Source organism: Somniosus microcephalus, unplaced genomic scaffold, assembly GCF_052327205.1.
Source record: "Somniosus microcephalus isolate GS21.2 unplaced genomic scaffold, FLI_Smic_1.0 unresolved_chr2, whole genome shotgun sequence".
Lineage (NCBI taxonomy): Eukaryota > Metazoa > Chordata > Chondrichthyes > Squaliformes > Somniosidae > Somniosus > Somniosus microcephalus.
The window spans coordinates 74,543,487-74,615,575 of NW_028225180.1; the positions used below are offsets into that span (position 1 = coordinate 74,543,487).

Sequence of the window (72,089 nt, forward strand, 5' to 3'; positions counted from 1 at the left end):
GATTGTGCAGACAGGGACAGCAGTGGAGAGTCCTAGTTGGACAGTGCAGGACTCTCCCAGCTCGGCTCAGCTGCATGTCGACCCTCTGCCTCTGGGTCCATCCACAAGATCAGCGGTGCTGGAACTCCAGGAACAGATGCAGGAGTCTCTGGCAGGTTTTGTCTCCAGAGTCGATGTGATTGTGTAGCGAATGGAGGAGTCCATTGCGAACATGAGCAGAGCCTTTGTGGAGTCATTGGCGCATGAACGCATCACCATGGAAAGGATGGCAACCTCCATTGAGGTGATAAGTCGCCAGAGTGCAGAAAACATGGTGAGTGTTCTGAATAGAATGACATCTCTGGAGGAGCGATGGCCATCTATTGAACAGAGAAACCAGACCTTCATGGAAGTCCTTCTGAACAGGACTGCCAGTGCAGATACGGGTCCCCATGGCCCCCCTGATGTGCAGCAAGGTGCTCTCAAGCCATTTGCAAGTGCTGAGGGGGACCTGACCCATGAGAGGGAAGTTGGTGGCAGACATCAAGGAAGTGGGGGCTCCTCTCCAAGCGCTCACACTTCCATGCCACTGCAGAGCCCTCGGTCAGAGCCCTACCAGAGTCCACACCCAACTGAGATCGGCCTCTCAACCCCTGCCTAGCCGCAGGAGCAGCAGACTGTTGACGAGCCCTCACAGGTTCGCAACCCCAGAGGACGCCCGCCAAAGGTGTCGAGACAGGAGCAGCAAGAAAGTGAGCAAGGGGCCTCCACATCTGCTGAAGCCACAGGGGAAGCACCACGTAGGAGCACGTGTAAGAGAAAGATACTGCACAAATAGTCACAAGGGTAGTCACGTGGATGAAATTTGATGTTTAATTTTAAAAAGCCATCAGATGGTTACTGTAAATAAAAAATCTGATGGCTACTGCTGCAGTTGTGGCATGTGTCATATCGCTAATGGGACTTCCACATTGAGGGCTTAGGATTACTTGGTATATGCCTCAGTTGAGGAAGCGCTCAGTGAAGGTGGCGAGAGGGGTTTCCCAGGAGGTCACAGTGGAGATGGGTGTCAGGCTCCAAACTTCCACAGCTGTGGTTCCTCCAGACCTGAGACAACAAAGTCCTGCCACCTGCAAATGATGGCTGGTCAAATATCCTATTTAATGGTGGAGCTGCAGCTAATATGGTGGAGCTGGAGTCAGCAATCCAATTGTGCTCCCACCAGGTTTCACAGTCGTGTTTCAGAGCAGGCGTGCTTCATGTCAGAAAAGGGTTAAAATCACCAAGGCCTTTCAAAATGGGATAATAGAGGCAATTTAGTGCTTGTTAAGGGCCTTAAATGCCTATCCCGCCTCTTGGAGGCAGGACGGAGATGGGAGCAATAAACACGATTTATTGAAAATTGCTTGGAGACGGGATGGAGGTGGGGTCGGGCCCGCCCGCCACTTTTTGCAATTTTAACACCCCACACGCCTCCATTCCCGCCACCATGGCCCTGTGAAATTCGAGCCCATTGACTCCCCTGTTTCACGCTGAGAGGTGCAGGTTATAGAGTCATAACGGCACAGAAGGAGGCCATTCAGCCCATCGAGTCCGTGCCGGCTCTCTGTAGAGCGATCCAGTCAGTCCCATTCCCCCGCTCTATCCCCGTAGCCCTGCAAGTTTATTTCCCTCCAGTGCCTGTCCAGTCTCCCCTTGAAAACAGTGAGTGTCTCCGCTTCCACCACTTCCGTCGGCAGCGAGTTCCAGGTCCTCACCACTCGCTGCGTAAAAAAGTCTTTCCTCACACCCCCCACCCCCCCGTATTTCTTGCCCAAAACCTTAAATCTGTGTCCCCAAGTTCTTGTACCATCAACTAGTGGGAACAGCCTTTCCCCAGTCTAGCCTATCCAAACCCGTCATAATCTTGTACACCTCTATCAAATCACCCCTCAACCTCCTTTGCTCTAATGAAAACAAATCCAGCTTCTCCAACCTGTCCTTGTAGCTACGATCCTCCATCCCCGGAACCATTCTGGTAAATCTCCTCTGCACCCTCTCAAGGGTCTTCACATCCTTCCTAAAGTGTGGTGACCAGAACTGGAGGCAATACAGGTAGACTATCCTTTATCCAAACTTCCGAAAACCTCTAAAAACCGAACGTTTTTTCGTTCAGCATAAGTCGTGCGCACGACATGACCAGAGTGGCGCACGACTTACGCTAAGCAGGGCAGAGGGTCACAGAGTTCCCTCCTGGGTAGGAGATTGCAGGCCGAGCCGGGCAGTGTGAAGGAGGTACCGGGAGAGTGAACCCAACAGTGCAGCGGCCCGTCCGATAGCTGCAGCGGCCCGTCCGATATTCTTTTCTCCCCCCCGACCCGACCCGACCCCCGACCTGTCCGATATTCTTTTCTCCTGACCCAACCCAACCCGACCCCCGACCCGAACAGCGGCCCGTCCGATATTCTTTTCTCCCCCCCCCCCCACCCGACCCGAACCGCGGCCCGTCCGATATTCTTTTCTCCCCCCCGACCCCTGACCCCCCCGACCCCCCCGGACCCCCTCCCTGACCCCCCCCCTGGACCCCTCCCGACCTCCCCGGACCCCCCCCAGACCCCCCCCAACCTGAACCGCGGCCCGTCCGATATTCTTTTCTCCCCCCCGACCCCTGACCCCCCCCCGGACCCCCTCCCCGACCCCTCCCGACCCCCCCGGACCACCCCCCCCCGACCTGAACCGCGGCCCGTCCGATATTCTTTTCTCCCCCCCCACCCGTCCCCGACCTGATTTGCGGGCCAGCTTAGTAGGAGTCAGCCGATATCCGGCTTTCCAGAGAAGCAGGAAGGGGAATGAGACACGGAACAGTCGCAAGAGGTAGCCTGAACTTTTAAAATTTATATTAAATACAAATTTCCCAGTCTTATAATAATACCTTCTGAAATCCAAAAAATTCTGAAAACCGAAACTCAGCTGGTCCCAAGGCTTTCGGATAAGGGATAGTGTACCTGTACTCCAGCTGTGGCCTAACCAGCGCTTTATAAAGGTTCAGCATAACTTCTCTACTTTTGTACTCAATACCTCTATTTATGAAGCCCAAGATCCCATGGGGGAAAAATTCGGTTGCTTTGCACCTCCCGTTATCGCCCTAAGAGGGCGCAAAGCAACTCGCGCCCGGGCGCGGCGATGTTTGTGCCGCTTGCGAAATTGACCAGAAATTTTGCGGCAGCGCTGAACACTACCGCCACGATCTCCTGTGCCCGCAGATCGTGACGTCAGTCGAGTGCGCAACGCCCTGGTAGCGCCCCTGACCGGATATTGAGAGGCGCCCCCTGCCTTACCGCCTGCCACTCGCAAGGACAGGTTGAGGGGAGCGTTTTGCAGTCGGGAAGGGACTGGGGGAGCGCTATTTAAAGGCGACATTTTTGCACCACGCATTCAGAGAGAGAGAGAAACTTCTGGAGAGATTCAACGCTGTGTGAAGGAGTTTGGGGACTGAGCAGCACTTTGCAGGTTCATTTTGATTTGACCTTCCTTGCATCGATTTAGAAGAGACTGTGGGGACTGCACTCTGAGCCCTTTCCCTGGGCCTCTCCATTGTTCTTCCCAACAGAATTGATGTACAGGTCTCTCCAGGCCGAGATTCAAGGCTGCAATGAGCAGGGTGTGGACGGAGAGCAAGATCGACCCTCTCCTTTAAGAACTGGCCGGCGCCAGTGTTCCATTGCTGACTGACATCACATGAGCTTCGCCAGCGCTCTGAGGTAGCGCCTCGCTCCTCGGCGTTAGCGCCTTAAGAGAGCTGTGTAGCGCCTGATTTAGCGCTCCAATCACCTCCAGGGGCGATAGAAGCCAAGTTTGCAGTCGTAGGTGATAATTAGTGGCAGGCGCTAAACTTTGCGCCTGGCCGATAATTGCGCCCCAAACGGGCCGCTACCAAATTTCTCCCCCCATATGCTCTGTTAACCACTCTCTCAATATGTCCCGCCACCATCAGGGACCTATGCACATTAACTCCCAGGTCCCTCTGTCCCTGCACACTCTTTAAAACTGTGCCCTTAAGTGTATATTGCCTCTCCCTGTTCCTTCTGCCAAAATGCATCACCTCACACTTCTCTGTATTAAATTCCATCTGCCACTTGTCTGCCCATTCTGCTAGCCTTTCTATGTCCTGTTGCAGTCGACTGGTATCATCCTCACTGTTTGCCCCCACCCCCCCAAGTTTGGTGTCATCAGCAAATTTAGAAATTCTACTCTGTATTCCAATATCCAGGTCATTTATATATATCAAAAAAGGCAGTGGCCCCAGCACTGACCCCAGGTGCATTGTCCCTTTACATAGAAACATAGAAGATAGGAGCAGGAGTAGGCCATTCGGCCTCTCGAGCCTGCTCCGCCATTTAATGAGATCATGGCTGATCATTCAAATTCAGTACCCTGTCCCTGCCTTCTCCCCATATCCCTTGATCCCTTTAGCCTTAAGAAATATATCTAACTGCTTCTTGAATATATTTAATGAATTGGCCTCAACTGCCTTCTGTGGTCGAGAATTCCACAGGTTCACCACTCTCTGGGTGAAGAAATTCCTCCTCATCTCTGTCCTAAATGGCTCACCCCTTATCCTTAGACTGTGACCCCTGGTTCTGGACTCCCCGGCCATCGGGAGCATCCTTCCTGCATCTAGTCTGTCTAGTCCTGTTAGAATTTTATAAGTTTCAATGAGATCCCCTCTCATTCTTCTACACGAGCCGTCCTTCAAAGCTAGCCGAACCCGTTGAGGCAGGCTAGGCGAGCTGACTGAGTGGTTGACCTCCGACGGTGCCTCAGTGTTTTTTGCAGAGGTTTCCCTTTGGCATGCTGTCAGCCGTGGCTCAGTCAGCATCTCTCCTCTCTTGCCTCTGCGTCGCAAGGTCCCAGAATTGTGCCCCAGGAAAGGTAGTCATTCATTCCAGAGGGAATTCCCTTCTTTGGGACGGGCACCATTGCTGCATTGCAATAGAATCACATAAAATTTACAGCACAGAAACAGGCCATTCGGCCCAACTGCTCCGTGCCGGTGTTTATGCTCCACACGAGCCTCCTCCCACCCCATCAACATATCCTTCTATTCCTTTCTCCCTCAGGTGTTTATCCAGCCTCCCCTTAAATGCATCTCTGCTATTCGCCTCAACCACTCCCTGTGGTAGCGAGTTCCACATTCTCATCACGGTTTGGGCCTCCTGCCCTGGTTATTAAAATGACTCCACTCTGGAACACAGGGCGGGGTTAATGCCCTCTCCAGTGGGCGAGCCGGACTCCTGCTCTGCATCACTGGCGGAGTCGGGATCCCTGGAGCTTCGGATCCCGGGGGGAAGTAACGGCTTAATTTCAGTTTTTCTTTTCATTTTCCCCATTTCTAAAACTTGGCAAGTCACTAGATGGGGTCAATTTCTGATCGGGCTCCCTGGAGATGGTGCTCTCAAAATACATCCAGCCACGTGTCATGCTCACGTTGCTTTATTGTGCGATTGCAAAAGCTAAAAGCCCTATCTGGTTGATATACAGTCGAGTCAAATTGGATAACAGTAATACAATGGACCAATCCCTTCCCATTGGCCAGAATTCCAATGGACCAATCCCTTCCCATTGGCCAGAATTCCAATGGACCAATCCCTTCCCATTGGCCAGAATTCCAATGAACCAATCCCTTCCCATTGGCCAGAATTTCAATGGAGCAATCCCTTCCCAATGGGAAGCATTCCAGTTGACCAATCCTTTTCCAATTTACCCCTGGGATCGATGATTGGAATCTGCTGGTTAGCAGTAATGGTGAACATCCCGAGTCAAATTAGCGATGTGTTACGCCTCTCCTGTTGATCAACATTTCTGGCTGTTTCTACTGAGAGCGAATTGCTGATTGCATCAATAACCGGGCTTGCGGCAGGTACACTAATCTGGCATTTAGACTGCGCCTAATACCGGTGTAAACATCTCTCACCGAACTGACCAGGGAACAACACGGGAGCGTAACTGGGAAGTGGTTCGGTGGGATCCGAACCGTGGGCATTCCGCCTTTTTGCATACAGACAGGCCGTTAAGCTGCAAGCGCGAACGCCCTCCTTCTGAGCGGTACGTGCGGCCGAATTGCCCAGGACTGCCTGCGTTCCACCGCACCTTTCTCAGCTCTTCTAATCGATGATAGCGGTGGTGGGGAACCGGTTCAGTCCACACGACATCTCCCCTCGGTAAATACGGAAGTATCCCTGTCGAATAAAAGAGGGCGGAAAAAAATGACTTGCGAGAATATGCTTCCTGCCTACTATACAGTGGGGTTTTCCCCACTGAGAACGGGAAATGAGATATATATATATATATATATATAGAGAGAGAGAGAGAGGGCACTGCAATCATAGAATCATAGAAATTTACAGCACGGAATGAGGCCATTTGGCCCATCGTGTCCGCGCCGGCCGACAAAGAGCTTTCCAGCCTAATCCCACTTCCCAGCTCTTGGTCCGTAGCCCTGTAGGTTACGGCACTTTAAGTGCATATCCAAGTACTTTTTAAATGCGATGAGGGTTTCTGCCTCTACCACCCTTTCAGGCAGTGAGTTCCAGACCCCCACCACCCTCTGGGAGAAAGAAATTCTCCTCAAATCCCCTCTAATCCTTCCACCAATTACTTTAAATCTCTGCCCCCTGGTTATTGATCCTTCTGCCAAGGGAAACAGTTCCACCCTATCCACTCTATCAAGGCCCCTCATAATTTTATACATCTCACTCCCATTAGACAGAATTCCAATGGTTCAATCCCTTCCCACTAGACAGAATTCCAATAGTTCAATCCCTTCCCATTGGACAGAATTCCAATGGTTCAGTCCCTTCCCATTGGACAGAATTCCAATGGTTCAATCCCTTCCCATTAGACAGAATTCCAATGGTTTAATCCCTTCCCATTAGACAGAATTCCAATGGTTTAATCCCTTCCCATTAGACAGAATTCCAATGGTTCAATCCCTTCCCATTGGACAGAATTCCAATGGTTCAATCCCTTCCCATTAGACAGAATTCCAATGGTTTAATCCCTTCCCACTAGACAGAATTCCAATGGTTCAATCCCTTCCCATTAGACAGAATTCCAATGGTTCAATCCCTTCCCATTAGACAGAATTCCAATGGTTCAATCCCTTCCCATTGGACAGAATTCCAATGGTTCAATCCCTTCCCATTAGACAGAATTCCAATGGTTCAATCCCTTCCTAGTAGACAGAATTCCAATGGTTCAATCCCTTCCCATTAGACAGAATTCCAATGGTTCAATCCCTTCTCATTGGACAGAATTCCAATGGTCCAATCCCTTCCCACTAGACAGAATTCCAATGGTTCAATCCCTTCCCACTAGACAGAATTCCAATGGTTCAATCCCTTCCCACTAGACAGAATTCCAATGGTTCAATTCCTTCCCATTAGACAGAATTCCAATGGTTCAATCCCTTCCCATTGGACAGAAATCCAATGGTTCAATCCCTTCCCATTAGACAGAATTCCAATGGTTCAATCCCTTCCCATTAGACAGAATTCCAATGGTCCAATCCCTTCCCATTAGACAGAATTCCAATGGTTCAATCCCTTCCCATTGGACAGAATTCCAATGGTCCAATCCCTTCCCATTAGACAGAATTCCAATGGTTCAATCCCTTCCCACTAGACAGAATTCCAATGGTTCAATCCCTTCCCACTAGACAGAATTCCAATGGTTCAATCCCTTCCTAGTAGACAGAAATCCAATGGTTCAATCCCTTCCCACTAGACAGAATTCCAACAGAGCAATCACTTTCCCATTTACCCCGATGTTTTGGGATTCAGTTGGAGGGATTCTCAAAGATCTGCGGGATTATTGATTGTGTCCGTATGACCGAGCGTGCTCCTTTCATCAAAGGCCACACATGCCTCAACAGGAAATGATCCCACTATCTCAACCAGAAGCGCCATAATCCAAGTGAATGCTTGTGCCCCTGGGAGAAATCCCTGTTGTGTGTGCGACCATGCCACCATCTCACAGAGAGGACAGTCTCTGGGTGACTCCTCAGAAACCAGAACTATCCTCCATAATCAATGAGATCTGTGAAACTTCCCGGGAACACAGTCAAACAAGTTTACAGGACTAAGGGGCAAGAGGGGGAAATGGGACTAATTGGACAGCTCTCTCAAAGAGCTGACAGAGGCACGATGGGCTGAATGGCCTCCTTCTGTGCTGTATGCTTCTACGTGCTACCACGATGTCCCTTTACCCTCCAGAGGCAGCACTCAGCAGACCATGGATGCTTTTCAGGTGGTTCAGTGGGTAGCTCTCTCACCTCTGAGTCAGAAGGTCATGGGTTCGACTCCCACTCCAGGGACTTGAACCCACAACACAGGCCGACACTCCCAGGGCCAGTCGTGAGGGAGTACGGCATTGTCGGAGGGGCCGTCTTTTGGCTGAGATGTTAAACCGAGGCCCCCCCATCTGCCCTCTCAGGTGGACATAAAAGATCCCACGGCCGCTATTGGAAGAAGAGCAGGGGAGTTCTTCCAGTATTGATCCCTCAAACAATATCAGATGATCTCGTTGCCAGAACATAAGAGCATAAGAATTAGGAGCAAGAGTCGGCCAGACGGCCCCTCGAACCTGCTCTGCCATTCAATAAGAAGGGATAATTACAAGTCTTAGCCCTGTCTCGGGCTACCCCAGATCAGGCGTATTCCCCAGACGTTCACCTTCAACTTAAGTTAGAGATAGCCAAATTCCATAAGACGCTTAAATGGGTCTAAAGGTTCAGGCTATCTCTCCCTAAAGGAAAGAAACAACTGAAGGTGTTACCGTCCTCCAGATAGCACTTTTAATAAGTTTAACTAGACTGTAACCTTCCGGATATTATGAGGGTCCGGAATACCCCCCAGAATTCTGCAACTCCTTACAAAAGAGTGTACAGAAATTGGGTTCGCGAGTTTATACAGAAATACTCTGAGACAATTCTAAAAATATATAGTTTTATTTAAGAGCTGACATTCAGTTAACAGCTGTTGAATCAGTCACAACATTAACAATTCAAAATACAGATAGCTTACATTTCTTATTTCTCAGAGATCCTTATTCTCAAATCTTTACTTCGTTACATTTCTTATTTCTTACTTATTTCTAAATCCAGATTATCCACCAAAATCAATTACTTTGATTACCCGAGACTCAAAGTTAAAAACTTACAGATGGTGCCTGTAAAGTTGAGAAGCGCTTGGCCCATTCAGCGAGTTCTGACTTTCTGTTTGAAAAGCTCTTATTTTTATACCCTTTTTGCAGTGGTTTATTCTTTGAAGTTCTCTGCTGATGTCAGCTAATTGTCTTTATTCATTCTCTCTTTTAAATGCTTTCTATCTTACTGTCAATTCAACTATTGCATGCATAATTATGTCTCTACCTTTAGGTGTTCCAAAAACCATCATTAAAATAATATGACAGCTATGGTTTCTGTTTGATGCCATTCTTACAAAATTCTTTCATTCAATTCTTAATATTGGCTTAACTGGTTTTTAGCAGACGTTGAGTCTCCTTACTGTCCAAGTTCAATACAAACACAATGGGGCGATTTTCAGTGTGCCGTGAGGTGGGCTTTTAGGCATGCAGGGGGCTAAAATCCTGAATTCGGGGGTCCCGACACCATCCCGCCCAAAACCTGCTTCCATGTAAGTTTCAAAGGAGGCGGGTACCCGCCCCGCACTGGGACCCGCCGACCCGAGGCGGGAAGGGATTAGTGCCAATTAACTGCCTGTTAACAGGTAGTTAACAGGCAGTTTTTAGCCTAATCCCTATTTTGAAGGTTGTCGTGTGGGATTCCCGATGGTTCCAAACCACGCCAGGTTAGAGGAGTCGGGCCGTCGGGTTGAAGGACTTGGAGGGGTCGAGATGTTGGTGTTCAGGTGAGTGATGGGTGCATGAGTGCAAAGTTAAGTGTGTTTGGTGTGTCTAAAGTGTGTAAAGAAGTTTAAATTACCTGTACTTACCTTTACAGCCTTCCTTCCTCTAGGCTTTGGGAGTCCATCATTCAGCCGGCACAGAAAGCAGAATGGCTGCGATCTGTCAAAAGTGACAGCCTGCAGCTTTCAGTGCCGCCGAGATTTCTAACTGAGTCTGCGTAGAAAGACTCAGGTTAGAAGTAAGACTGTCAGTGTTTGACAGCTTCAAACAGCTGTGAAACACTGATATTTAATCTGTTAACACATCTTGACAGATGAAATTTCAGTCTGTGACGTCACCTGTTGCTGGGTGGCCCTTAATTGGCCTGCTGAGTCCGCTGGGTGGGCTCAACAAGGTCAATCAAGTGAAAATCGCGTGGATTGGCCGCATCTCGATGGAGGCGGGACTACAACCTGAAAGTTGTAGTCCCGTCTCCTTCCTGATTTCTGAATGAAAATCCAGCCCAATGTAATTGCTTGGTGCCTCTATTGAAGTCATATCTTCAAAGTGTTCTTGTTGGTATCATATTTACTATGTATATATTAAAGACACTTTGACTGAGTGTTTACTTGTTTTCTAGCTATCTCAATTGGTTGCATATTTAATCTTATGTTTCCTGTCTTCCAAGTTTAACATAAAAACTATTTGACCAGCAGGTGTTTCTTTTACTTGATGTCATCTTTTCAAAGGCACATGCCTCTTTTAATGTTTGTGTTCCTGTTTTATGTGTTAGTTTATAACACCTTAAACTGGGTCTTCTCATTGTGTTCCCTCCAAACTCTAGACCCTCTGGAAGTGCCAAACTGCCATTTCAATAGAGTCATTGGGCAGGATTTTTATTGGGCCGTGGAGGCGGGATTGGAGGTGTGTGGGGGGTTAAAATTACATAAACTGGCGGACGGGCCCAAGCCTGCCTCCATCCCACCTCCAAGCAATTTTAAATCATTCGTGTCTCGTGGTCCCGTCTCCGTCCCGCCTCCAAGAGGCGGGATAGGCTGTTAAGGCCCTTAACAACCACTAAATTGGCTCTATAATGCCATTTTAAAAGGCCTTTGTGAGTTTAACCCTTTTCCCATGTGAAACACGCCTGTTCTGAAACACGACGGTGAAACCTGTCGGGAGCACAAGTGGATTGCTGACTATCAGCTGCAGCTCAAACATTAAAGAGGAGATTTGATCAGCCATCATTTGCAGGTGGCAGGACTTAGTTGTTTCAGGTCTGGGGGAACTTTTAGCAGGCATAACCACAGCTGTGGAAGTTTGGAGCCTGACACCAATCTCCAGTGTGACCTCCTGGGAGACCCCTCTCGCCACCTTCACTCAGCGCTTCCTCAACTGAGGCATATACCAGAATCATGGGAGCCATTTACTTCCTTCCCTTCTGGGCATTAGATGAGGAAGAAGACCAGCTGCAGCACCAGCAAAACCAGGAACAACAGCAGCACCAACAACAGCAGCACCAACAGGAGTGCCAGGCTGCTGCTCACCCACCTGAAGCTGCACAGGCCAGAAGGGGCCAGTGCATGGAAGCCCGTCGGTGCAGGAGATACCCCCCAAACAGGGTCTACAGACACAGGGTCAGCTACATCAACATGTCTGAGCAGCAGTGCCAAAGGCGGCTCCGACTTTCGCGACAGGTAGTGGGTGACATCTGCGCAATGGTGCAGCAAGACCTGGGGCCCAGAGGACCAGGTGGACAACCCTTACCAGTGGCCGTCAAAGTCACCACCGCACTCAACTTTTTTGCCTCAGGCTCATTCCAGGGATCAGCAGCAGACATCAGCGGCAGCTCCCAAGCAGCCGCACACACTTGCATCATGCAGGTAACCGACGCCCTCTTTGCCATTGCGCACAATCACATCCATTTCACCAAGGATCAAGCAAGTGTCACAGCATGTGCAGTTGGATTAGCTAATCTGGCAGGCTTTCCAAGGGTGCAGGGCGTCGTTGACTGCACACATGTGGCCCTTAAGGCACCCCATCGCAATCCACGTATTTTTGTCAACCACAAGGGCTTCCACTCCCTTAACGTTCAGCTGGTGCGTGACCACAAGAAGGAAATTTTGCATGTTTGTGCCAAGTACCCTGGCAGTTGCCATGACTCCTTCATACTGCACCAGTCTAGTGTGCCTCCGCTCTTCAGTCCGCCAGACCAACTTAACGGATGACTACTTGGAGACAAGGGCTATCCCCTGAGAACGTGGCTAATGACGCCGTTGAGGAGGCCATCCAACGAAGCTGAGGAGCGCTACAACTCCAGCCACATGTCCACCAGAGCCATAATTGAGCAAACCATCGGTTTGCTGAAGATGCGCTTCAGATGCCTGGATAGATCAGGTGGAGCCCTACAGTACTCAGCAGCCAGGGTCTCCAGGATCGTCGTGGTTTGCTGTGCACTTCACAACATGGCACAGCGTCGTGGCTTGCAGATTCCTGAGGACCAAGTGGCTCCTCACATATCCTCCTCCGAACATCTTGCAGAGGCCCATCAATCAGCGGCAGCAGTACGCGAGAACATAGCTGCCCGGGATGCAAGGAATGCACTCATCTTTGCTAGATTTGCTTAGCCTAGCCACTGAAGGACTTTTGCCTCGCATCTTCTTACCTGAGCATTGACAATGGCCATGAACCAGCTGACTCCTAGCAATTTGACCACCATACTGACAATTCCAAGTAATCCTAAGCCCTCAATGTGAAAGTCCCATTCGCGAAATGACACACGCCACAACTACAGCAGTAGCCATCAGATTTTTTATTAACCTTATTGATCTGATGGCTTTTTCACATAAAACATCAAATTTCACCCAAGTGACTACCCTTGTGACTATTTGTGCAGTACCTTTCTCTTACGTGTGCTCCTACATGGTGCTTCCCCTGTGGCTTCAGCAGATGTGGAGGCCCCTTGCTCACTTACTTGCTGCTCCTGTCTCGACACCTTTGGCGGGCGTCCTCTGGGGTAGTGAACCTGTGAGGGCTCGGCAACAGTCTGCTGCTCCTGCGGCTGTGCAGGGGTTTAGACGCCGATCTCAGCTGGGTGTGGACTCTGGTGGGGCTCTGACCGAGGGCTCTGCAGTGGCATGGAAGTGTGAGCGCTTGGAGAGGAGCCCCCACTTCCTTGATGTATGCCACCAACTTCCCTCTCATGGGTCAGGTCCCCCCCAGCACTTGCAAGTGGCTTGAGAGCACCTTGCTGCACATCAGGGGGCCATGGGGACCCGTATCTGCACTGGCAGTCCTACTCAGAAGGACTTCCATGAAGGTCTGGTTTCTCTGTTCAAAAGATGACCATCGCTCCTCCAGAGATGTCATTCTATTCAGAACACTCACCATGTTTTCTGCACTCTGGCGACTTATCACCTCCATGGAGGTTGCCATCCTTTCCATGGTGATGCGTTCATGTGCCAATTACTCCACAAAGGCTCTGCTCATGTTCACTATGGACTCCTCCATTCGCTCCACACTCGCAGCGACCCTGGAGACAAAACCTGCCAGAGACTCCTGCATCTGTTCCTGGAGTTCCAGCACCGCTGATCTTATGGATGGACCCAGAGGCAGAGGGTCGACATGCAGCTGAGCCGAGCTGGCAGAGTACTGCGCCCTCTGACTAGGACTCTCCACTGCTGTCCCTGTCTCCACCATCTGCTGATCCTCACTTGTGAGCTGTGATACACCAGGTGACAACACTACTCTATGTCCCGAAGGTCCCACCGAGGTGTGAGTGTCTGCGCTGGTGCTAGGTGCACTGAATTCTGCTGACGCTGCGCCCTCAGAGATTGCAGCTTCCTCTGAGGAGTCTTGAGGCTCATGCTGTTCCTCCTGGCTAGTGGGGACGGGTGCTTGCGATGGTCCTGTGGGGGAGTAAAGGAAAGAGTCAGAGATGTGATGCCAAGGTTACATGCACATTGCATATTGCAGATGATTATTAGTCCACCTGTTAGAGCTTCAGAATCATTATCAGCGACTCATGCAATGTCAATGAGAGAGATGGAAAACTATTCTGTCACCAGCTTGCTGTGATGCACCCCTCTGTCCGTCACCCACTTGCGCATCTTCCTCCACTCCTACGATCTCCAGGACCGCCTCCTCCCAGGGGGTGAGGTGGGCTACTGAGGGTGGCCCTCCTCCTGTCCTCGCTCTTTCTCACTTATTGTGAGCTCTCTTTTCCTGCAATGAGGGAGACAAGTGGAGTTTGAGTGAGAATGAAGGAGTGAGTGTAGAGATTCCATAACATAGTTACTTAGAAGGAGACAAAGATGGAGTGAGGTTGCAAGACCAAGGGCCCTCCCTGTGTGTTGTCAGTTGTTTTCATAGCATCACAGTGATAGGGAGTGTGAGGGCTGCATAGTCGAATAGTTAGGTGAATGTGAGCATAGAGAGAGAGGGAATGGGTAAGGGGGCATGGATGTCAGTGTCAAGTGGGATGTGGAGGAAGAGATTGCTAAAGCTGAGTGCTGGTGAGGAAAGGCAATGAGGATCAGATTGAGGGTGATGGGAAATTCATACTCACTTTTCCAGTGCACAGAAGGTCAGGAAATCTCTTCCTGCACTGAATCCAGGTTCTGCGGGTTGCTGATGATGAGTTGACCTCCTCTGCCACCTGGATCCACACAGCCTTGGTCTGCGGGGGAGGCTTCTTCCTCCCTGAAGAAGGGAAGAGCACCTCTTTATGAGCTCTTGCTCCCTTAACTAAAACCTGCAGGGCAACGTCATCAAACCTCAGGTGCAGACCTAGGTCTCCCGCTGGTCATTCTGCCTCCAGGTCCCTGTAACATGAAAGGCCAAAAGGTTGGCAGTCTGCAGAAGCAGCACGGCTTGTTGCAGACCTTAAATGCAGCAGCAATGATGATGTCATCGGAGGCGACTTTCAGACTGGAAAAACTCATTTGCCATGGGTTCCCACACGCTGGAACTCGATTGGCCCATTAAGTTAAAATTGCATCAATCTCCCACATCGATTTAGATTCGAGTGGATAACACGAAATGCGGATTACACGACCCCAGCCCGCCCCTGAATTAAAATCCAGCCCAATGATGGCGACAGTTCCAAAAGCCCAGCATGCTCCACGCTTTTTCTGGAGATGGACGAGAAGATATTAGTCCTTTGGCTGCAAGGGGACTGGCTCGCCCATCCCATCTCTGTCAGCCCCTTCAGCCCTACAACCCGCCGCGATCTCGCCCAACCCTATCTCTGTGACCTACTCCATCCCTACAACCCTCCAAGATCTAGCCCCCCCCCCCGCAACATCCCTGTGACCCCCTCCACAACTACAACCCTCCAAGATCTAGCCCCCCCCCCCAACATCCCTGTGACCCCCTCCATCCCTACAACCCTCCAAGATCTCGGCCCTCCTCCAACTCTTTGACTCTTGTATATCCCCGATTTCCATCGCTCCACCATTGGCGGCCGTGCCTTCAGCTGCCTGGGCCGTAAGCTCAGGAATTCCCTCCCTAAACCTCTCCGATGCTCCTTAAAACCTACCTCCTTGACCAAGCTTTTGATCACCTGTCCTAATATCTCCTTCTGTGGCTTGGTGTTGAATAAAAAATGAGCTGGGGGCAGTATTAATCACGGGCCCCACGGGAGATAGTGTAGTGTATGTAACCGTTCCACCTTTAAGAGAACTATTTTAAGAGTTGCACTACTTTATCTTGGCTGCTGTATACTGTAATACCGGTGGTGACCACACCGGTATATAAGTGCTGTGTAATGATTTATTGGGCAGTTCCGCCCTGACCTTCGACTAGTAAAGACCTGTTAAAATTTACTCTTGTGGTCTGTGTAGTAATTCTCACTATAACACAGACTTAACAGTGGCGACGAGTACGATCTTACCCTGCGGCAGAGATACATCCAAGGCAGTTTAACGGGCGTCGAGAAGAGGCATCCGCCCTCATCATTCTGCTGAGAAAAGACTCGGGTCTGCAGAGCAAAGGAAGAATTCTGACACGAAGCCTTCCATCAGCAACAGGCAGTGATCACCCCTTCTATCACGGTGGTGGGTAAGCCGATCAGCGACGAGCAGCAAGTCGGCCACGTTGACTGTGAAGTAGGGGAGGGAAAAACGGAGGATATAAGGGCGGAGAACTCAGCCGGGGGGGAAAGGACCGGACTGCAAGAGGGGCTGGGAGGCACGATTCGAGAACCGCTGGGGAGGGCGAACGCAGCAATACGGCAATCGCCATTACAGCCAGCGGGGGAGAAAGGCAAACGCGGGAAGCTGCCATTTTCGTAGGCGGGGGAAGAAGACAAGCGCGGGAAACCACCATTTTGAAAAAAAAAATAAAAATAAAAGAAAAATTTCTTTTTGTTTCTCAAGAAGATTGCGAGGATGCCTAAGCGTGGTAAGATCAACGATTTCGATCCCGATGTTGAAGATTGGGCCACGTATGTAGAACGCATAGAGATATATTGTAAGGCAAATAAAATATCAGATGAAGATAAAGCACTAACCTTACTAAACTCAATGGGTGCAAAGACATACGGGCTATTGAAGCATCTTCTATCACCAGCTAAACCGGCGGATCAGACTTTCGCTAAAATTGTTGCTGTCCTGAAAAATCATTTGAACCCCACACCGCTGATGTTAGCGGAACGATTTAAATTTTATGCGAGAACGCAACTGAAAGAGGAAAGCAACGCGGAGTATTTAATTGAACTGCGTAAGCTAGCGAAATACTGTCAGTTTGGGGAAAGACTGACAGAGGCACTGAGAGACAAATTCGTGTGCGGATTGTCGAAAGAAGGAACACAAAAGCGGCTGCTTGAAGAGAATGATCTTACACTTGATAAGGCTGTCACTATTGCAGCATCGCACGAAGCCGCAGCGAGAGGCACTGCGGAAATGCAGCTGAAGGCAGCGGTACTCAGCGTAGATCAAATGGCTTTGGGTACAGCAAAATGTTATCATTGTGGAAAGACAACACACGATCAGAACCAATGCTGGTTTAAAAACCAGGAATGTAGAAAATGTGGCAAGCTTGGTCACATAGCTAAAGTATGCCGGTCAGGAAAGAAGACCAGCAACAAAAAGTCACCGCAGGAAAAGTGCAGAAAGGTACATAAGGTGGCTGAGAAGAGTTCGGATGAACAGAATTCGGATTCAGACTCCAACAGCAAGGAACTGGGTAGTCTGAGAATTCACAATGTGAGTAAGGAAGCTGACCGACAAACTATCTGGGTCACACTGCAGATAGCAGGAGTCCAAGTGAAGATGGAATTGGACACTGGATCGGCGTTGACGGTCATGAATAAGCAAGATTACAAAAGGTTATTCACACATATTCCCCTACGGGATACGGAGATAGTATTGCAGACATACACGGGGCAAAGAGTATACCCCATCGGAAAGATAAAAGTCAAGGTGGTACACAAGGGCAAAGAACACCAAGGAATGGACATATATGTACTACCTGAGGGAGGTCCACCACTTCTGGGACGGGAGTGGATCAGGAAAATAAATATGGACTGGCACTCCCTAAAAGCAATAACGGTAGATTCCGGAAAAAAAGATGTCAAACCTGAACGATTGTCCAGAATATTGGATGAGGGCATATGCAGCAGTGACAGTGACAAAGCAGAGAGTGAGAACTCGGTGAAGACAATCAGCTCAGACTCTGGAACTGATGATGGTAAGACCAGCCCATGTGCAAAAGACAAGTCTAAAATGGACTTGCAGACTAATGATGGAAAAACGAAGGAGTGCATAAATGCTTCAGAAGAGAACAAAGTATCAGAACAGAATTCCACTGAACAACAACATAGTTTGACAGAGAATTCTGAGTCTGTCCAGTCTACAGACATGCACATTTCTGAGGAACACCGGGCTCGAACTCAACTCAATTTCAAACTGCAACAGCAATTAGAACAAATGATTCGCCGTTTCGAGCAAGAGATGAATGCAAAGAAAAAGTTCTTTGACACAGAGTTGGAGAATCTGGGAAGACAGCAGAAGCAGCTGATTGAGAAAATGGATCAGGAACACACAAACCGTCTGCGCGATGAGGCCAAACGAATCAAAGCTGAGCAAGAAAGGGAATATGTCAAATTCATCGATCAGTTGAAAGCTAAGAAGAAAGAGCACCCTTTTGTGAGCAGTGTCAGCAGTAATAAGCCACTCAGGGAATTGGTGGCAGATGTAGTGTATGTACCCGTCTACCTTTAAGGAAACTATTGTATGTAACCGTTCACCTTTAAGAGAACTACTTTAGGGGTGGCACTACTTGTTGGCTTCTGTATACTGTAATACCAATAGTGACCACACCAGTATATAAGTGTTGTGGCAGGATTGCTGGGGCAGATTCGCCCTGACCTTCGAATAGTAAAGACCTGTTTGTTTGTTACTTCTGAAGTCTGTGTATTTATTAACTGCACAACCCACAGACTTTACAGTGGCGACGAGTCCGATCGTACCCTGCGGCAAGACTACCAAAGCAACGAAGAGCGTCGAAGAGAGGCAACCGCCCTCGTCGTGCTGCTGAAAGAAAACACGAGGCTGCAGCAGGAGGAAGGAGGAAGACTTTAGCAATAAAAGCTTCCATCTGCAACAGGCACTGACTACCCTTCTACCACGGTGCGGAGTGAGCCGATCAGCTGGAAACAAGGCGGCCGCGGAGACTGTGAGTAGGGGAAGGTGTAGAGAATATCCGGAGGATACGGGCTGTGCACTCGACCACGGTCGAGGGGGAACGGAGCCGGTCAGAAAGTCGGGTCCAACGGCGTCGTGAGACAGTCGGACCTCGATCGGCGGGAAAAGCCGGGCAGCGACCGCAGCCACGAAGCGCTGAGACTGGGAGTAGGCGCGGGAAGAGAAACCCAGCTGCAGCCGGGGAGGGAAACACCGGTCTGCAAGAGGGCTGGGAGGCGAACAGGAACCGTGCGGGTGGGAGAGAGAGACAGAGCCGAGCAAGGAGAGAGAGACTGCGCGAGAGCCAGTCCAGCGGCTGAACTGTCCTCCGTTAACGGGGTGTACCCAGCGCCGGTAGAGCGTGCGGGCGGGAGGAAAAGATAGAGCCGAGTAAGGGGAGCTGTGCGAAAGCCAGCCCAGCGGCTGAACCTGTCCGCTGTGGAGAAAGCGTACCCCTTCCACCAGGGAAGAAACGCGGGAAGCCGCCATTAGGCGGAGAAGACGACAGAAGCGGGAAACCGCCAGTGAAGTGAGCGGGGCGAGAAGGAAAGAGCGGGAAACCGCCATTTTCGCGGGGAAAACCGCCATCTTAGAAATAAACAAATAAATAAGAATACTTAAAGAAATACTTGTGTTGTACCCGAGGAAAGGAAGATGCCTAAGTGGGCGGACATCAACGAGTTCAATTCGGAGATAGAAGACTGGGCCACGTACGTAGAACGTATTGAGATACATTGTAAGGCTAACAAAATAGCTAAGGATGAAAAAGCTTTAACCTTACTTAACATGATGGGGGCGAAAACATTCGGGTTGTTGAAGCATCTTCTCTCGCCAGCTAAACCGGCAGATCAGACTTTCGATGATATAGTAGCAGTGCTGAAGGATCACTTGAACCCCACACTGTTGATGCTGGCTGAACGATTCAAATTCTACGCAAGAACGCAGAGGAAAGACGAAAGCAATGCGGAATACTTGGTCGAACTGCGTAGGCTAGCGAAATACTGCCAGTTCGGAGGGAATCTGACAGAGGCACTGCGTGACAAGTTCGTATGCGGATTGTCCAAAGAAGGAACGCAGAAGCGACTACTGGAAGAAAATGACCTCACACTGGACAGGGCTGTCCTCATAGCTGCATCGCACGAAGCCGCAGCGAAAGGAACGGCGGAAATGCAGCTAAAGGCGGCGGCACTAGGGGTGGACCAAATTACTTCGAGCCCAATAAAATGCTACCGTTGTGGGAAGACAACACACGACCAGAATCAATGCTGTTTTAAAAACCAAGAATGCAGGAAATGTGGCAAGATCGGGCACATAGCTAAGGTATGCCGGTCAGGAGCAACGCACAACAATAAGGAGTCACCACAAAAATTGTACGGGAAGGTGCAAGAGGTGACTAAGAAGAGTCTGAGGGAACAGAAGTCGGTCTCACACTCCAAATGCAAAAGACTGGACAGTCTGAGAATTCACAACGTGAGCAATGAAGCTGACCGACAAACTATCTGGATAACGCTACAGATTGCAAAGGTCCAAGTAAAAATGGAAGTGGACACTGGATCGGCGTTGACGGTCATGAATAAGCATGACTATAAAAAAAATTTCAAGCATATTCCACTACGGGATACGGAACTAGTACTACAGACATACACGGGGCACAAAGTATTCCCCATCGGAAAGATAGAAGTCAAGGTGAGATACAAGGATAAAGATCATCACCGGTTGGACCTGTATGTATTGCCTGAGGGAGGACCACCACTTCTGGGACGGGAGTGGATCCGAAAAATAAAGTTGGACTGGCAGTCACTAAACACCATGACGGTGGATTCCGGAAAAGAGGATGTCAAACCTGAACGGTTGTCCAGAATATTGGACGAAGCTAAGGAGGTATTCCAGCAAGGACTGGGAACACTGCGAGGAATTAAAGCAAAGGTTAAGATTGCAGAAAATGCAAGCCCAAAGTTTTTTAAGGCCAGATCGGTACCTTACGCAATACGACCAGCTGTGGAGGCAGAACTGGAAGAACTTGAACGATCAGGGGTTCTGTCAAAAGTGGACTGGAGTGAGTGGGCCACGCCCATTGTTCCCGTCATGAAGTCCTCACCAAGTAATAAGCCAGGGGGACCGGGGAAGGTCCGTATCTGCGGAGATTTCAAGATCACTGTGAATCCGGTGCTTCACACGGTACAATACCCGCTTCCGCGGATTGAAGATATTTTTGCTTCGTTGGCTGGAGGGAAGCATTTCACGAAAATAGATCTGGCTCAAGCATATCTACAGATGGAGGTCGAGGAAGAGTCACGCCAGTACCTCACCATCAACACTCACAGAGGCTTGTATCGCTACAATAGACTGATCTTTGGGGTAGCTTCGGCGCCAGCAATTTGGCAGAGGGCCATGGAACAGGTGTTACAAGGAATTCCAAGCACGCAGTGCTACTTAGATGACATTTTAATTACGGAAAAAGATGAGGAAGAACACCTCACGAATTTGAAACTGGTACTCACCAGGTTGAAGGAGTATGGCCTTCGGGTTAATCGCAAGAAGTGTGAGTTCTTCCAAAAACGGATCTCATACTGCGGTCATGTCATTGACCGAGAGGGACTGCATAAGTCACCTGAAAAGATAGAAGCGGTCGTGAAGGCCCCCGCTCCAGGAAACGTATCACAGTTAAAATCATTCTTGGGGTTGATTAATTACTATCACAAGTTTCTGCCAAATTTATCCATGGTGCTGCATCCGCTGAATGACCTGTTGCGGAAAGAAACACCATGGAAGTGGAGTGAAGAATGCAAAAAGGCTTTTCGCAGAAGCAAGGAGTTGATTACCTCTGAAGAAGTGTTGGCTCATTTCAACCCAGCATTACCCCTTCGTCTAGCTTGCGATGCTTCCCCGTACGGAATTGGGGCAGTACTCTCGCACAGGCTACCAAATGGCTCGGAAAGACCAGTGGCTTTCGCGTCCCGATCATTGACACCCGCGGAGCGAAATTACGCCCAAATAGATAGGGAGGCCCTCAGTCTTGTGTGGGGCGTGAAGAAATTCAACCATTACCTACAATGTAAAAAGTTCACATTGCTGACAGACCACCAGCCGTTGGTGTCCATATTCAACCCAAATAAGGCCGTTTCCACCATGACAGCACAAAGGTTACAAAGGTGGTCCGTGTTACTTGGGGCACACCAATACGAAATTGAGTACAAAAGGTCTAAACAGCATGGAAATGCTGATGGGTTGTCCCGCTTGCCATTGCCGATGGTAGAAGAAGCGAGTATAGGGGACCCAGTAGAGTTGTTCCACTCATCCATAGTGGAGTGTCTACCGATAACAAACTCAATGATTGAGAATGAGACAAGGAATGACCCGACTCTTTCACGAGTCTATGATGTAACGGTGGAGGGACGGCCAGCACAGAGCGAACCAACACTGCAAACATTTGCACAGAGGAAAGAACAACTGTCAGTGTGTCGAGGAACCCTGATGTGTGGATCTAGAGTGGTGGTTCCACCCAAACTCCAAAAGAAAGTGCTAAAGGAGCTGCACGAAGGACATCTGGGTGGAGTAAAGATGAAGAACCTAGCAAGAGCGTTTGTGTGGTGGCCAGGCATTGATGGAGACATAGAGGAGATCACAAAGAACTGCCTAGGATGTCAGAGGGTTCAGAACGCGCCACCCCAGGCTCCTCTGCATCCATGGGAGTGGCCCTCATCGCCTTGGCAAAGAGTACACATTGACTTTGCTGGTCCATTTATGGACTCGATGTTTCTAATAGCGGTGGATGCCCACTCCAAGTGGCCGGAAGTAATTAAGATGACCACCACCACGACGGAAAAAACCATCGCAGTGTTAAGGACTATGTTTGCTCGGAATGGCCTGCCGGAACAGATCTGTTCTGATAATGGACCACAATTTGTGTCCGAAGAATTCAAGAAGTTCTTAAAGAGCAATGGGGTTAAACATTACACGTCAGCCCCATACCATCCCGCCTCCAATGGATTGGCTGAAAGGTTTGTCCAGACCTTCAAGAAGGCCGTAAAGGCCATGAGTAATGAAAACATAAGTCTACAACATAAGGTGGATAGCTTTTTGTTGGCATACCGAAATGCAACACATGCGGTCACAAATCAAACTCCCGCAATGATGTTTTGTAATAGACGCCTAAGATGCCGGCTGGATTTACTAAAACCAAACGTCAGAAGAGACGTAGAGAACCGGCAATTCCAGGGCATGAACGACAGGGTCACTAGATCTTTCCAGATCGGTCAACGAGTTTTGGCCCGGGACTACCGTACTGAGAAATGGCAGCCTGGAACTATTGGGAAAAGGCTGGGGCCGTTGATGTACACCGTGGACATTGGAGACAATATAATAAGGCGTCATGTTGACCAAATCATAGGGTCCGCCACAAATGGGCAACCGACTTCACCACTTTCTCCGGGTAAGGTTGAGACTGAGATACCCAGAACACCTACTTCCGATTTAGTGATACTGGAGTCAGCTGAACCTGACACGGCTTTTCAAGCCGAATCGAACTTGCCAGAAGCACCTCATAGCCCGCCTGAAATGACGACACCACTGCGGCGTTATCCGGACAGAATCCGGAAACCCCCAGAAAGACTGAATCTATGAACTGTCTTACATAAACCTGTATATATGTTAGAATGTATGTTCACTATGGACTTAGTATGTTGAAAGCTAAAAAGGGAGGATTGTAGTGTATGTACCCGTCTACCTTTAAGGAAACTATTGTATGTAACCGTTCACCTTTAAGAGAACTACTTTAGGGGTGGCACTACTTGTTGGCTTCTGTATACTGTAATACCGATAGTGGCCACACCAGTATATAAGTGTTGTGGCAGGATTGCTGGGGCAGATTCGCCCTGACCTTCGAATAGTAAAGACCTGTTTGTTTGTTACTTCTGAAGTCTGTGTATTTATTAACTGCACAACCCACAGACTTTACAGCAGAGGCAAAAGCTGAAGTGATGGAGGAAATAGAAGACAATAGAGAAGAAGCAGAAGATGATGACTCATCTGAACCATTATCACCCCTACCAGGTCACGCAGGTGGTCCCTCCGAACTGAGCCAAATCAGTCTGGAAGTAGAAAAACTTCCCAAGGTACTCGAGCCTTTAGAAGTCAGCAATGCTGGTTCTGAAGTTACGAAAGTTCAAGCTGTTAAGTCCAGTGAAGGACTATTAGATGAGTTACCCCAGCAACGAGAACCTACTACACTACCGAAAACTACTACACCACCGAGGCGTTATCCGGACCGAGTCAGGAAGCCTCCTCAGAGACTGAATCTGTGAACTGTTTTTACATGAAGTTGTGTATATATGTTGTTATGTTATGTTTAATGGAGAATATATACTGTTAAGCTAAAAAGGGAGGATTGTGGTGTATGTAACCGTTCCACCTTTAAGAGAACTATTTTAAGAGTTGCACTACTTTATCTTGGCTGCTGTATACTGTAATACCGGTGGTGACCACACCGGTATATAAGTGCTGTGTAATGATTTATTGGGCAGTTCCGCCCTGACCTTCGACTAGTAAAGACCTGTTAAAATTTACTCTTGTGGTCTGTGTAGTAATTCTCACTATAACGCACAGACTTAACAGATAGCAGCCCCTAATTTGGCAGCAATTGTCAACAGAATCGTTACTCTCACTCATAGTGATTGCAAGAAAACTGGTGTGAGATATGGGACAATAAAGTAGAGGCGGTGTCTGAGGCTACATCTGTACCTGCCCTGGGAGTGTTTGATGGGACAGTGTAGAGGCAGCTTTACTCTGTATCTAACCCCGTGCTGTACCTGCCCTGGGAGTGTTTGATGGGACAGTGTAGAGGGAGCTTTACTCTGTATCTAACCCGTGCTGTACCTGCGCTGAGAGTGTTTGGTGGGACAGTGTAGAGGGAGCTTTACTCTGTATCTAATCCATGTTGGGCCAGCCCTGGGAGTGTTTGACAGGACAGTATAGAGGGAGCTTTACTCTGTATCTAACCCGTGCTGGACCAGCCCTGGGAGTGTTTGACAGGACAGTGCAGAGAGAGCTTTACTCTGTATCTAACCCGTGCTGTAACTGCCCTGGGAGTGTTTTATGGGACAGTGTAGAGGGAACTTTACTCTGTATCTAACCCGTGCTGGACCAGCCCTGGGAGTGTTTGACAGGACAGTGTAGAGGGAGCTTTACTCTGTATCTAACCCGTGCTGTACCTGCTCTGGGAGTGTTTGATGGGACAGTGTAGAGGGAGCTTTACTCTGTATCTAACCCGTGCTGTACCTGCCCTGGGAGTGTTTGATGGGACAGTGTAGAGGGAGCTTTACTCTGTATCTAACCCGTGCTGTACCTGCCCTGGGAGTGTTTGATGGGACAGTGTAGAGGGAGCTTTACTCTGTATCTAACCCATGTTGGACCTGCCCTGGGAGTGTTTGACAGGACAGTGTAGAGGGAGATTTACTCTGTATCTAACCCGTGTTGGACCTGCCCTAGGAGTGTTTGATGGGACAGTGTAGAGGGAGCTTTACTCTGTATCTAACCCGTGATGTACCTGCCCTGGGAGTGTTTGATGGGACAGTGTAGAGGTAGAGGGAGATTTACTCTGTATCTAACCCGTGTTGGACCTGCCCTGGGAGTGTTTGATGAGGACAGTGTAGAGGGAGCTTTACTCTGTATCTAACCCGTGTCGGACCTGCCCTGGGAGTGCATGAATTATCACCAATCCCCATCTGACACTTCACCCCTGCGGGACTCCACAACTTGTTGGTATCTGGACCTACCCTATTACGGAGCAAGATATTCAGACTTTGATTGTGGGGCTTTACCTGATCTTTAAATTTAGCCACTGCTCCATGTTTCCGCCAATCAAACCTATCCGGAGCAGATAAGTTTGCTATGCGTCCGCTTTCTGCTGACCAGTAAGCCTCCTTTGGCCAGACTGAGTTGTTACCCATCTCTGGGTTGAAGTAAAAACCATCAAAATCTTCATCTGAAAAATAAACATCAATTATGAAACAGTTCAACTAACCTTCAGTCGGTTTATCGTGTGAACTAGAAGAAGGAGCGAGGCCCATAAATCTATGGTTGGAGAGAAGCAAAGCGAGGGATGGGAGGACTTCAGATATGCGGAGAGACTGGAGAAGCTGGGATCGTTCTCCTTCGAGCAGAGATGGTTAAAGAGGAGATTTAATGGAGGCGTTAAATCATGAGGGGTTTTGATAGAGTAAATAAGGAGAAACTGGCAGGTGGGTCGGTAACCCGAGGACACAGATTCAGATGCAGATGCAGTATAACGTGGATAAATGTGAAGTTATCCACTTCGTTAGGAAAAACAGAAAGGCAGAGTGTTATTGAAATGGTGATAGATTGGGAAATGTTGATGTACAAAGGGATCTGGGTGTTCTTGTACACCAGTCACTGAAAGCAAACATGCAGGTGCAGCAAGCAGTTCGGAAGGCAAATGGTATGTTGGCCTTCATTGCAAGAGGATTTGAGCACAGGAGCAAGGATGTCTTACTACAGTTATACAGGATCTTGGTGAGACCACACCTGGAGTACTGAACATAAGAACATAAGAACATAAGAAGCAGGAGCAGGCCATACGGCCCCTCGGGCCTGCTCCGCCATTCAATAGGATCATGGCTGATCCGAATCTAGACTCACGTCCACTTCCCTGCCCTCTCCCCGTAACCCCTAATTCCCTTATCAGCTAGGAAACTGTCTATCTCCATTTTAAATTTATTTAATGTTGCAGCTTCCACAGCTCTCTGGGGTAGCAAATTCCATAGATTTACTGCCCTCTGAGTGAAGAAGTTTCTCCTCATCTCAGTTTTGAAAGGGCAGCCCCTTATTCTAAGATTATGCCCCCTAGTTCTAGTCTCACCCATCAGTGGAAACATCCTCACCGCATCCACCCGATCAAGCCCCCTCACAATCTTATATGTTTCGATAAGATCGCCTCTCATTCTTCTGAACTCCAATGAGTAGAGTCCCAACCTACTCAACCTTTCCTCATAAGTCAACCCCTTCATCTCCAGAATCAACCGAGTGAACCTTCTCTGAACCGCCTCGAGAGCAAGTATATCTTTTCTTAAATATGGAAACCAAAACTGCACGCAGTATTCCAGGTGTGGCCTCAACAATACTCTGTATAACTGCAGCAAGACTTCCCTGTTGTTATACTCCATCCCCCTTGCAATAAAAGCCAAGATTCCATTGGCCTTCCTGATCACCTGCTGCACCTGCATACTAACCTTCTGTGTTTCATGCACCAGGACCCCCAGATCCCTTTGTACTGTAGCACTTTGCAGTTTCTCTCCATTTAGATAACAACTTGCTCTTTGATTTTTTCTGCCAAAGTGCATAACCTCACACTTTCCAACATTATATTGCATCTGCCAAATCTCTGCCCACTCACTTAGCCTGTCTATGTCCTTATGCAGGTTTTTTATGTCCTCCTCACTCACTGCTTTCCCTCCCATCTTTGTATCGTCGGCAAACTTGGATATGTTGCACTCGGTCCCTTCCTCCAAATCGTTAATATAGATTGTAAAGAGTTGGGGTCCCAGCACTGACCCCTGCGGAACACCACTGGTTACTGATTGCCAGCCCGAGAACGAACCATTTATCCCAACTCTTTGTTTTCTGTTAGATAGCCAATCTTCCACCCATGCCAGTATATTACACCCAATCCCGTGATTTTTTATCTTGATCAGTAATCTTTTGTGTGGAACCTTGTCAAATGCCTTTTGGAAGTCCAAATACACTGCATCCACTGGTTCCCCTTTATCCACCCTGTATGTTACGTCCTCAAAGAATTCGAGCAAATTTGTCAAACATGACTTCCCCTTCATAAAACCATGCTGACTCTGTCCTATTAAATTATGTTTATCCAAATGCTCTGTTACTGTTTCCTTAATAATGGACTCCAACATTTTGCCAACCACAGATGTTAGGCTAACTGGTCTATAGTTTCCGGCTTTTTGTCTACTTCCCTTCTTAAATAAGGGTGTTACATTAGCAGTTTTCCAGTCTGCCGGGACCTTTGCTGAGTCCAGGGAGTTTTGGAAAATAATCACCAATGCATCCACAATCCCTACCGCCACTTCTCTCAAGACCCTAGGATGTAGGCCATCAGGTCCGGGGGATTTATCCGCCTTAAGTCCCATTATTTTACCGAGTACCATCTCCTTAGTGATTTTAATCGTGTTTAGCTCCTCCCCCCCCCCATTGCCCTGTTTGTCCAGTGTTGGGATATTTTTAGTGTCCTCTACTGTAAAGACTGATACAAAATATTTGTTCAGCGTCTTTGCCATCTCCATGTTCCCCACCACTAGTTTCCCGGTCCCATCCTCTAAGGGACCAATGTTCAGTTTAGCCACCCTTTTTCTTTTTATATAGCTGTAGAAACTCTTGCTATCTGTTTTTATATTTTTTGCTAGTTTACTTTCATAATCTATCTTCCTTTTCTTAATTAATCTTTTAGTTATTGTTTGCTGGCTTTTAAATGCTTCCCAATCTTCTATCCTCCCACTAGATTTGGCCACTTTATATGCCCTTGTTTTCAGTCGGATACTATCCTTTATTACTTTACTAAGCCACGGATGGCTGTCTTTTCTTTTACTCCCCTTTTTCCTCAGTGGAATATATTTATCTTGAAAGATGTGAAATATCTCCTTGAATGTAGACCACTGCTCTTGTACCGTCTTACACTTTAATCTGTTTTTCCAGTCCACTTTAGTCAATTCTACTCTCAAACCTTCATAGGCTCCTTTATTTAAGCTCAGTATGCTGGTTTGAGATCCAACTCTCTCACCCTCAAACTGAATTTGGAATTCAACCATATTATGATCACTCATTCCAAGGGGATCCTTTACTAGGACATTTTTTTATTAATCCTGTCTCATTACACAGGACCAGATCTAAGATTGCCTGCCCCCTGGTTGGTTCAGTTACATACTGCTTAAGGAACCCATCCCTAATACACTCTATGAGCTCTTCCTCAAGGCTGCCATGCCCAATTTGATTAGTCCAGTCAATATGACAGTTAAAATCCCCCATGATTATAGCTGTTCCCTTATTACAAGCCCCAACTATTTCCTGATTTATACACCGACCAACAGAGTTGCAACTGTTAGAAGGCCTATAGACTACGCCCACTAGTGACTTTTTCCCCTTATTATTCCTTATCTCCACCCAAACTGTTTCACTATCCTGATCCTTTGACCCAATATCATTTCTGACTATTGCAGTGATTCCAGTCTTGATTAACATAGCAACCCCACCTCCCTTTCCTTCCTGTCTGTCCTTCCTAATTGTCAAATACCCTTGTATGTTTAGTTCCCAGTCATGATCATCTTGCAGCCATGTTTCCGGAATGGCCACCAGATCATACCCATGTGTAGTTATTTGTACCGTCAACTCGTTTATTTTGTTAGGAATGCTGCGTGCATTCAGATAAAGAACTTTCAAATATGTTTTCTGACAATTTATTCCTGCTTTTACCCCCTTTACTACTTTACCATTATACATTCTGTCCCTTCCTGACATGCTCTGGTTTTTAATTCCCCCACTGCTACCTTGCTCTATTGCCTTCTCCGCTGTCATTTTTATTTTTCGCTCTCTTAAAACCTCCCCCCCACTAATTAGTTTAAAGCCCTCTCTACAGCCCTAGTTATTCGATTTGCCAGGACTCTAGTCCCAGCACTGGCCAAGTGAAGTCTGTCCCAACGGAACAGCTCTCTCTTGTCCCAGTACTGATGCCAGTGTCCCAAGAAGCAAAACCCATTTCTCCCACACCAGTCTTTGAGCCACGCATTTAACGCTCTAATTTTATTTACCCTAGCCAAATTTGCACGTGGCTCAGGTAGTAATCCAGAGATTATTACCCTTGTGGTTCTGCTTTTAAATTTGGCCCCTAGCTGCTCAAACTCCCTCAGCAGAACCTCTTTCCTTGTCCTAGCTATGTCGTTGGTACCAACATGGACCACGGCAACTGGATCCTCCCCCTCCCACTCCAAGTTTCTCTCCAGCCCAGAAGAGATGTCCTTAACCCTGGCACCGGGCAGGCAACACAGCCTTCGGGACTCTCGCTCTCGTCTGCAAAGAACCCTATCTATCCCCCTAACGATACTATCCCCTACCACTACAACATTTCTTTTAACTCCCCCCACTTGAATGGCCCCCCACTCCACGGTGCTGTGGCCAGGTTGCTCATCCTCCCTGCAGTCCCCGTTCCCATCCTCACAGGGAGTAAGAGCCTCAAACCTGTTGGACAAGAGCAAGGGCTGCGGCTCCTCCAACACTACCTCCTGGATCCCCGTACCTGCCTCACTTCTAGTCACACCATCCTGACCCTGGCCACGGACTACATCTGAATTAATTAATCTAATTGGTGTGACTACCTCCTGAAACACAGAGTCCAGGTAACTCTCCCCCTCCCTGATGTGTCGCAGTGTTTGAAGCTCGGACTCCAGCTCTTCAACATGGAGCTGGAATTCCTCGAGCAGCCAACACTTACTGCAAATGTGATCACCGTGAGCATCAATGGTGTCCACCAGCTCCCACATATTGCAGCAGTAACACATCACCTGCTCTCCCATTCTATGTAATTAATTAAATGCAGTTTTGGTCTCCTTACCTAAGAAAGGATATACTTGCCATAGAGGGAGTGCAGCGAAGGTTCACCAGACTGATTCCTGGGATGGCAGGACTGTCGTATGAGGAGAGATTGGGTCGACTGGGCCTGTATTCACTAGAGTTTAGAAGAATGAGAGGGGATCTCATTGAAACGTATAAAATTCTGACAGGGCTAGACAGACTGGATGCAGGGAGGATGTTTCCCCTGGCTGGGGGTTCTAGAATGAGGGGTCACAGTCTCAGGATACCGGGTAGGACATTTAGGACTGAGATGAGGAGAAATTTCATCACTCAGAGGGTGGTGAACCTGTGGAATTCTCTACCACAGAAGGCTGTGGAGGCCAAGTCACTGAATATATTTAAGAAGGAGATGGATAGATTTCTAGACGCAAAAGGCATCAAGGGGTATGGGGAGAGAGCGGGAATATGGTATTGAGATAGAGGATCAGCCATGATCATATTGAATGGCGGAGCAGGTTCGAAGGGCCGAATGGCCTCCTCCTGCTCCTAGTTTTCCTAAGATAATTGGCGAAAGAATCAGAGGGGAGATGAGAAGAAATTTTTATGCAGCGAGTTGTTGTGATCTGGAACGTGCTGCCTGAAAGGGCGGTGGAAGCAGATTCAATAGTAACTTTCAAAAGGGGAATTGGATAAATGCTTGAAGAAGTTTATTTTCAGGCTGTGGGGAAGAGCAGTGCAGGGGTGGGGTGGTGCAGGGGGAGGAGTGAGACTAATTGGATAGCTCTTTCAAAGAGCACGATGGACTCCTTCTGCACTGTGAGATTCAAGCTTGGGTCTCCAACACTTGTAGATTGTCGGAGGAAATGAAGACTGAGGCACGGTGGCATAGTGGTTAGCACTGTTGCCTCACAGCGCCAGAGACCCGGGTTCGAATCTGGCCTCGGGTGACTGTCTGTGTGGAGTTTGCACATTCTCCCCGTGTTTGCGTAGGTTTCCTCCGGGTGCTCCGGTTTCCTCCCACAGTCCAAAGATGTGTGGGTTAGGTTGATTGGCTATGATAAATTGACCCTTAGTGTTAGGGGGATTAAATACATGGGGTGGTTACGGGGATAGAGTGGGATATGTGTCAGTGCAGGCTCGATGGGCCGAAATGGCCTCTATCTGCACTGTGGGGTTTCTGTGATTCTGTGGATTATCACAGGATTGGAGAACAGGGGAATGGGTGTCGGAGAAGAAGAGATGGTGAGGACCAAGAGAGAAATGCTCAGAGGTACAATGGCAATGGTGGTACTGACATAAGGAAGAGAGAGGGGGGAAGAGAAGACAGTGAGAGAGAGAAGACAGAGGGAGTGACAGGGAGAATAGAGGAAAAATTGAGAGAGGGCAGAGAAAGAGAGAGAGAGAAAGAAACAAAGATTGAGAGAGAGAGAGAAGCAGACAGACAGAGAGATAACTAGATAAAGAGAGACATAAAGGGAAAAAGAGAGACATAAATGAGAGAGAGACTGAGGTAGAGGGAGAGATATACAGTAACAGAAATCAAGATGGGAAAGAGAGAGTGTGAAGGAGAGAGACAGAAAGAAACTGTGGGTGACTGATAAAGAGTGAGGGAGAGAGACAGAGAAAGAGAGACACCAATGGGTCTCCCAATGGAAACTACTTGAGCTGTCCTGTTCCGATGAGAAGGATGCCAGACAGGTCAGGCTGCCCAAGAGGGGCTCCATGCCCTCTCCCGGACACTTGCAGAGGGAAGAGAAATTATCTCGCTTTGGGCTGGTGGAGACTCAACTTCACAAAGGGAATCTGGACAAGTGAGACTCCGGCATCTACAAGGCACAAGTCAGGAGTGTGATGGAATGCTTTCCACTTACCTGGGTGAGTGCAGCTCCAACAACACTCAAGAAGCTCGACACCATCCAGGACAAAGCAGCCCGCTTGATCGGCACCCCATCCCCCACCTTAAACATTCACTCCCTCCACCACTGGCGCACCGTGGCTGCAGTGTGTACCATCTACAAGATGCCAAGGCTTCTTCGGCAGCACCTCCCAAACCCGCGACCTCTTCCACCTAGAAGGACAAGGGCAGCAGGTACACGGGAGCACCAGCACCTCCCAAGTTCCCCTCCAAGCCACACACTATCCTGACTTGGAAATATATCAGCCGATCCTTCATCGTCGCTGGATCACAATCCTGGAACTCCCTCCCTAACAGCACCTTCACCACACGGACTGCAGCGGTTCAAGAAGGCGGCTCACCACCACCTTCTCAAGGGCCAACTAAGAACATAAGAAATAGGAGCAGGAGTCGGCCCTTCGAGCCTGCTGCACCATTCAATGAGATCATGGCTGATCTTCTGCCTCAACTCCATTCACCGGCCCTATCGCCATATCCCTTGATGCCCTTACTAGTCAGAAATCTATCGACTTCTGTTTTGAATATACCCTGTGGCGACGCGCCACCATTGGACATAATCCGCTCACGGCGGCACGGACAGTTTACGCAGGCGCACTGCCGGCAGCAGCCACCCCCAGCCGGGGGCCCTTTCCCCCGGCAACTTGTTTCCCACAGGGACAGGCTGCCGGGAGCATTTCCTGTCTGGGGAGTATTTAAGTGGTTGCGAGGGCTTTTCAAGCTCTCTCTTTGCCATGATGTAGATTAAAGCAGTTGTGTTTCACCAACTCTGGTCTCGGCTCCCACGTTTGCCGCGGTATCTCAACACTGGTGACCCCGACGCTCAGGACGAATCCTAAGCTAGCATGGCGGATACAAACGCAGTCACGGTTAAACTACTGGACTTTTGGGAGAACCTGGCCGAGGCCTGGTTCGTTCAAGTCGAGTCCAGATTCCGGCTGAGAAGCATTACAGTCGACGCCACGAAGTACGACTACCTCGTCGCCTCACTCACCTACGCCACAGTTCCCAAGGTTTGGGCAGCGCTGCAGGATCCACCAGTGGAAGGCAAGTACGAACATCTGAAGGCCGCGCTTCTTAAAAAATTTCAGGCGCCCTCTTACCAGCGCAACTGCCAACTCCTCGACCGCCCAGGCCTTGGTGACGCTTCACCGTCGGATCTGCTTTCCCACATGCTGTCCCTCTCGGATGACAAAAACCCCGGCGCCCTCTTTCGCACGCTTTTCATTCGGCAGCTCCCCGCCAGCATCCACCCGCTCATTGTGGAGTCTGGCTCCACGGACCTGAATGAGATAGCCGAAAAGGCCGACCGGCTGCTCTCCGCGCAGACTGCCCGCGACGTCGCGCCCGAACTCACGGCAACGACCACGCGGTCTCCCCGGCCCACTAGGCCCGACCATCCTTCCACTCCAGGTCACTGCTACTACCACACCCGTTTTGGCACTAGGGCCCAACGCTGCACGCCACCGTGCACTTTCAAACCCCCCCCCACACCGGCCCCCACGATGGCCGCGGGGCAAAAGGGGCCCCTACTGTATGTCACCGACGACAGCACCAACCGCCGATTCCTGTGCGACACAGGAGCCCAGCACAGCATCACCCCCGCCTCCGCCCTCGAAATCCAACGCGGCGCACGGGGTATCACGCTGGCCGCAGCCAATGGCTCTGACATCTGCACATACGGCACCCGCATGGTCACGCTCGACCTCGCAGGCCGCCGCTACCGCTGGGAGTTCCTCACAGCCAAGGTCCCCTGCCCACTCCTCGGCGCCGACTTCCTACGCGCCCACGGCCTCCTTGTCGACATTCCGAGGCACCGCCTCGTCGACATCAACACTATGGCCCCCATCCCTGGCGCATTCACCCCGGCCCGTTCGGCCAGCCTGACGACCTACTGCCTTGCCAGAGCCACGGACGACTACTCGGCACTTCTAGCCGAGTTTCCCGCCCTCACCAACCCGACCTTTTCGGCCAAAGCCGCCAAACACGGTGTGGAGCACTATATCCCCACCACCGGCCCCCCGGTCTCTGCCCATGCCCGCAGACTCAACCCGGCCAAGCTGGAAATCGCGCGGGCCGAGTTCACCACCATGGAGCAACTCAGCATCATCCGCCGCTCCAGCAGCCCTTGGGCCTCGCCCCTCCACATCGCCCCCAAGCCCGGCGGAGGCTGGCGCCCCTGCGGGGACTACCGCCGCCTCAACGACGCCACCACCCCCGACCGATACCCGGTGCCGCACATCCAGGACTTCTCGGCCCGACTGGCCGGACGAACCGTCTTTTCCAAGGTCGATCTGGTGCGCGGTTACCACCAAGTCCCCATACACCCCGCGGACATCCCCAAAACGGCCGTCATCACCCCATTCGGCCTGTTCGAGTTCCTGAGAATGCCCTTCGGCCTCAAGAATGCAGCCCAGGCTTTCCAGCGCCTTATGGACTCAGTCCTCCGGGACCTGAACTTCCTATTCGTCTATCTAGACGACATTCTCGTGGCCAGCTCCTCCCAACAGGAACACCTCGAACACCTTCGCATCCTGTTCGGGCGCCTAGCCCAACACGGGCTCATCCTCAGCCCGGCGAAGTGCCAATTCGGCCTAGCCGAGATCGATTTTCTCGGCCACCAAATCACCCCTGCTGGGGCCATCCCCCTGCCCAACAAGGTGCAGGCCGTCCAGCAATTCCCCCGCCCCAAAACCATCAAGGGCCTCCAGGAGTTCCTCGGGATGGTGAACTTCTACAACAGGTTCATCCCCAGAGCAGCAGCCCTCATGAAGCCCCTATACGGCTCCCTCCGAGGTAAATCCGGCAAGATGGCCGTAGCCTGGACCACTGACACGTCAGCCGCCTTCGACGCCACCAAAAACGCGCTCGCCGACGCCACCCTGCTCGCGCACCTGAGGGCCGATGCCCGGGTCGCGCTCACCACCGACGCCTCCGACCACGCGGTCGGAGCTGTGTCCGAGCAGTGGGTTAATGGCGCGTGGCAGCCACTTGCCTTCTACAGCCGCCAACTGCGCCCCCCGGAGGTCAAATACTCTGCTTTCGACCGCGAGCTCCTCGCGCTCCACCTGTCGGTCCGCCATTTCAGGTTCCTCCTGGAGGGCCGTCCCTTTACTGCGTACGTGGACCACAAGCCGCTCACATACGCGATGGCCAAGCACACCGAACCCTGGTCCGCTAGGCAGCAACGCCAGCTCGCGGCTGTGTCCGAGTTTACCACGGACATCCAGCACGTCTCCGGTAGAGACAACGTTGTCGCCGACTGCCTTTCCCGTCCCGCCATCTGCACGAATCACCTCGCGGTCGACTACGCGCAACTAACAGCGGCCCAGCTCACGGACCCAGACCTCCTCTCGGCGGCTACCAGCCTGCCAGGGCTACGCCTAGCCAAGGTCGTGCACGGGCCCGAAGCCACGGCAGTCACTTGCGACGTCTCACTCGGCCAACCCAGGCCGGTCGTCCCTGCAACCTGGCGCCGCCGCATCTTCGACGTGCTCCACGGGCTCTCCCATCCGGGTTCCCGCGCATCCGTCAAACTCCTCTCCCAGCGCTTCGTCTGGCACGGCCTCAGCAAAGATGTTCGGACTTGGGCCACCTCCTGCCTCGCCTGCCAACGGGCTAAGGTACAGCTGCACACAAAAGCACCCCTGGGAGACTTCGAGGTACCCAGCCGCCGCTTCGACCATGTACACGTCGACATCGTCGGTCCTCTGCCGCCATTGCAAGGCCAAACTTATCTCCTCACGATGGTCGACCGCTACACACGCTGGCCTGAGGCAGTGCTGCTGACCTCCACCACCACAGCCGACATCGCCAGGGCGTTCGTTAACACCTGGGTCGCGAGGTTCGGCGTACCGGCCGACATAACCTCCGACAGAGGCGCCCAGTTCACCTCCGAACTCTGGACGGCCACAGCATGCAACCTCGGGGTGACGCTCCACCGAACCACGGTGTACCACCCGCAGGCCAACGGGCTTTGTGAACGCTTCCACAGGTCACTCAAGGCCTCACTCCGCGCCGGCCTGCAGGACAGTACCTGGACTGACCGCCTACTGTGGGTGCTACTAGGCCTACGCACCGCGGTCAAGGAAGACCTCCAGTCCTCAGCAGCGGAGTTAGTTTACGGACAACCGCTGCGCGTACCAGGCAAATTCCCCCCGGAGGCTACCACGCCTTGGTCGGCCGAACAGCAGCGGCTCAACTCTTTCTCTTCCGCTCAACAGTTCGCCCCACTTCCGGTCAACCGACACGGCGAACTCGCACCTCACGTCCCGCCAAACTTACAGCAGGCACGCTTCGTCTTCGTGCGACACGACGTGCACCGCGGACCCCTGCGACCCCCGTACGACGGGCCGTACGAGGTACTACAAACCGGGGACAAGGTCTTCAAGCTGCGACTCGGCAACAGGGTCGAAACAGTCTCCATCGACCGGCTCAAACCAGCACACACAGAACCAGGGGAACAGGTCCCCGTGGCCTGACCTCCAACTAGAGGCCGTCCCGCCAGCAAGCCAGCACAGCCGGCGGCGAACCGCCCGGCCCCACCAACTAGACCAGCGACCACTCAGAGCCGCTCTGGCAGAACCATTAGACCACCGTCACGACTCGTCCACTCCTCCTAAGCGGATTCTGGGGGGAGCTCTGTGGCGACACGCCACCATTGGACATAATCCGCTCACGGCGGCACAGACAGTTTACGCAGGCGCACTGCCGGCAGCAGCCGCCCCCAGCCGGGGGCCCTTTCCTCCGGCAACTTGTTTCCCACAGGGACAGGCTGCCGGGAGCACTTCCTGTCTGGGGAGTATTTAAGTGGTTGCGCGGGCTTTTCAAGCTCTCTTTTTGCCATGATGTAGATTAAAGCAGTTGTGTTTCACCAACTCTGGTCTCGACTCCCACGTTTGCCGCGGTATCTCAACAACCCAATGATTGAGCCTCCACAGCCCTCTGGGGTAGGGAATTCCAAAGATTCACCACCCTCTGTGTGAAGAAATTTCTTCTCATCTCAGTCCTGAATGGCCTACCCTTTATCCTGAGGCTGTGGCCCCTGGTTCTAGGCTCCCCAGCCAAGGGAAACATTCTCCCAGCATCCACACTATCAAGCCCTGTAATAATTTTGTATGCTTCAATGAGATCCCCTCTCATTCTTCTGAATTCAAGAGAATACAGGCCTAGTTTACTCAATCTCTTCTCATACGACAGTCCCGCCATCCCAGGAACCAGTCTGGTGAACCTTCGTTGCACTCCCTCTATGGCAAGTGATGTAAGAAAACTACGAGGCACTTGGTCTAAGCGTTAAACAAAGCTTTAATCAACTATTTTACAACATGGAGGTCTAGTTGTGTCCTTCACTAGTTCCTGTTAAGAATGTCCTGCGCAAGCTGGGCCCGTGCCCGAGTATTTATACTCTCCCTGGACAGCGTCACCCGTAGGCCGCTCAGTATCATTTCATAAGTCTTTCTTTCATGAATAACTGATTCATGTCAACAAGTATATCCTTCCTTAGGTAAGGAGACCAAAATTGTACACAGTACTCCAGGTGTGGTCTCACCAGGGCCCTGTATAGGGATGGGCAATAAATGCTGGGCCTTGCCAGCGATGCCCACATCCCACGAACGAATAAAAAAAAAAGATTGCGTCACTGCCGGCTGCGAGCGGCTGGATGGTTCTTCGTGCTTGACCCGGCATTGAAGGGAAGACGCCACCAACCGTTTCTGCTGGCCTCGTTCCTGCTACCTGGCAAGGACCACGGGCGACTGTCCCTTCAGGGCCTGTGCAGACGCTGAGCTGCGCCATCTACTGCAAGGGGCTCCTGCGGCTACCGTGCAGCTTAGGGCTGGGGTCAGCTGTGGGGACATTGATGGCCAGCTGGGCGTGAAGCATGGCTGCATCTCCTTGCAGCTATACTGCAATTGACCTGTGGGGATGGCAATGTGGAGCGCCAACAACAGCACCCTGCATTTATACAGCGCCTTTAACGTAGTAAAACGTCCCAAGGCATTTCACCGGAGCAATTATCAAAGAAAAATTTGACACTGAGCCACATGGGAGATATTAGGACAGGCGACCAAAAGCTTGGTCAAAGAGGTCGGTTTTAAGGAGCATCTTAAAGGAGGAGAGAGAGGCGGAGAGGTTTAGGGAGGGAATTCCAGAGCTTGGGGCCCAGGCAGCTGAATGGTGGAGCGATTAAAATGGGGGTGTGCGCAAGAGAATTGGAGGATGTAATGATCAGTAACATGTCATTCTAGAATGGTACACTAGGTGGAGCTGTATGCTTAGTAGGGGGCTACCCACAAGGCAGTAGTCAAGATGGATGCCTGTACACTAGTCCACATGGCTGAATAAATGACTAGCTCAAGCTAGCTGTTCATAATGAAAACATCTATTTATTTATGAACATAACAGAGGAGCACAGAGATCTCGGAGGGTTGTGGGGCGTCCTTGGGATAGGGAGGGGGGCGAGGGCCATGGAGGGATTTGAAAACAAGGATGAGAATTTTTAAATCGAGGCGTTGCCGGACTGGGAGCCAGTGTAGGTCGGCGAGCACAGGGGGCAACGGGTGAACAGGACTCGGTGCGAATTAGGACACGGGGCAGCAGAGTTTCGGATGACCTCAAGTTTACAGAGGGTGGAAAGTGGTATACTTCCTTGAGAGCCCCTCATGTCCGAGTCATCTTCAGCAGGTATCTAACAATGAGTTGGGAAGTGGAACGCTCTGTCACTCGCCGACAGAATCATGCCAGCTCCTAAGGTTCTTTTTCCCATCCCTTTTGTCTGCCACGTTGTACTGAAGGTTACACTGGAGAATTGAATGCTATTAGCACTTGCTTCAGCGGGGACTTGCACCTGCTCTTGATGGCTTCGATACAATTTACAACTGTCCCACACTCAGCCCCTTGCTGCTGTGGCACAGTGGGTATCTCTCTCGCCTTTGACTGAGAAGGTTGTGGATTCAAGCTCCACTCCAGAGACTTGAGCCCCATAATCCAGGCCGACACTCCCAGTGCAGTACTGAGGGAGCGCCGCACTGTCGGCGAGGCAGTACTGAGGGAGCGCCGCACTGTCGGAGGGGCAGTACTGAGGGAGCGCCGCACTGTCGGAGAGGCAGTACTGAGGGAGCGCCGCATTGTCGGAGGGGCAGTACTGAGGGAGCGCCGCACTGTCGGAGAGGCAGTACTGAGGGAGCGCCGCATTGTCGGAGGGGCAGTACTGAGGGAGTGCCGCACTGTCAGAGAGGCAGTACTGAGGGAGTGCCGCACTGTCAGAGGTGCAGTACTGAGTGAGCACCGCACTGTCAGTGGGGCAGTACTGAGGGAGCGCCGCACTGTTGGAGGGGCAGTACTGAAGGAGCGCTGCACTGTTGGAGGGGCATTACTGAGGGAGCGCCGCACTGTCGGAGGGGCAGTACTGAGGGAGCGCCGCATTGTCGGAGAGGCATTACTGAGGGAGCGCTGCACTGTCGGAGGGGCAGTACTGAGGGAGCGCCGCACTGTCGGAAAGGCAGTACTGAGGGAGCGCTGCACTGTCGGAGGGGCAGTACTGAGGGATCGCCGCACTGTCGGAGGGGCAGTACTGAGGGAGCGCCGCACTGTCGGAGAGGCAGTACTGAGGGAGCACATCACTGTCGGTGGGGCAGTGCTGAGGGAGCACCGCACTGTCGGTGGGGCAGTACTGAGGGAGCGCCGCACTGTCAGAGAGGCAGTACTAAGGGAGCACCGCACTGTCGGAGTTGCAGTACTGAGGAAGCGCCGCACTGTCGGAGAGGCAGTACTGAGGGAGCGCTGCACTGTCAGAGGGGCAGTACTGAGGGATCGCCGCACTGTCGGAGGGGCAGTATTGAGGGAGCGCCGCACTGTCGGAGAGGCAGTACTGAGGGAGCACCGCACTGTCAGAGGGGCAGTACTGAGGGAGCGCTGCACTGTCGGAGGGGCAGTACCGAGGGAGCGCCGCACTGTCGGAGGGGCAGTACTGAGGGAGCGCCGCACTGTCAGAGGGGCAGTACTGAGGGAGAGCCGCACTGTCGGAGGGGCAGTACTGAGGGAGCGTCGCACTATCGGAGGGGCAGTACTGAGGGAGAGCCGCACTCTCAGAGGGGCAGTACTGAGGGAGAGCCGCACTGTCGGAGGGGCAGTACTGAGGGAGCGCCGCAGTGTCGGAGATGCCGTCTTTCGGATGAGATGTTAAACCGAGGCCCCGTCTGCCCACTCAGGTGGGCGTAAAAGATCCCACGCCCACTATTTTGAAAGAAGAGCAGGGGAGTTCTCCCCGGTGTCCTGGGGCCAATATTTATCCCTCAATCAACATCTAAAAACTGATGATCTGGTCATTATCACATCGCTGTTTGTGGGAGTTTGCTGTGTACAAACTGCCTGCCGCGTTTCCCACTTTACAACAGTGACCACACTTCAAAAATACTTCATTGGCTGTAAAGCGCTTTGGGACGTCCTGAGGTCATGAAAGGCGCTGTAGAAATGCGAGGCTATCTTTCTTGTACAGGAAGCCGTGTCTGATTTTATCTTCTTCTCACACTGCGCTATCTGTACTCTCCTCTCCTGAAGGTGAAGAGTTCAGACTGTGGGGTGTCGCAAGTGACCCTCCTTCAAGTGGGTCCCCTACCTTTGCCGGAACTCTGTTTTATGCCTAAAGCAATCACGGTGCCAGAGATACAAGATTAAATGGAAGAGATTTAGAACTGAGGGCAGGAGAACTTCTTCATACTCGGAGAGTATGTGAGGCAGTGGAATTCACTCCCGGGGTTAGTGGGTGAGGCAGAAACTGTCAATATTCAAGATTTGATCGGAGAAGGGATGAAGGGATGTGGGAACAGGACGGGTAAATGTGATTGAGACGATCGCACTAGAGAGGGTACAGAGGAGATTTACAAGGATGTTGCCAGCACTGGGGAATTTTAGTTATGAGGAAAGATTGGACAGGCTGGGGTTGTTTTCTTTGGAACAGAGGAGGCTGAGGGGAGATTTAATTGAGGTGTATAAAATTATGAGGGGCTGAGATAGAGTGGAGAGGAAGGACCTATTTCCCTTAGCAGAGAGGGTCAATAACCAGGGGGCAGAGATTTAAAGTAATTGGTAGAAGGATTAGAGGGGAGTTGAGGGGAAATTTCTTCACCCAGAGGGTGGTGGGGGTCTGGAACTCACTGCCTGAAAGGGTGGGAGAGGCAGAACCGCTCATCACATTTAAAAAGTACTTGGATACGCACTTGAAGTGTCGTAACCTACAAGGCTACGGACCAAGAGCTGGAAAGTGGGATTAGGCTGGAGAGCTCTTTGTCGGCCGGCACGGACAAGAGGGGCCGAATGGCCTCCTTCTGTGCCGTAAATTTCTACGATTCTATGATTTGCTTTGGTGGATGGTAAACACCAACATGGGCTGGTTGGGCTGAATCTGTATCTCTCAATGTGTATCTATGAATACATATATATATATAATATATATTTTTATCTTCATTAGTGATAACAAAGACAAGAATTTGACTCCCATCCATAGAGTCATAGGGAGAGAAATTCAGTATCGCCACGTTTGGGGCGTTATACTTGAGCGGGCGTGAAATTTAACGCCCGGCGCAAATTATCGCCACCTACTGCTAAATTGACCTGCTTCGCCCCAGGAGGTGCTTGGAGCGCTAAAACAGGCGCTGCACGACTGTCTTAAGGCGCTAAGCCAGAGAAGTGAGGCATTACCACCGAGGGCTGGCGCAGCGCAGGTGCGGCCAGTTAGCGATTGCACGCAGACACGCTGGCGCCGGTCAGCTCTTAAAGGGGAGGTTCGATCTTGGATTGCAGCCACACCCTGCGCATCGGAGCCCTGATTCTCGGCCTGGACAGACCTGCTGCCACATTCTAACGCCTAGGACCATGGAGAGGGCCAGGGAGCGAGCGCAGCGGTTCAGTGAGGGGGCCCTGCAGGTTCTGGTTGGCGCAGTGGAGTGCAGGCGATCTATCCTGTTTCCGGACAGTGGCAGGAGGCCGCTGCCCACCGACTACCGCAAAGCTTGGAGAGAGGTGGCTCACAGAGTGACCTCCAGCAGCATGGTGCCTAGGACCCCTGTGCAATGCAGGAAGAAGTTCAACGACCTCACTCGGGTCGTCAGGGTGAGTACCCTTTTCAGTATCCTCTCCATCCCTGCATGTGGACCTCACTTTATGGCCAAAGGGTCCTGAAAGCCCCAATGGCCAGCCCTCATCCAACACCTATGGGCCTTTCATGAAACTCACACGCACATTCAGCACTTTACACACTGTAAGGGCTATTCGACCATGGGAGGCAGTGCAGCCAAGATCAGGGCTTCACAATGTAAGGGCTATTCGACCATGGGAGGCAGTGCAGACAAGATCAGGGCTTCACACTGTACTCAGAGCCTGTCCTTTCTCTTGCAGGGCAAGCTGGCCCATAACAGGAGGCAGCAGCAACGGACCGGGGGAGGCCGGCCTCACCTTTAAGACCTCAACGATCTGGAGCAGCGAGTCCAGCGGATTATTGCAGGCCGGATGATTGGCCACTGGAGATGCCGACCCCGTTCTGGACAGCAATGGTAAGGTCATCACCTTTTTGACCTCTCTCCTTCCACTTGTGCCTCACACCAGCATCCTTTGCCACTTTCGAACCAATACAGTGCATTGCAGCACTCATGCCTCCCTCGCTGCTGCCCTGTCCTCACGCTAAAGCAACTCTTCGGATAACCCAAAGCCTATGAAGGCCAGTATGAATGTAAAGAGCAGACATGGCCAATGTCAATAAAATAATTTGTTTATTTTGAAAAATGTGCTTCCTTCCAACATGACAAAGCAATGGCACCAGAAAGCTTAACTAACAAACTAACACATAAGTGACTCGCACACCCAGGAGACTATCCAAAACATTACTAACATTCAGACCAACTGACTCGCACACCCGGGAGACTATCCAAAACATTACTAACATTCAGACCAGCATCCACGGCCTTGATTTCTAGACGTCTCAGCAGCACCTTCTACTCTTTCCCCTTTGATGGTGATCTACTTCTCTTGCGAGAACGGCCCCTTCCCTCCCTGCAGTTCCTCCGTAATGGGACCCCAGTGGCTGCATGAAGGCTGGGGGACACCTGCTGACTGTCCAAAAGCGCAGATGCCCCTGAGGGACGGCCTGGACGGACTCTGGACTTGGAGGGCCCGGATGCTGACTGCTCCAACTGGGCATGGGTGGAAGCAGTCTGTCCTGCAGGTGATGGCAGCTGCAGTGGAGACGTGCCAGCGGTGACATCAGGAATGCTGACATCCTGAGAGCGGACACCTGCTCCGTGGTCGGCCGACACACTGGCACTCTGACGGGGCAGCACCGCAGCATGCGAACCAATCGGCTGGTCCACAGATTGCTGGCCTGCTGTGGTGCTGCAAGGGCCCCGGGCAATCCTGCCTGATCCATCGAGGGTGGCAGCAGTCAGTGCTTGCGTGGCCTCAATCTGCCTCTGCATGAGGCCAGCAAGTGACTGCGTGGCAGTACTCAGCACTTGCGTGGCAGGTGCCAGTGCTTCGGTGAAGCCCTGGACAGTCCTTTCCAGTGCTTCGGTCAAGCCCTGGACAGTCCTTTCCAGTGATGCACCGAAGCCCTGGACAGTCCTTTCCAGTGATGTACCGAAGCCCTGGACAGTCCTTTCCAGTGATGCACCGAAGCCCTGGACAGTCCTTTTCAGTGATGTACCGAAGCCCTGGGCACTCCTTTCCTGTGCTGCCCCGAAGCCCTGGGCATTCCTTTCCTGTGCTGCCCCGAAGCCCTGGGCATTCCTTTCCTGTGCTGCCCCGAAGCCCTGGGCATTCCTTTCCTGTGCTGCCCCGAAGTCTTGTACACTCCTCGCCTGTGCTGCCCCGAAGTCTTGCACACTCCTTGTCAGTGTCTTGATGGATTCAGGCATCCTTGCCACTGCAGCCATCAGCTCAGTGTGCCTGAGCCGAGCCTGGGCGCTCATTTCTGCGAGGGAACGCACCTCTTCTGCGCTCTGTGCAGCAGTCATCGTGGCCTGACTCGCCCTCCGGGGAGACGGCTCCCGAGCTTCCCTATCCCCCTTGCGTTGCTGGAGCCCGCTGGTTCCTGCAACTGGTTCCTCCTCAGAGCCACCCCCCCCGCTCCCCTCCAGGGAAGCACTATTCTCAGCCTGCAGATGGGCTGGCTCGCCTGAGGGTGGTACGGATGGTCCGGCTTCCTCCTGCTCATCGCCTCCGGAGTCAGTGTCCCTGGCAGCTTGATGGCCCGGCTCCCGAGCTGGTGATGCAGCATCTGAAAGCAGGGAGGTTGAAGAGTGGCTTTAGCGAAAGGACACGGTGGCAGCAAAGGATGCAAGAGTGCTGCAATGCACTGACTTGGGTCCAGAGTGAAAAAGCATGCTGGTGGGGGGAACAAGTGGAAGGAGGCAGTTCAAAAAGGTGATGACCTTACCATCGCTGTGCACAATGGGGTCGGCAGCTCCAGTGGTGACAGGACCACTCATCCGGCCTCCAACAATCTGGTGGACTCTTTCCTCCAGGTCCATCAGTGTCTGCAGCTGAGGAGGGCCTCCTCCAGTACGAAGCTGCTCCCTCCGGTTCCTGGCCAGCTTGGCCTGCAGGAGAAAGGACGGGAAGTGATGAAACATGCTGCCCTGAGTTGTCATCTCATGCCCCCCATGGTGGAACAGCCCTTACAGTATGCCCTGAGTGGTCATCTCATGCCCCCCATGGTGGAACAGCCCTTACAGTATGCCCTGAGTTGTCATCTCATGCCCCCCATGGTGGAACAGCCCTTACATTATGCCCTGAGTGGTCATCTCATGCCCCCCATGGTGGAACAACCCTTACAGTATGCCCTGAGTGGAATGTGTGTGTGTGTTCCCAGAAAGGGCCATGGGTGCTGGCTGACAGATGGCCATTGGGGCATCGCGCACCCTCTGGCCATAAAGTCAGGTGCAGATGGAGGGATGAAGAAGATTGCCAAAAAGCCACTCACCCTAACGACCCGAGTGAGATTGTTGAACTTCTTCCTGCATTGCACAGGAGTCCTGGCCACCACGCTGCTGGATTTGACTATTTGCGAAACTTCCCTCCAAGCTCTGCGGTGCTCGTTCTGATGAGGCCTCCTGCCATTGTCAGGGTACAGCACTGCTCGCCGGCGCTCCACTGCACCAACCAAAGCATCCAATGCCCCATTGGTAAAGCACTCCGCTCTCTGCCTCACCCTCTCCATCTGGCCAAAGTTTGTAACGCCACAGAATGCACAGTGCTGATTTTGAAGCCTACAGGGCGATGAGTGTGGCTGCTGATCCTAAATGACCCGCCCCTTTAAGAGCTGGCCGGCGCCAGCATGTCTCGTGGTCATCGATTATTGACAGCACCTGCGCTGCTCCCGGCCGCCCAGATATTGAGTAGCGCCGCCAGGTTAGCGCCTTAGGAGTCCCGTGCAGCGCCTGATTTTACGCCGCAATCACCTTTAGGGGCGATGCAACCCAATATCGCTCGAGGTGGCGATGAGTTGCGCCTGGCGATAGATTTTGCGCACCGCCAATTCTAGCGCCCCAAGCGGGGCTATACCCAATTTCACCCCCAGTGTGTCTCCGCTTCCACCACTTCCGTCAGCAGCGAGTTCCAGGTCCTCACCACTCGCTGCGTTAAAATGTTTTTCCTCACGTCCCCCCTGTATCTCTTGCCCAAAACCTTAACTCTGTGTCCCCTAGTCCTTGTACCATCAACTAGTGGGAACAGCCTTTCCCCGTCTAGCCTGTCCAAACCCGTCATAATCTCGTACACCTCTATCAAATCACCCCTCAACCTCCTTTGCTCTAATGAAAACAAATCCAGCTTCTCCAACCTGTCCTTGTAGCTAAGATCCCCCATCCCCGGAACCATTCTGGTAAATCTCCTCTGCATGTGTAAGACTTGACAGCTTATGTTGTTTGACTTCACAGCTGTAGACCCCATTGCCATTACGGCCTAGGTCAGGCCTTTCAACACAAACCAGTGACCAGGCATTGGCCTATCCCGGTCAGTATGGCTCAGCATTGCCCCTTGCCCAGCATGGCACCGGGAGAGAACCCCTCCCCACCCCCGGTAACCCCTGCCACCTTGCCCATTTTCCCTTTACCTGACATGTCGCTGAATTTGGTTATTCTGTACACTGCAGTCCCTCTGTCTTGCCCCTGCATCCTTTTGGCACTCTTCAGATTCTTCACGAAGATGTGGAACCGCCTCTCACCTACAATCGCTTCAAATCCAAGGAAAAAAAATGTGTAAGAGTGGGCGGTTGGGGTGGCCGAATTAATTTGTCTATTGGTGAGAGTTTGAAACGGGCGTTGTCGGATCTGGTTATACACCTCCCCAGCTTTTGTCTCGCCTTCTGTCTCCCGAAGGCAAGCGGATCGTGCCAGGGAACATTTCCTTAGATTCCAGCTGCCCTCCGATACCTCACTCCTCGCACTCTGTCACGTGCAGTGAGGGTCAGCGGGCAATGTGACTAAGACTAGAGAGCCAAGTGGTGGTCCCACCAGACATTCAGACACATGCATTTCCTAGCAGGAGTCAGGAGTGGAAACGCTGGGTGCTGGGAACAGGAGTGGGGGTATCTAGAACTAGGGGGCACAGTCTCAGAATAAGGGGTCGCCCATTTAAGACGGAGATGAGGAGGAATTTCTTCTCTCAGAGGGTCGTGAATATTTGGAATTCTATACCCCAGAGAGCTGTGGAGGCGGAGTCATTGAATATATTCAAGGCGGAGATTGACAGGCATTGAACTACAAGGGAGTCGAGGGGTATGGGGAGAGAGCGGGAAAGCAGAATTGAGGCCAAGATTGGATCAGCCATGATCTTATTGAATGGCGGAGCAGGCTCGAGGGGCCGATTGACCGACTCCTGCTCCTGTTTCCTATGTTCTTAGGAATCCCGGGTGATCGGGATCAGGAGTAGGAACCTTGGCTAATAGGGAAATGGAGTGGGAACACTGGTTAATAGGGAAATGGAGTGGGAACACTGGGTGCTGGGAACAGGAGAGGGAAAGCTGGTTGATGGGGATCGGGATTGGGAAGACTGGGTGAAATTTAATTTCCTTACCCGAGCCTCAATGAGACTGATGGCTGTGCTGTCTTTGCCTGCCCGAGACTGGTTAATTCATCACAGGTCAGGTGACAAACTGGGGCCGCCCTGCTTCGTGGGGCTCTGACTGAGTGGAGTAGGTGGGGCTCTTACCTTCACGGTCTTCCTAGTTCTTGTTGTACATCACTTTAAACTTTTCAAATTGGAATCTCAGCTGTTCCTGGGGGAATGGGAGAAGGTGCAGTCAGTTCCCAGTCAGGGAATGGTGGCAGCGGTGGCTCAGTGGGCAGCACTCTTGCCTCTGAGTCAGAAGGCCGTGGGTTCGAGTCCCACTCCAGAGGCTTGAGCACAAAAATCTAGGCTGAAACTCACAGTGCAGTGCTGAGGGAGCGCCGCACTGTCGGAGGGGCAGTACTGAGGGAGCGCCGCACCGTCGGAGGGGCAGTACTGAGGGAGCGCCGCACCGTCGGAGGGGCAGTACTGAGGGAGCGCCGCACTGTCGGAGGGGCAGTACTGAGGGAGCGCCGCACCGTCGGAGGGGCAGTACTGAGGGAGCGTCGCACTGTCGGAGGGGCAGTACTGAGGGAGCGCCGCACTGTCGGAGGGGCAGTACTGAGGGAGCACCGCACTGTCGGAGGGGCAGTACTGAGGGAGCGCCGCACTGTCGGAGGGGCAGTACTGAGGGAGCGCCGCACCGTCGGAGGGGCAGTACTGAGGGAGCACCGCACTGTCGGAGGGGCAGTACGGAGGGAGTGCCGCACTGTCAGAGGGGCAGTACTGAGGGAGCGCCGCACCGTCGGAGGGGCAGTACTGAGGGAGCGCCGCACTGTCGGAGGGGCAGTACTGAGGGAGCGCCGCACCGTCGGAGGGGCAGTACTGAGGGAGCGCCGCACTGGCGGAGGGGCAGTACTGAGGGAGCGCCGCACCGTCGGAGGGGCAGTACTGAGGGAGCGCCGCACTGGCGGAGGGGCAGTACTGAGGGAGCGTCGCACTGTCGGAGGGGTAGTACTGAGGGAGCGCCGCATTGTCGGAGGTGCAGTACTGAATAGCGCCGCACTGTCGGAGGTGCAGTACTGAGGGAGCGCCGCACTGTTGAAGGGGCAGTACTAAGGGAGCGCTGCACTGTCGGAGGGGCAGTACTGAGGGAGCGCCGTACTGTCAAAGGGGCAGTACTGGGGGAGCGCCGCACTGTCAGAGGGGCAGTACTGAGGGAGTGCCGCACTGTCGGTGATGCCGTTTTTCGGATGAGATGGTAAAGCGAGGCCCCATCTGCTCTCTCAGGTGGATGTAAAAGATCCCACAGCCACTATTTCGACAAAGAGCAGTGGAGTTCTCCCCAGTGTCCTGGGGCCAATATTTATCCTTCAATCAACACCTAAAAACAGATGATCTGGTCATTATGACATTGTTGTCTGTGGGAGCTTGCTGTGCGCAAATTGGCTGCCATGTTTCCCACATTACAACAGTGACCACACTTCAAAAAGTACTTCATTGACTGTAAAGCGCTTTGGGACGTCCTGAGGTGGTGAAAGGCGCTATAGAAATGCAAGTCTTTCTTTCATTCTGTTATTTTGCTCAGAAGCCAGTGTAAATTTACAGCAGAATCTCCTCAGGTACTTTCTCATATCTGGGTGCCGGGTGTTTATTATTCAGATTCAGTAACGATGGAATCAAACTATTTGACGTCCCAAATAATGATAATGACCAGTTTTAGTTTTAGTGATGTTGGTTGAGGGATAAATATTGGCCCCAGGACACCGGGGAGAACTCCCCCTGCTCTTCTTCCAATAGTGGCCGTGGGATCTTTTACATCCACCTGAGAGAGCAGACGGGGCCTCGGTTTAACGTCTCATCCGAAAGACGGCAACTCCGACAGTGCGGCACTCCCTCAGTACTGCCCCTCCGACATTGCGGCACTCCCTCAGTACTGCCCCTCCAACAGTGCGGTGCTCCCTCAGTACTGCCCCTCCGACAGTGCGGCGCTCCCTCAGTACTGCCCCTCGGACAGTGCGGCGCTCCCTCAGTACTGCCCCTCGGACAGTGCGGCGCTCCCTCAGTACTGGCACTGGGAGCGTAGGCCTGGGTTTTTTGCTCAAGTCTCTGGAAGTGGGGATGGAACCCACGACCTTTCTGACTCAGAGGCGAGAGAGAGTGATACCAACTGATCCACGGCTGACACGAGGCTGAGCTGGTCATTATTTGGGTATAAGGCTACACGATGGTCAGGTGGCTTCGGTAGCCAGGCAAACTGGATGCGGACTGATGCTCGTTCCGTTGCCCCCACCACCACCCAACGCATTTCACACTTCATCTAGAGCCATTGTCTGTTTCTTTACCTGTCCTATTACCATCTCGTCTCACCTTGAATATCTCTTAATGTCTCTTCTTTCATCCCCTCCCCCATTTCCCAGCCCCCAAACTGCCTTTTGTTTCATTTCCTGCCTTTTCGCTCAGTTCTGACGAAGGGTTTCGACCTGAAACGTTGACTCTATTTCTCTCTCCACGGATGTTGCCTGGCCTGCTGATTCTTTCCAGCATTTTCTGTTGTTATTTAGGCTGGATGAACTGCTGGAAGTTACCACATCTTTTATAGATGAACAAACACGCCCCCGCCCCAGCCCCCCCACCCCATTCAGCCGACTGACCAATGGAGACACAGAAGGTCGTCACAGCGTAGAAGACAGAATAAAACAAAGTCGGGGCGTGAAAAATTTTGCATCATCATTCAGAAAAAAATAGACACCCATCTTCCTCATTTTGTATCTGCACTTTCTCCACGCTCTTTTAGATTCCTGCTCCTTTGTGCTGCAGGTTCCCCTCATTGTTCACCACCCAAGGCAGCGTCAGTTGGATGTTGACCTGTGCGTGAGCTCAGGATCGCCAAGAATAAAAATAACAATTAGTTTTACGAAAGAAAGGACTCGCATTTCTATAGCGCCTTTCACCACCTCAGGACATCCCAAAGCGCTTTACAGCCAATGAAGTGCTTTTTTTGAAGTGTAGCCACTGTTGTAATGTAGGAAACGCGGCAGCCATTTTGCGCACAGCAAGATCCCACAAACAGCAGTGTGATAATGACCGGATCATCTGTTTTTAGTAATGTTGGTGGAGGGATAAATATTGGCCCCTGGACACCAGGGAGAACTCCCCCTGCTCTTCTTCCAATAGTGGCCGTGGGATCTTTTACGTCCGCCTGAGAGGGCAGATGGGGACCTCGGTTTAACGTCTCATCCGACAACTTCTGACAGTGCGGCGCTCCCTCACTACTGCCCCTCCGACAGTGCAGCGCTCCCTCAGTTCTGCCCCTCCGACAGTGCGGTGCTCCCTCAGTACTACCCCTCTGACAGTGTGGCGCTCCCTCAGTACTGCCCCTCCGATAGTGCGGCGCTCCCTCAGTACTGCCCCTCCGACAGTGCGGCGCTCCCTCAGTACTGCCCCTCCGACAGTGCGGTGCTCCCTCAGTACTGCCCCTCCGACACTGCGGCACTCCTTCAGTACTGCTCATCCGACAGTGCGGCGCTCCGTCAGTACTGCACCTACAACAGTACGGCGCTCCCTCAGTACTGCCCCTCCGACAGTGCGGCGCTCCCTCAGTACTGCCCCTCCGACAGTGCGGTGCTCCCTCAGTACTGCCCCTCCGACACTGCGGCACTCCTTCAGTACTGCTCATCCGACAGTGCGGCGCTCCGTCAGTACTGCACCTACAACAGTACGGCGCTCCCTCAGTACTGCCCCTCTGACAGTGCGGCGCTCCCTCAGTACTGCCCCTCCGACAGTGCGATGCTCCCTCAGCACTGCCCCTCCGACAGTGCGGCGCTCCCTCAGTACTGCCCCGTGACAGTGCGGCGCTCCCTCAGTACTGCCCCTCCGACAGTGCGGCGCTCCCTCAGTACTGCCCCGTGACAGTGCGGCGCTCCCTCAGTACTGCCCCGTGACAGTGCGGCGCTCCCTCAGTACTGCCCCTGTGACAGTGCGGCGCTCCCTCAGTACTGCCCCTGTGACAGTGCGGCGCTCCCTCAGTACTGCCCCTCCGACAGTCCGGGTCGAAGAGTATATTCAAGGCTGAGATCGATAGATTTTTGGACTCTAGGGGAATCAAGGGATATGGAGATCGGGCGGGAAAGTAGAGTTGATGACGATGATCAACCAAGATCTTATTGAATGGCGGAGCAGGCTCGAATGGCCGACTCCTGCTCCTATTTCTTATGCTCTTAAGACCACAGGAAAATTCATTGCATTCAGCTCACCAACCAGCCCTGCGAGATTTGTCCCATCTCCTTGTTATTCTTGAGGGCCTGAATGGCCTACTCCTGTTCCTCTTTTCCTGTTCTAGACGGCTAGATATAGTGACACCACAAGTCCCGGCCAGAATGGAGATGATTGGGTAATTCCCCCGTCAATCACGGCTGGAGACCCCACTACCTAAGTGTCAGCCTTGGCTCAGAGGGTCGCACTCTCGCCGCTCTGAGTCAGAAGGTTCTGGGTTCAAGTCCCGCTCCAGGAGACTTGAGCCCAAATATCTAGCCTGACACTCCCAGTGGAGCGCTGCCCTGTCGGAGGTGCCGTCTTTCGGATGAGATGTTAAACCGAGGCCCCGCCTGTTCTCTCAGGTGGACGTTAAAGATCCCACGGCCACTATTGGGATTGATTTTACACACAGAATTTTGCTGGAGAAATCTCCCTGCTTTTATCGGGAGGCTTTGCTGTAGTTTCGGTCATGAGTTTTGATTGCTGTAGTTATTAGAGAGACTCTGCTTAAATAGACTCTGCAGACTGTTTGCTGTAGTGCTCTATTTAAATAGATCCTGTTTGCTGTAAAATAGACTGTTTGCTGCAAGTCCTGCCCTGCCTCCAACTCATTGGCTGACACAACACAACTCATTGGCTGACACAATGCATCCCAATGGCTAACACAGACCACATCTTGAGTATTGTGTGCAGTTTTGGTCGCCTTATCTGAGGAAGGATGTTCTTGCCATGGAAGGAGTTCAGTGAAGATTCACCAGGCTGATACCTGGGATGGCAGGAATGACATATGAGGAGAGATTGGGTCGATTGGGCTTGTACTCGCTGGAGTTTAGAAGAATGAGAGGGGATCTCATTGAAACTTATAAAATTCTGGCAGGACTGGACAGATTAGATGCAGATGCAGGAAGGATGTTCCCGATGATCGAGGGGTCACAGTCTAAGGATAAGGGGTAGGCCATTTAGGACAGAAATGAGGAGAAATTTCTTCACCCAGAGTGGTGAACCTGTGGAATTCTCTACCACAGAAGGCAGTAGAGGCCAATACATTAAATATATTTAAGAAGGAGTTGGATATATTTCTTAAGGCTAAAGGGATCAAGGGGTATGGGGAGAAAGCAGGGACTGGGTACTGAATTTGGATTATCAGCCATGATCGCATTGAATGGCGGAGCAGGCTCGAGGGGCCGAATGGCCTACTCCTGCTCCTATCTTCTATGTTTCTATGTTTCTATCTCATTGGCTAACACAGTGCATCTCATTGGCTGATGTAGGACATTGTGGAGAGTTAAAGGATTAACAGTCGAACTTCTTTGTATCTTGGAGCAACAGGCTTTCTGATATAAGCAGGATGGTCATGAGAGGATAGCATGGCTTGTCTTCCGATATGAAAAGTGCCTGTGCAAAGAAATACATGACAGTGATGACATCAGCCATGAGTGATTAAAGTGTAACTTTAGGGCTAGCTGATAAACAGAGATAGAGGTATACATGAGCTGTAGTATGGAAAGATGACGGTTGATAAAGCCTGTTCTTCAAAGGGTTTAAGAAGTTAGTTCAGAAAGTCTTGTTTGAGGGAGGTAGCTTTGGAGTAAACAGCTACAAGGGGGAACAATTCGGTATCGCCCCGTTTGGGGCGCCATTATCGGCCGTGCGCAAAGTTTAGCGCCTGGCGCTAATTATCGCCTCCGACGGCAAACTTGGCTCTTATCGCCCCTGGAGTTGATTGGAGCGCTAAATCAGGTGCTTCACACCTGTGTTAAGGCGCAAAGGCCGAGGAGCGAGGCGCTACCTCACAGCGCTGGCGAAGCTCATGTGATGTCAGTCAGCAATGGAACACAGACACACTGGCGCCGGCCAATTCTTAAAGGGGAGTTCTGACGAAAGGTCATCGACCTGAAACGTTAACTCTGTTTCTCTCTTCACAGATGCTGCTTGACCTGCTGAGTTTCTCCAGCACTTTTCTGTTTTTATCTTAAAGGGGAGGGTTGATTTTGCTCTCCATCCACATCCTGCTCATTGCAGCCTTGAATCTCGGCCTGGAGAGACCTGTCCATCAAATCTGCTGGAAAGAACAATGGAGAGGCCCAGGGAAAGAGCTCGGAGTGCAGCCCCCACAGTCTCTTCTAAATCGATGCAAGGAAGATCAAATCAAAATGAACCTGCAAAGTGCTGCTCAGTCCCCAAAACTCCTTCACACAGCGTTGAATCTCTCTAGAAGTCTCTCTCTCTCTCAGAATGCGTGGTGCAAAAATGTCACCAACAAAAAAAGGCAGGAAGTGGTCACCTTTAAATAACGCTCCCCTAGTTCCTTTCTGATTACAGAACGCTCCCCTCAACCTGTCGTTGCTAGCGGCAGGCGGTAAGTCAGGGGGCGCCACTCAATATCCGGTCCGGGGCGCTACCGGAGTGTTGCGCACTCGACTGACGTCACAATCTGCCGGTGCAGGAGATCATAGCGGTAGTATTTAGCGCCGCCGCAACATGTCTAGTTAATTTCGCGAGCGGCGCAAACATCGCCGCGCCCGGGCGCTAGTTGCTTTGCGCCCCATTAGCGCCCTCTTAAGGCGCTAACGGGAGGCGTAAACAACTGAATTTCACCCCCCCCCCAAGTGTTTACATGAATAGCCTGTCTTCAAAGGATTTGGGAGTAGATACGTCATGAGATCTTATAGAGTCATAGGGCTCAATTTTGCCATTGGGGGCGGGCTGGGGCGTATCAGGTGGTTTTTGTGTCAGGACCCCGACTCTGATGTGAAGTGGGGAAAAAGTGCGATTTTACCCTAATTGGGCACTTGATTTCCAGCGTGTGGGAATCCCTGGCCCAATGAGTCTTTTCATACAGAAAGTCGCCTCCGACGACGTCATCAATGCTGCTGGATTTAAGGCCTGCATGCAGCCTTGCTTCTTCTGGAGGCTGGAAACTTTATGCCCATTGTTGTGATCACTTCATTCATCCACTATGTCCAGCAGTCGGCCAAAGTGTGCTCCACGGTTCAAAGACGCCGCCCTGCAAGCTCTGGTGGAGGGAGCAAGATCCAATAAGGAGGTGCCCTTCCCTTCCTCAGGGAGAAAAAAGCCACCCCAACAGACTAAAGCTGTGTGGCTGCAAGTGGCCCAGGAGGTCAACTCCATCTCTATGAGCCGCAGAACCTGGCTGCAGTGCAGGAAGAGGTTTCTCGACCTTCTCAGCACAGGAAAAGTGAGTATGACTTTCCCATCACCCTCAATCTGATCCCCATCGCCTCTCCTCACCAGCACTCTGCTTTGCCAACCTCTTCCTCCACATCCCACTTGACACTTACATCCCTGCACCCTTACCCATTCCCTCTCTCTCTGTGGTCACATTCACTTAACTATTTGACCATGCAGCCCTCACACTCTCTATCACTGTGATGCAATGACAACTTACAACATACAGGGAGGGCCCCTTGTCTCCTTCTAAGCATCTATGCTATGGAATCTCTACACTCACTCCTTCATTCTCACTCAAACTCCACTTGTGTCCCTCATTGCAGGAAAAGAGAGCCCACAATAAGAGGGAAAGAGCGAGGACAGGCGGAGGGCCACCCTCAGTAGCCCAGCTCACCACCTGTGAGGAGGCGGCCCTGGAAATCACCAGTGTCAAGGACGATTCCCAAGTGGGGGACGGACAGACGGGCGCATCACAGCAAGCTGGTGACAGAATCGTTTGGCATCTCTCTCATTGACATTGCATGAGTCACTGATAATGATACTGATGCTCTAACAGATTGACTTATGATCATCTGCACTATTCAATGTGCATGTAACCTTGACCTCACATCTCTAACTCTTTCCTTTACTCCCCCACAGGACCATCGACAGCCCCCGTCCCCACTGTCCAGCCTGAGCCTCAAGACTCCTCAGAGGAAGCTGCAACCTCTGAGGGCGTAGCGTCAGCAGAATTCAGCGCACCCAGCACCAGCGCAGACACTCACACCTCAGTGGGACCTTCACGAGATAGAGTACTGTTGTCACCTGGTGTATCACAGCTCACAAGTGAGCATCAGCAGATGGTGGAGAGAGGGACAGCAGTGGAGAGTCCTCGTCAGAGGGCGCAGGACGCTCCCAGCTCGGCTCAGCCGCATGTCGACCCTATGCCTCCGGGTCCATCCAGAAGGAGAGCGGTGCTGGAACTCCAGGAATAGGTGCAGGAGTCTCTGGCAAGTTTTGTATCCAGGGTCGCTGCGAGTGTGGAGCGAATGGAGGAGTCCATCGCGAACATGAGCAGAGCCTTTGTGGAGGCATTGGCACATGAACGCATCACCACGGAAAGGATGGCAACCTCCGTGGAAAGAATGGCTACGGTAGAGGAGAGGATGGCTGTGGCCATGGAGGAGCTAAGTTGCCAGAGTGTTGAAAACATGGTCATTGTTCAGAACAGACGGGCATCTCTTGAGTAACGATGGTCAGCTATTGAGCATAGAAACCAGACCTTCATGGAAGTCTCTGGAGTCGGACTTCCAGTGCAGAAACGGGTCCTCATGGCCCCCCTGAAATGCAGCAAGGTGCTGTCAAGCCACTTGCTAGCTCTGAAGTGGGGCTGACCCATGAGAGGGATGTTGGTGGCAGACAACAAGGAAGTGGGGCTCCTCTACAAGCGCTCACACGACCATGCCACTGCAAAGCCCTCGGTCAGAGCCCCACCAGAGTCCTCACCCAACTGAGATGGGCATCTCATCACCTGCACAGTCGCAGGAGCAGCAGACTGTTGCCGAGCCCTCACAGGTTCGCAACCCCAGAGGACGGCCGCCAAAGGTGTCGAGACAGGAGCAGCAAGAAAGTGAGCAAGGGACCTCCACATCTGCTGAAGCCACAGGGGAAGCACCACGTAGGAGCACGCGTAAGAGGAAGATAATGCACAAGTAGTCACAAGGGTAGTCACTTGGGTGTTGCGTTGTGTTTATTTTTGAAATGCATAAAGTTGCTTGTTGTCATAAAAAATTCTGATGACAAACTGTTGAAGTTGTGGCCTGTGTCATTTCGCAAATGGGACTTCCACATTGAGGGCTTAGAGTGACTTGCAATTGTCAGTATGGTGGTCAGAGTGATAGGGATCCGCAGGTTCTTGTTCATTGTCGATGCTCTGGTAAGAAGGTGCGAGGCAAAAGTGTTTCATTGTGCAGGCTAAGCAAATCTGGCCAACATGAGTGCATCCCTTGCATCCCGGGCAGCAATGTTGTCGTGCGCTGGCGCCTTCTGGCCTGTGCAGCTTCGGGTGGGTGAGCAACAGCTTGGCGCTCCTGTTGTTGCTGCTGCTGTTGGTGCTGCTGTTGTTCAGGGTTCTGCTGCTGCCGTGGCTGGTCTTCGTCCGAATCTGATGTCCAGGAGGAAAGGAAATAAATGGTTCCCATGCTTCTGGTATATGCCTCAGTTGAGGAAGCGCTCAGTCAAGGTGGCGAGAGGGGTTTCCCGGGGGGGTCACACTGGAGATGTGTGTCAGGCTCCAAACTTCCACAACAATGAGTAGGCCTGCTAAAAGCTCCCCCAGGCCTGAGACTCCTTTTTAATGGTGGAGCTGCAGCAATCCACTTGTGAGGCCGCCAGGATTAACTGGCGTGTTTCAGAGGAGACGTATAGGATGGGGGAAATGTGTTAAAATCAGAAAGGCCTCTCAAAGTGGGATTATAGAGGAAATTAAGTGGTTGTTAACGGCCTTAAGGGCCTATCCCGCCTCTTGGAGGTGGGATGGAAACGGGGTCTGTAACCACGAATGTGGGAAAATTGCTCGGAGGCGGGATGGAGGCAGGATTGGAGCTGCCCGCCATTTTTTGCGATTTTAACACCTCACACGCCTCCAATCCCACCTCCTCGGGCCTGGCAAAATCCAGCCCATCGAGTCATAGAGTCATAACGGCACAGAAGGAGGTCATTCGGCCCATCGAGTCCGTGCTAGCTCTCTGTGTAAAGATATCAGCAAATAGAGATGGTATTTGCCTGTTTGATTATGATGCCTACCAGCATGTTTGCATGTATTGATTGCTTGTGCCTGACCAGCAGAGGTCATGTGACCGAGACAAGCAAGGCAGTTTAGTTTTAGTTTCAGTTTCGTTCTAGATGCATCACTAGCATGATGTCTCCTATAAATGCTGTATAAAGAGTTGAACAGACTTTAGATTAAAAGACATTCTCTTTCATAAATGTCTCGTCATTGAACCCACAAAGAAATCAATGCATGGTGTCAGAAGTGATTGAAAGAGATGAAGAGAAAAAATCTGAAGTTAAATCAGCTCTCCAGAAATTAGCAAGCCAAAAGAGAACATCTTTGCTTACCATTGGAGAATAGCTAACGAAGTGAAAAATGGAAGGTTTACACCCACTGGCGATGCTTCAGTTGACAGGTAATGTGGCTGAAAATTGGAGGAGGTTCAAACAACGTTTGGGGTTGTATTTATCAGCAATCGGAGCTGACGAGAAAGGTGATAAGATGAAATCGTCACTGTTCTTACATGTCGTGGGTGATGAAGCGCTGGAGGTGTATAATAACTTCACATTCGCTGTTGATGGAGACAAAATGAAACTAGATAAAATAATGGAACAGTTTGAGGCCTACTGCATACCTAAACGTAACGTGACGTTTGAGAGGCACAGATTTTTCACATGTGTACAGAAAACGGGTGAGACTATTGATCAGTATGTGACTGAACTGAGAAACCGAAGCAAATCGTGTGAATTTGGGGGACTGACAGACTCGCTGATAAAAGACAGACTGGTGTGTGGTATTCCAGATAATGGTCTAAGGGAAAGACTGCTAAGAGAGCAAGATCTAGACCTGGGAAAAGCCATAGCACAGTGTAGGGCTACAGAGACTGTGAAGTTGCAAGCAAAGGAGCTGTTCAGTGACAGTAGCTGCAACGTGGATGCAGTGAGAAAGAACGGATACAAACCGTTTAACAAAAAGAGCGCCAATGTGAAAAAAGAGGCATGGCCAGCGAACGAAAATGAAAGGGACAATCGAAAGACATGTAGTCGATGCGGTACACAGCATCCACCAAAAAAGTGTCCAGCATATGGTAAAACATGCAATTGTTGCAACAAAAACAACCATTATGCCCGTTACTGCAAGAACCAAGTGCAACAAAGCAAGGTCCATGCAGTAGATGAAAGCGACATAGAGGAGTTCTATGTAGATGTTGTGTCTGAAAACAAAAAAGAAGAAAGAGACTGGATGTTGACACTAAAAGTGAATGACATACGCATTCCATTTAAATTGGATACTGGAGCACAAGTTAATGTGATATCAGAGACTGATTTTAAGAAAATTAGACCCAGACCAAAGATACATGGAATCAAAGTGAAAGTGACAGGATACACAGGTACTGATATACCAGTGAAAGGAAGATGCATTGTCAAAGTAACACACAAGGACAGAGAGCACACGCTAGCATTAATCGTGGTGCCAAAGGATGTGCAAGCCATACTAGGTTTAAAAGCCTGTGAGAGACTGAACCTGGTAAAGAGAGTTCTCGTTGTGGAAAGTGAAGGAGAGACAGTCTATGATGAACTGAATGTTGTGTACACACCGGGTAAGCTGATGTATACAGCAGACACGTTGTCCAGAGCTGTTGGCCCAGGAGAGCCCGCAAACACAGTGAAAAGACTGATGTACAAGGCAAAAGACAGTGGAACTGACTTCTACCAGAGCATGCTTGTATACCGCACAATGCCGCTCGAGTGTGGTATGTCACCAGCCCAACTCCTGATGGGACGTCGGCTAAGGTCAAACCTACCCATCCCGGAGAACCTCCTGAAAACAAAAGAGGGGCAGAAAGTGAGGAAGTTCAAAGAACAACAGAAAGAAAAGCAAAAGTACTACTATGACAGAGGAACACAAAACCTACCTGAACTCCACACTGGTGACCAAGTAAGGTTGAAAGACAAAACAAACACATGGACTCAGAAGAGAACTGTCCTGAGTGAAGTTCAACCAAGATCATACACCATTCAGACAGATGAGGGTGCTGTTCTGAGAAGAAATCGTCAAGATCTTCTCATGGGACCAGCCACAGCAGGTCAAGAGACTGATACTGTTGAACAACCTGATCACACAGCTGAGAACCAATCATCTGAGGCAACAACTCAGATTCAAGGACAATCAATCAGAATATCCTCAAGACACGTGAAGCCTCCTGAGAGACTCATTGAGCAAATTTAAGGACTATTGTTATAGAAGGAAGTAATGTTATCTTATTCTTTCTTCAAGTTCTAGTGTATTGACATATTTCATGTGAACACACAAAGCAAGGTTAAAAAACCTTGATCATGATAATGATAATGTAAGTTCATTAAGTGTTACAGTTAAAATGCAGATTAATACAAAGAAAACATGTTGTTAGTTAAAAGTAAAATACTTTTGTTTTAAGAAAAGGAGATGTAATGAGATCAGCAAATAGAGATGGTATTTGCCTGTTTGATTATGATGCCTACCAGCATGTTTGCATGTATTGATTGCTTGTGCCTGACCAGCAGAGGTCATGTGACTGAGACAAGCAAGGCAGTTTAGTTTTAGTTTCAGTTTCGTTCTAGATGCATCACTAGCATGATGTCTCCTATAAATGTTGTATAAAGAGTTGAACAGACTTTAGATTAAAAGGCATTCTCTTTCATAAATGTCTCGTCTTTGAACCCACAAAGAAATCAATACACTCTGTAGAGCAATCTAGTCAGTCCCAATCCCCCCGCTCTATCCCCGTAGCCCTGCAAGTTTATTTCCCTCAAGTGCCTATCCAGTCTCCCCTTGAAAACATTGAGTATCTCCGCTTCCACCACTTCCGTCGGCAGCGAGTTCCAGGTCCTCACCACTCACTGCGTAAAAAAGTTTTTCCTCACGTCCCCCCTGTATTTCCTGCCCAAAACCTTAAATCTGTGTCCCCTAGTCCTTGTACCATCAACTAGTGGGAACAGCCTTTCCCCGTCTAGCCTATCCAAACCCGTCATAATCTTGTACACCTCGATCAAATCACCCCTCAACCTCCTTTGCTCTAATGAAAACAAATCCAGCTTCTCCAACCTGTCCTTGTAGTTAAGATCCCCCATCCCTGGAACCATTCTGGTAAATCTCCTCTGCCCCCTCTCAAGGGCCTTCACATCCTTCCTAAAGTGTGGTGACCAGAACTGGACGCAATACTCCAGTTGTGGCCTAACCAGTGCTTTATAAAGGTTCAGCATAACTTCTCTACTTTTGTACTCAATACCTCTATTTATGAAGCCCACGATCCCATATGCTTTGTTAACCACTCTCTCAATATGTCCCGCCACCTTCAGGGACCTATACACATTAACTCCCAGGTCCCGCTGTTGCTACACACTCTTTAAAACTGTGCCGTTAAGCGTATATTGCCTCTCCCTGTTCCTTCCGCCAAAATACATCACCTCACACTTGTTATCTATGACATGTACCTTTGATGTAGACAAATATGGTGTAGATAGAACTTGAAGTCGAAAGCCAGTCTTTTTTATTTGTTCACGGGATGTGGGCGTCACTGGCGAGGCCCAGCATTTATTGCCCATCCCTAATTGCCCTTGAGAAGGTGGTGGTGAGCCGCCTTGGCTAGAGGCGCGGCTAGTTCTCCAGCAGGACAGTCGGGATGTTGTCAGGGGCCCACCGCCTCTGCTGTGTCCAGTGCGCTCAGCCGTTTCTTGATAGTCTGGGCCACTTTCCATACCTCAGGATCCTACTGTCAACAAAGGCAGACGTCGATGATGAAGTCCAACACCGCCTTCAGTGTGCCAGTGCAGCCTTCGGTCGCATGAGGAAGAGAGTGTTTGAAGACCAGGACCTCAAACCTGGCACTAAGCTCATGGTCTACAGGGCAGCAGTGATACCCGCCCTGCTGTATGCCTCAGAGACATGGACCATGTACAGCAGGCACCTCAAAGCACTGGAGAGGTACCACCAACGCTGCCTCCGCAAGATCCTGCAAATTCATTGGCAGGATAGGCGCACCAACGTCAGTGTTCTCGCTCAGGCCAACATCCCCAGCATCGAAGCTCTGACCACGCTCAATCAGCTCCGATGGACGGGTCACATCATCCGCATGCCCGATACGAGACTCCCAAACCAAGCGCTCTACTCGGAGCTCCAGGTGGGCAGAGGAAACGCTTCAAGCACACCCTCAAAGCCTCCTTGAAAAAGTGCAACATCCCCACCGACACCTGGGAATCCCTGGCCCAAGACCGCACAAAGTGGAGGAGAAGCATCCGGGAAGGCGCCGATCACCTCGAGCCTCTTCGCTGGGAGCAAGCGGAAGCCAAGCGCAGGCAGCGCAAGGTGCGTACGTCAACCCAAGCACCCCACCCACCCGCCCCTTCAACCACCGTCTGCCCCACCTGTGACAGAGACTGTAGGTCCCGCATTGGACTCACCAGTCACCTGCGAACTCATTTTTAGTGTGGAAGCAAGTCATCCTCGGTTCCGAGGGACTGCCTAAGAAGACCCCACCACCAAGTGTCTCGTGCTTCCTTGGAACGTGTCGTTGGGAACCAGAGGAGGAAGGCGGTGAAATGTTAACGGCTGTTCATTGGCTGACACAGTGACGTCAATAGACATGCTTGCATGAGACTTTCCAGGGCTTAAAAGGCTACCGTCAGAGGTTGAGCTCGCGAACAGCAAAAAATAATTTTAAAAAACTACACAGCCAACTTCAGATAACATGCAGGTCAAGTATGTGCCTGTTTGACTTTCAACGAAGGTTAGCTGGATCTCACTGGAGCCATGCTGCACCCTAGCAGATTATCAGTTCTGTGGTTGCTACGAGAGAGGGAGAGGAGGGCATTTTAACAAATTTGTGCTGAGTCATAATGAAGTGGCTGCATTATCTTTCTCAAAGATCCTTCCAAAGCCAAAAGCGTGTAGGAGAGAAACGTTTTTGAACTGTGTTGCTGTCTACTTCTGCATAAATGTCTTTCTGACTTGGACTCTGTCTGCAGTCAGGCCTGTCTCTACAGGCCCCATTTACCCAGTGCCTCATTGGATGGACTAGAGTCAGTCTGTCTTCAGACCCCATTTACATGATGCCGCCGTAGCTGTATAGTGTTTGAGTCTAGAAGGCCGTGGGTTCGATTCCCACTCCGGAGACTTGAGCTGATAAAAAGGCCGACGCTCCCAGTGCCAGTACTGAGGGAGCGCTGCACTGTCGGAGGGGCTGTACTGAGGGATCGCCGCACTGTCGGAGGGGCAGTACTGAGGGAGCATCGCACTGTTGGTGGAGCAGTACTGAGGGAGCACTGCACGGTCGGAGGGGCGACTGAGGGAGCGCCGCATTGTCGGAGGGGCGGTACTGAGGGAGCGCCGTACTGTCGGAGGGGCAGTACTGAGGGAGCGCCGCACTGTCGGAGGGAGAGTACTGAGGGAGCGCCGCACTGTCGGAGGGGCGGTACTGAGGGAGCGCCGCACTTTCGGAGGGGCAGTTCTGAGGGAGCGCCGCACTGTCAGAGGGGCAGTACTGAGGGAGCGCCGCACTGTCGGAGGGGCAGTACTGAGGGAGCGCCGCACTGTCGGAGGGGCAGTACTGAGGGAGCGCTGCACTGTCGGAGGGGCAGTACTGAGGGAACGCTGCACTGTCGGAGGGGCAGTACTGAGGGAGCGCCGCACGGTCGGAGGGGCGGTACTGAGGGAGCGCCGCACGGTCGGAGCGGCGGTACTGAGGGAGCGCCGCACGGCCGGAGGTGCCGTCTTTCGGATGAGACGTTAAACCGAGGCCCCGTCTGCTCTCTCAGGTGGACTGACTTACTTTCTCTCTTTCTCTCTCTCTTTCTCTCTCTCTTTCTTTCTCTCTTTCTTTCTTTCTCTCTCTCTTTCTTGCAGTGAACTTCGGGAGAAGCACGCATGGAGCTGGGCAGCAATGGCACGCTCCAGGAGTACAGAGGGGAAAGGGAGGCGAGAGATGGGGTGGTTGTTGGAGGGGTTGAGCGTGCGCCCTTGGTTGTTGGCAGATTTGAAGGGTAGGGGAGGGAAAGGTTGCCCGTGCTAAGGCAGTGTAGGTCGAGAGGTCTACAGCCAGTGTTGAGCGATACAATCTAAGGCTTACATGCACACAAAACTGGGCGTTGTCGGTTTTATCTTGCAATCTATCTTAAATGCAGAATTGCAAGTTAGAATCATAGAATAGAACCTTATAGCACAGAATGAGGCCATTCGGCCCATCGTGCCTATCTTTGAAAACGCTGTCCAATTAGTCCCACACGCCAGCTTTTTCTCCATAGTCCTGCAAATTAGTCCTTTTCAAGTACATGACCAATTGCCTTTCCAAAATTCCGATGGAATCTGATTCCACAGCCCTTTCAGGTAGTGCGTTCTAGATCTGTGTGAAGAAATTTGTCCTCATTTCCCCTCTAGTTCTATTGCCAAATATTTTAATCAATGACCTCTGGTTATCGAGCCACTTACCTGAGGAAACAGTTTCTCCTTACTTGCGCTATCAAAACCCCCCATTAATTTTGAACACCTCTATTAGGTCTCCCCTTGAAACTTCTCTGCTCTAAGGAGAACTTCTCCAATCTCTCCACATAACTGAACTCCCTCATCCCTGGTGCCATCCTGGTGAACCTCCTCTGTAGCCTTGACATCCTTCCTAATGTGTGGTGCCCAGAATTGGACACAATATTCCAGCTGAGGGCGGACTACTGGTTAAGCATGACTTCCTTGTTTTGGTATTCAATGCCCCTATTTACAAAGCCAAGGATCCCATTCGCTTTCTATAGGTGATGACCAACTTGCCCTGTCACCTTCAAAGATTTGTGAATATGCACCCCCAGGTCCCTCTGCTCATGCACCCCTCTCAAAATAGCACCATTTAGATTATAACTGCCTCCCCATGTTGTTCCTCCCAAAGTGCATCACTTCACACTTACACATCTTAAACTGCATCCGCCACCCGTCTGCCCATTTCACCAGCCTGTCTATGCCCTCCTGAAATCTGCTGCTATCCTTCTCACTATTTACTGCGTTGCCAAGCTTTGTATTGTCCACAAACTTTGAAATTGTACTGCCTGTACCCAAGTCCAGGTCATTTATATATAAGATACTGACCCCTGGGTAACCCCACTGCATACCTCTCTCCAGTCAGAAAAACATCCGTTCACCACTACTCTCTGCCTCCTATCCCTTAGCCAATTCTCCACCGACCCTTTAACAACATGTGCTTCCATTTTCTGAATAAGTCTGTTATGAGGTGCTTTATCAAATTACATTTTCTTTTTAATTCATTCATGGGATGTGGGCGTCGCTGGCAAGGCCAGCATTTATTGCCCATCCCTAATTGCCCTCGAAAAGGTGGTGGTGAGCCTCCTTCTTGAACCGCTGCTGGGTGGAAAGCAGACCATAAGCCATTGAAGCAGTGAACTGCAGGAGAAGCAATGGCACGCTCCAGGAGTACAGAGCGGAAAGGGAGGCGAGAGATGGGGTGGTCGATGGAGCGGTTGGAGGGGTTGAGCGTGCGCCCTTGGTTGTTGGCACTTTTGAAGGGTAGGTGCTCCCACAGTGCCGTTAGGGAGGGAATTCCAGGATTTTGACCCAGCGACGATGAAGGAACGGCCGATATATTTCCAAGTCAGGATGGTGTGTGACTTGGAGGGGAACTTGGAGGTGGTGGTGTTCCCATGCGCCTGCTGCCCTTGTCCTTCTAGGTGGTAGAGGTCGCGGGTTTGGGAGGTGCTGCTGAAGAAGCCTTGGCGAGTTGCTGCAGTGCATCTTGTAGATGGTACACACTGCAGCCACGGTGCGCCGGTGGTGGAGGGAGTGAATGTTTAAGGTGGTGGATGGGGTGCCAATCAAGTGGGCTGCTTTGTCCTGGATGGTGTCGAGCTTCTTGAGTGTTGTTGGAGCTGCACTCATCTAGGCAAGTGGAGGGTATTCCATCACACTCCTGACTTGTGCCTTGTAGATGGTGGTGCTACCGAGCCACGCTTGGTGATGGATATTGAAGTCCCCCACCCAGAGTACAATCTGTGCCCTTGCTACCCTCAGTGCTTCTTCCAAGTGGTTTTCAACACAGATTCATCAGCTGAGGGAGAGCTGTAGGTGGTAATCAGCAGGAGGTTTCCTTGCCCATGCTTGACCTGAAGACATGAGACTTCATGGGGTCCGGAGTCAATGTTCAGGACTCCCAGGGCCACTCCCTCCCTCCCTCCCGACAGTATACCACTGTGCCGCCACCCCTGGTATGGTGATGGAGGAGTATGGGACTTTGGCTGAAAGGTATGATTCTGTGAGTATGACTATGTCAGGCTGTGGCTTGGTTAGTCTGTGGGCCAGATCTCCCAATTTTGGCACAAGTCCCCAGATGTTAGTGAGGAGGACCTGGCTGGGGCGCTTGGGCTGGGTGTGCTGCTGTCGTGTCTGAATCTGATACCTATGTTGATTTGTAATTCGGAACCTTTCGTTTTTTGAAATTTCTTATTATACTTTGTTGTAGCAGGGACGGTACAACTGAGTGACTCGCTGGGCCATGTCAGAGGGCAGTTAAGAGCCAACCACATTGCTGTGGGTCTGGAGTCACATAAATAAAAAAAGAAAGACTTGCATTTCTATAGCGCCTCTCACGACCACTGGACGTCCCAAAGCACTTTACAGCCAATGAAGTACTTTTTTGAAGTGTGGTCACTGTTGTAATGTGGGAAACGCGGCAGCCAATTTGCGCACAGCAAGCTCCCACAAATAGCAATGTGATAATGACCGGATCACCTGTTTTTAGTGATGTTGGTTGAGGGATAAATATTGGCCCCAGGACACCGGGGAGAACGCCCCCTGCTCTTCTTCCAATAGTGGCCGTGGGATCTTTTACATCCACCCAAGGGGGCAGACGGGGCCTCGGTTTAACGTCTCATCCGAAAGACGGCATCTCCGACAGGCCAGACCAGGTAAGGACGGCAGATTTCCTTCCCTAGAGGACAAATAGTGAACCAAATGGGTTTTTATGACAATGCGGTAATTTCATGGGCACCATTACTGATACTAGCCTTGTAATCCAGATTTATTTAATTATTTTGAACTGTAAATTCCCCCCAATGGCCGTGGTGGGATTTGAACTCTTGTCTGTGGATCACTAGTCCAGGCCTCTGGAGTACCACTATTCTACCATTCCAGTTTGTGGTTTACACATTGAGATATCCTGTTCTTGCTGATTAATGGTAAAATTAAGAAGGCCAATAAAATCAGACAGTGGGAACCGCTGTACAGCACAAACAGAATACTGTTGAAACCGCTTGCTGTGATATACTCGCTTCATATCTGCATTTCGAGTTACTTTATCCTTAACCCTTAGACTGCTGGCAGGTCTGTAAGATTCGCAAAATTAATATTGTCAGATAAGGGTCCTTTGGCAGAAGAGGCCTTTACTTTTAAAGACTGTTTTAAAAGAAGCCCAGAAAAGGGACACACAAAATGGCTGCCAGACCCCGTGACCAGCTTTTTGGACACTTTAAAATGGTTCCTGCAGTCCCCAGACAGCCTTTGTGGATTCAACCCACAGTAAGTTCTGGAAGGCAGTTTCGGAGAAAACGAAACCAGACAGAACCACATACGTATGGATTGGATGCAGATCCAGTCAGATCGGCCTGTAGATAAAGGCCATCTGAATGTTTACCCAGACAAAGGGAAACAGTTTTATATTCGTAAGGGGAGCATCAAATACCCATTAAAGACATCAAGAAGACATTCAAAACAATACGAGGTCATTCCAGACCAGAGATGGCCATCACCGGCCATCCCGAAAGCAGTTTAAATATAATAACTACCCCGCTGTGCTACAAGCCCACCAAAAGTTAAACAAAGGCTAACCCTGATTTGGCGGGAGATAAAGGCTTCTTTGAGAAGTATAACTGGAGACCCAGGGTAGTGATCGATGTTCGGAGAAAGATCGAGGTGCTGAGGAGGTTCACAGGACCTGTTGCTTCATCTGTGGGAATCATCCATCGCAGATCGCCAGCTAGGAAGGGCTGGAGAAGGAAGAGCATCGTCAGCCATTGACAACGCAGCCCTGTTCGGTGCAGAGTTCGGGTGGGGACGACGAGGTTCGAGATGGGAGATCAAGTCAGCATCTAGCCCCGGGGTAACTATCAGGAGATCATCGACCAACCCCGGGACGCTGACGAGACAGGAAGAGACCTATATGAAAATGGTCAAACAGTAGGTCTCTCTCCCCGCATCAACGTCCAGGCCTGTTGACATCCAGCCTGTCCGTGATCTTCACCTCGAGGGAGGAGAAGGTGTGTCGCAGCCCGCTGCGTTCCGCTGACCACGTGGAGACAGGACGCCTGAAAGGATCAAAACGCAGACCTGTTTCAAAACTCTTGCAGTTTTTAACTGGATTGGTGAGCATGTTTCTGGCCCCTCACAATCTGATCTAGATAGGCTTAGGGGGTGGGCATTTAAGGGGTAATTTTAACCATGAGTTGTTGTCCCTCGATGCTCCGTGTGCTTCCCCATTTCATGATGACCTTTGTAAAGTATAATATGCCTGTATCTATCTCAGTTAGTAATGTATTATGAATTTGTTTTTCCCTCCCATGTATCTTTTATTGACCTGCATTTGATTTGTTTTTCTCTATGCAATAAAATTTCATTTCGTTTCCATTAAACCTGGCCTATCGAGTATTCTCTACATTGTAGTTCCTGCATCAAAGGCCAGTGTCTAGAACCTAAGGGGCGAGTGGGTCGAACCACTCAAGGTTTTACTGTGCAAGAGAGAGAGTCCTCTTGAGAGAGAAACCTCTGCGATCTCTAAGGACCCCTTACAGATCCCAGGCCAACAATATTACAGCAATTAAAAAACAGCAAATTGGCTGCCGTGCTTCCCACACTACAACAGTGACCAAACTTCAAAAAGTTCAAACTTCATCTTTCGATTAGGCACTTTACAGCCTTCTGGACTCAACATCGGGTTCAACAATTTCAGATCATAATCTGGCCCCTACCATATATATATTTTTTTTATCCACACTTTTTGTTTGTGCCTTCTGTTCTTCTCCCCCACATGGCAGCTGTCTTTCATTCTGCCAGCGCAATTTACACTTCATCTAGAGCCATCCTTTGTTCCTTAACTTGTCCCATTACCATCTCCTTTTGCCGTTAATATCTCTTAATGTCTCCTAACTTCTCCTGCCTTCTATCCTATCACAGACCTTCCCTTTTGTTCTTTCATCCCCTCCCCCATTTCCCAGCCCCTACCCTTGCTTAAAAACCTGTTCCATTTCCTGCTTTTAGGGGCCAGGTTGCTAGTCACAATATATATTAATGATCTAGACGAGGGAACTAGATGTAATATCTCCAAGTTTGCAGATGACACAAAGCTGGGTGGGCCTGTGTGCTGTGAGGAGGATGCTGAGAAAAGGGCAGCACGGTGGCATAGTGGTTAGCACTGTTGCTTCACAGCGCTAGGGACCCGGGTTCGAATCCGGCCTCGGGCGACTGTCTGTGTGGAGTTTGCACATTCTCCCCGTGTTTGCGTTGGTTTCCTCCGGGTGCTCCGGTTTCCTCCCACAGTCCAAAGATGTGCGGGTTAGGTTGATTGGCTATGATAAATTGACCCTTAGTGTTAGGGGGATTAAATACGTGGGGTTACGGGGATAGGGTGGGCTATGTGTTGGTGTAGGGGTTACGGGGATCGGGTGGGATATGTGTCGGTGCAGGCTCGATGGGCCGAAATGGCCTCTATCTGCACTGTGGGGTTTCTGTGATTTCTGTGAAACTCCAGTATGATTTGGACAGGTTGGGTGATTGGGCAGAAGCATGGCAGATGCTGTATAATGTGGATAAATGCGAGGTTATCCACTTTGGTGGCAAAAACAGGAAGGCAGATTATTATCTGAACGGCAATAGATTGGGAGAAGGGAAAGTGCAACGGGACCTGGGTGTCCTTGTGCACCAGTCGCTGAAGGTAAGCATGCAGGTGCAGCAAGCGGTTAAGAAGGCAAATGGTATGTTGGCCTTCATAGCGAGAGGATTCGAGTGCAGGAGCAAGGATGTCTTGCTGCAGTTGTACAGGGCCTAGGTGAGACCACACCTTGAGTATTGTGTGCAGTTTTGGTCGCCTTATCTGAGGAAGGATGTTCTTGCCATGGAGGGAGTGCAGCGAAGATTCATCAGGCTGATACCTGGGATGGCAGGAATGACGTATGAGGAGAGATTGGGTCGATTGGGCTTATATTCGCTGGAGTTTAGAAGAATGAGAGGGGATCTCATTGAAACTTATAAAATTCTAATAGGACTAGATAGACTGGATGCAGGAAGGATGTTCCCGATGGCGGGGGAGTCCAGAACCAGGGGTCACAGTCTAAGGATAAGGGGTAGGCCATTTAGGGCTGAGATGAGGAGGAATTTCTTCACCCAGAGAGTGGTGAACCTGTGGAATTCTCTACCACAAAAGGCAGTTGAAGCCAATTCATTAAATATATTCAAGAAGGAGTCAGATAAATTTCTTAAGGCTAAAGGGATCAAGGGATATGGGGAGAAGGCAGGGACAGGGGACTGAATTTGGATGATCAGCCACGATCTCATTAAATGGCGGAGCAGGCTCGAGGGGCTGAATGGTCTACTCCTGCTCCTACCTTCTATGTTTCTATGTTTTTTCCAGTTCTGATGAAAGGTCATCGACCTGAAACGTTAACTCTGTTTCTCTCTTCACAGATGCTGCCTGACCTGCTGAGTATCTCCAGCATTTTGTTTTTATTTCAAAAAGTACTTCATTGGCTATAAAGTGCTTTAGGGCGTCTGGCGGTGTGTGAAAGGCGATGTAGAAATGCAAGTCTTTCTAATACGCTAAGCTTGAACCGAGAGCACGTCACAGAGTGAGCTGGGAGTGAGCTGCTAAGAGGGCCAGTAGATGTTGTGCGTAATTAATATAACTTTTAAAGTACAACAAACGAATTAAGTCTAAAAACAGCTTCAACCCACAACCTTCTCACTCAAGAGGCGAGACTGACCACTGAGCCACAGCTGACACCTTTATAAAGATTCGGCAACACCTCCCATTTATACAGCGCCTTTAACATAGTAAAACATCCCAAGGCGCTTCACAGGAGCGATTATCGAATTTGACACCGAGCCACATAAGGAGATATTAGGGACAGGTGACCAGAAGTTTGGTCACAGAGGTCGGTTTTAAGGAGCGTCTTAAAGGAGGAGAGAGAGGCGGAGAGGTTTAGGGAGGGAATTCCAGAGCTTAGGGCCCAGGCGGCTGAAGGCACGGCCGCCAATGGTGGAGCGATTAAAATCGGGGGATGCTCAAGAGGCCAGAATTAGAGGATGCAGAGATCTCATAGAATCATTGAAATTTACGGCACAGAAGGAGGCCATTCGGCCCATCGTGTCCGTGCCGGCCGACAAAGAGCTCTCCAGCCTAATCCCACTTCCCAGCTCTTGGTCCGTAGCCCTGCAGGTTACAGCATCTCAAGTGCACATCCAAGCACTTTTTAAATGTGATGAGGGTTTCTGCCTCTCCCACCCTTTCAGGCAGTGAGTTCCAGACCCCCACCACTCTCTGGGTGAAGAAATCTCCCCTCAAATCTCCTCTTGTTGGAGTCGACAGAAATCAACAGGCTGAGACTTTTCTTTAAGCAAAAACGTGTCTTACTTTAATCAATCTCCACGAGGTCTGAAGGCTCAGCCCCGTGCAGGGGCTATGACGTCATCACGCAACCGACGTCATGACGTCATCACGTTCCCGACGCTCTTAAAGGGACCCTGCACCAATAACCCAACCCAGCATGTACATATCACAACATTGCTATACAAAGTGAATTGTGTTTAGGTACATATAACAGCATTGGCTATACATTGTGTTATTGTCCCTATGTGGTCTCCGCCACACTCTGTAACCCCTCTCGGAGGTTTGTAGGACTGGAGGAGGTTCCAGAGATAGGGAGGAGGGGCGGGCGAGGGCCGTGGGGGGATTTGAAAATAAGGATGAGAATTTTAAAATCGAGGCGTTGCCGGACCAGAAGCCAATGTCCTGAGAGTGAGTGTTGAGTTACGTCGTAAAACAATTAAGCAATAAGAAAAGCAAATTGAATGCTGGGATATCTTGCTCGAGTAGAGGGGAACAAATGTGTGGAGTTTAACAATGTTGAGATTGGCTCCCGGGAAGAGGAATTTCAGCATTAGTGAGCAGACAGGTCGAAGGAGAAGTAAGCAGGGTGGTGAGTTTGATTTTTCAGGAGGAATAATAAAGGAACGTGAAGTGGAGGAATTTAAAGAAAGCCTTGTATTTCTACAGCAACTTTCACGACCTCAGGACGTCCCGAAGGATTTTACAGCCAATGAAGTACTTTTTGGAGTGTGGTCACTGTTGTAATGTGGGAAACGTGGCAGCCAATTTGCGCACAGCAAGCTCCCACAAACAGCAATGTGATAATGACCAGATCATCTGTTTTAGTGATGTTGGTTGAGGGATAAATATTGGCCCCCTGCTCTTCTTCCAATAGTAGCTGTGGGATGTTATACCTGAGTGCAGACGTTGCCATTAGGAAGGCAAATGGTATGCTGGCCTTCAGTACAAGAGGATTTGAGTGCAGGAGCAAGGATGTCTTACTACAGTTATACAGGATCTTGGTGAGACCACACCTGGAGTACTGTGTGCAATTTTGGTCTCCTTACCTAAGGAAGGATAAACTTGCCATAGAGGGAGTGCAACGAAGGTTCACGAGATTGATTCCTGGGATGGCGGGACTATCGTATGAGAAGAGATTGAGTAAACTAGGCCTGTATTCTCTTGAATTCAGAAGAATGA

At 50.8% G+C, this 72,089-nt stretch overlaps 1 pseudogene; it reads right to left on the reverse strand.

Annotated features, from left to right (window-relative positions):
• Positions 1-6,122: 6,122 nt before the first annotated feature.
• On the reverse strand, positions 6,123-49,408 carry LOC147092829 (cathepsin F-like; annotated as a pseudogene).
• Positions 49,409-72,089: the final 22,681 nt, after the last annotated feature.